A 72,089-nucleotide genomic window follows, 5' to 3' on the forward strand; every position below is an offset into this window, starting at 1 on the left:
TAGGTAAATCTGTTCAAGCTGGAGAACAATCACCCAAGAAATGCTAATAGTTGGGTCTTACCCTAGATCTAACAATGGCTCTTAGCCAGTCTGTGTGGCTCATAGCCTGTATGTCAATCAGTGTTCAATTGACAAACTGATGAAGACTAATTTGGATGGCGTCTTGGCCAATTGTTAGTTGAGAGTTAGAGCAGCTTGGCTCAGGCTGACTCTCAAGCAAAACATGTATCAAAATCTTCTTAGAAAGTTTTTTATTATTCTTCGAGAGAAGTAAGATAGAGAGAAAGAGATCATGCAAGGCTGAGTAACTTTCCTTAAACAACTATGACATGTATATTGATTGCCATGCTTGTGTGCATCTTATGCCTAATGTGTAGCTTATCCTATAAGCATGCAACAGTTGTCTGCTATGACTCTCTCATCGAGAAAGGTAACAGAAAAAACACAAACAAGTCACAAACTGACCCACCTATCGTGTATGTGGTTGTGACAACACCAGTGTGACTTAATGATAGCACTTTGCCTTTGAATAAAGTCCGAGTTTTAGGGTCTTTTTAGTGTTATTGTGTTTGGAGAACAACCCAAAAATCACGTTAAACAACCCATAACTTATCTTGTCCTTGAGAAAGTATCTAGTGTTATAGCGGAAGCCTAAACCAAAAAGTGGTGGAGGTCATTCCACCTAGCTAGCATGCCTTGCATGCAGAGTGGTAAGCCCTTGGCGAGAATAACGGCTTCAAACATGAGAGCCAAAACTAGAAGTGCCTTGCACAGTCTAAACTCGTAGGAATTTTGTGAGGTGATATTCCCTATGTTACTACTTTCTCCAAACTTGTGTGCAAATGCCCCGTGATTCCAAGTCAATGGACAATATATTGGCACAAGTGAGAAGCCTTGCTTCGTATTAAATTGTGAAAGCACTTTGGTTTGCACAAAATAAGAACTTAAAATTGGCTAACTTGGTCGTTGCGGTAATCAGTGGTCCTGAGACGTGGAAGGAAAAAACTCATTCCGAACCAGCTCATAGCCATATCTGCTTTGCGAGAGATTGTTGCAAGAGAGTTATTGTGTATGCACATATACCCTCTTGTATCATATACGTTCGTCTTGTACGTAATGAGACAACTTGCAAGCATATTGCCAAATCCTTTCCAAGTGTCTATGCTCATAGCATATGCCAAAAGTGGCAAAATGTAGAAAGGGAAGCCTTGCTTCACATAAGGACGGATTTGTTAGCCAACAGATGTTGCTGCTGACGTACAGATATCATGGTAAACAAAAATTGACCTTGTCAATGAAAATTGGCTAGTGCTGTGTGGCTAGCATATTTGCCGGCTTCTGGAAGCAGTGACAAGAAGTTGGCCATGCTGAGCCCTATGCACTCTTCATCAAGTCGAGCCACATGGTGTGCTCTTCTTGAGAGTCCATTGGCACAAAATTGAATTGCTGATGATCCGTGCGGCAGATCAGTGCGGCAGGGACTCAAGCCATGGTTGAGTCAATTTTTGAAGTTAAGCATTGAGGCGATGGCAACAATGAATGTCAAGAGCACCATATTAGGCGCATACCTTACTGGGTGTTGAGATACCTCAACTACCATGTCTCACTTGAGGAGTCAAGACAAGCCGTGCTTGTAGAAGACAATCAAGCCATGCTTGTTACATGTAAATGAACCATAATAAAAAATGATTGCATAACTAATTCAAAAAGTAATGCCAAAACGTAGATAGATATACCTTGAATCATGTCAAAAATTTGTGAAGGCAGCACAGTACTGGAAGGCTCTTGCTCTTAGTTGAGCATGCCAAACATCTTGATTGTCTTCATCAATCCTTGTTGGCATTACTTTTGCTCTCGAAAGCTTGTTGCCACGATCATAATCCTTGGTCAAAGTGCAATCGTCAGTGATTTTGGTATAAAAGCACCCTTGGAAATCTCTTTTTGATGAGATGCGGAAGCACTTTGCTTCCTCTCTACTGTAATGGGCATGCCGCAGCCATGGCCCCTTTGCCGAGGCTCAAACATGAGCATGCATGACACGGCAAGCATACTTGGAAAAGCCGCACATGCATCCTGGCCATGGCTTGAAATCCTGAGCATGCTGTAATTGGTTCGAGATTACGTAAATTATGCTACTCGTTGCGTCTCCCAACATGGCGACCTGCCGGGTGCCGAAGTCTGAGGTTGATTGAATGAGGGGGTGGGGGTTGGTCCATGGGCTCCCTCCCTTACCTTTTAAATTTCTTGCCCTAAGGCCCTTGGCCTTGGGCGTTCAAATGGGAAAAGACCAAGGCTATGGTGAGTTGCATCGCGGCTGCCGACTGCGCAGAGAATACAACAAACGACGAGCATGTTTTGGTGCTCCTCAACCGTTGTCAATGAAAAGAAAACTCCTCCCCAACCCTGGGCGAACACACAGAGCCCATTTGCGCTCAATGCGGTGAAGGCGGCCTCCGCAAGCTGCCTCTTACCAAGCCCGTCTGCACACGGTGTTTCGATCTTGTCCTCCTGGCTTATGGAGAAGCCATGCTTCCCACGGTCCCCCTTCTTTGGTACTCGGCATGCAAAAGCATACACGTCCTTCTTCTTCCTGGAAGGCCAAACAAAGAGTAAATGAGAAAGAGAGAGAGAGAGAGAGAGAGAGAGAGAGAGAGAGAGAGAGAGAGAGAGAGAGAGAGAGAGAGAGAGAGAGAGAGAGAGAGAGAGAGAGAGAGAGAGAGAGAGAGAGAGAGAGAGAGAGAGAGAGAGAGAGAGAGAGATCATGCAGCCATGCAAAACCTTTCCCCCTCCTCCATAGCCTCTCCCTTCCCTGAGCTCTGATACCAATGTAAGGCCTAAGAGACTGTGATGCCGAATCCACCGCCCTACCACTCTATGTATAGAGTGGCTCCTAGCCCTAGCCATAATATGGATCCCTAGTCCACACTGGTCCAGTCCGAGCCCCTGGCTCAGGTCCCTAGCCCCCTAGGCTTAGGATCCTTGATCTGACATCCTTGGTGCATAAAGTAATGTTATAAATTCAAAGCGTGTAAAGTTTTCCATTGGAATTGCAAACAAAATTTATGATACTTTTTAATTTTGAAAGTGACAATGCTCAGTCTACCGTCTTAAATGGCAATAAAATAAAAGTTGTGGTATGCCACTTGGTACACGGGCCACAAGCCACAAAAAAAAGGGTTGGCATTACATTCAATTTTTCTGCACCTCAATGAAGTGTTAACCTACAATGTTATCTGTGTTTACATCGTTGCTCCGTAATGCCCTTCATTGCTGAGTGCGAGGTAAATCATCCACCTCAAGGTTCACATTCAATTCAAGTAAAGAACATCCACCAAGCTCACAGAACTCCAGCTCTTCAACTGTCACCTCTTCCCCTTGCTCTTGGTCATCTTCATTCATATTCGCAGTCCACTGTGGTCTATCTTCTTCATACCTTTCAGGTTGAATATTACTAAAGTAGCCTTTGATTGCAATATAGGTAAACCAACTTCTCAGCCGATTATGAATAGTCGAGTGTACATAGCTGTACGTACTCCAGTTTCTCTCGGAACTTGAATTGGCATCACATTGTGCAAGAACCCTAACTACCAATCAATGCAATGTAGGCACCGAAACACCATTTATGAGCCACCATCTCCATGTTGGTTGTTCCGATGCAAGGTTTTGCACAAACTCCAAATTGAAAATGCCATCCTTTACCCTGTACTTTGTCAGGTCCGTAACTACTTGGGCTTGATCATTTGGATTGCTGTAGAAATTACTTACCACATCATAGAAGTCTTCAATCACCTCCTCATCTAAATCATCACAATCCATGTTCGAGTACTCTGGATCAAGCAAAAAAGCAACACTATGTAGTGGGCTATGTGCACTAACCCATCGAGCATGTACATACTTATTTAAGATATCTCTTTTAGCCTTATTAAAAGGTGCTCTCTAGGGCTTGATCAAACAATTTTTTGGCTCTGAAGGAGAGTTCAAGCTCTCCTGAACATTATACCAACCCATGTACACCTTTCCTATATTGGGTAACTTAAGATCAAATTGACGCAAAGATATCATCAAAGGCCTCATCACCAAGTATGTGTCCCCAACATCAAACCAAAAGTGTCTATCATCAATAAGCACTTTCACAAATCGAACCTTTGTTTTTACTCGTACTGGTTGCTCTGCTTCCCACTCTAGAAGCCTGCACAAACAAATGTCTCCAAAACAACATTTTTATTTCGCAAAAGACTCTCCATAATGTAGAAGTTAGTGCAAAATCTGGTTTCACATGGAAGCTTCAATATTGTGGACATACGTTGCCGATACATGTCCAACACACGTTGTCTCCTCAAAATAAACTTCACCACCTTCCTGGCATTATCTATTATGGTTTTGAACCAATCAGTGTCCTATTTCTTATACCAATCTTGCAACACAAGATTCAAGCTATGTGCATTGCAACCAAACATGTACAAGCTAAGAAAGTGCTCCTCCAAGAGACGACCCACTGCTCTACAATTTTTGGCATTGTCCATTATCACCTGTACTACATTTTAGACACCAAATTTATGAATTATTTCTATGACTATATCGACTATATAGCTCCCCGACTTTATCTCATCTGAGTTGTCAACCGATTTAATGAAGCACTCCCCTCGAGGACTGAATATCATAAACATTGATCAGCGGCCTGCGTTGGACATTTGACCATCCATCACTGACTATAGTGCATCCTGTTTGATCAACTGATTTCAAGATCAATCTATCAACTTCTGTTTGGGTGTCACGGAAGCATTTATCCAAGAAGGTTGTCCGCATTCGATGATATGATGGAGAGGAAAAGCGAGCCCCATACTCATCAATTTTCTTTCATGCATGCTTCCATGAATCTCGTGTGACCATCAACATAGAACCGCCTATAAAATAGATAGCTTGTGCAAGAGCAGATTGTGCCTCTTCAAGAGCAATTGATTGAAAGATTTGCTCTAGACTTACTTGCCTCGTTCTATGCATTTCAACCCTAAACTTGGGTGACCCATCTTGAGTGATAGCTCTTTGTGTGTGTGTGTTGGTCGGCATGGAGGGTGCACCACTATTTTGTCCGCCTTGTCTTGAGGCAGCATCCTCTAAAGCATGACGGCTTGGAGTCGGTATTCTAGGTTGCCTTGCATTGGCTACACCTCCTAACAACTCTCTCAAGCGTTTCGTGGCACTCTCATGACCTACACCTTACATCTGCCTCCATTAGACCTTTTAGTTGTTCCATTCCCTGATCCAAGGAAGTGTTCCCTAATACGAGGTGCACCTCCTGATTTTTCTTTGCCACATAATTTGCAATGCCAGTCTATAAATGATCTTACATTGTCGGCAAATTGCCACTCAGGCCCTGCCACCTTACCACCGACGGCCTTGCGTTTCCCTTTATTGGAATCTCCATTGTTTGATATTTCACCACCAGTCAATGGGCGACTAGAAGTAGTTGCATTGATGTTCTGAGAGCAAGCATTGGCATCCATGACAAGTTCACAAGCCACCTATACATCCATACAATCGTAAAAATTATAAGTTTTTGAAAACCAGAATTTAATTGAACAATTGTACAATAAAGTAAAATAATATACATATAAACATAAAGCAAAAAACGAGCCCCAAGCACTTGCAACCACTTATACCCTCCGCAAGGATGCTCCCTACCCAAATCTATTTCTAGGCGGATAGACATCCAAGGGAGGTATACGTAACAAACAATACGTACAGTGATAAGGAGCACTCCATTCCAACCGTAGAAATGAGCCCCAAGCACTTACACCACCTATACCCTCCACAAGGATGCTCCCTACCCAAACCTGTTTCCAGGCGGATAGACACCCAAGGGAGGTAACTATACGTAACAAACAATGCGTAGGTGTAGTAATAAGGAGCACTCCATTCCAACCATAGAAAGGAGCCCCAAGCACTTGCACCACCTATACCCTCCGCAAGGATGCTCCCTACCCAAACCTGTTTCCAGGCGGATAGACACCGAAAGGAGGTAACTATACATAACACACAATACGTAGGTGTAGTGATAAGGAGCGCTCCATTACAACCATAGAAATGAGCCCCAAGCACTTGCACCACCTATACCCTCTACAAGGATGCTCCCTACCCAAACCTGTTTCCAGGCGGATAAACACCCAAGGGAGGTAACCATATGTAACAAACAATACGTAGGTGTAGTGATAAGGAGTGCTCCATTCCACCCATAGATATGAGCCCCAAGCACTTGCACCACCTATACCCTCCGCAAGGATGCTCCCTACCCGAACTTGTTTCCAGGCGGATAGACACCCAAGGGAAAGTCAGTCGTAACAATTCGTGTTGTTAAAAAACATAGGAATCAAAGCTACCTGAATGAAAACCAAGACCTTAAATACGCCAACAATTGTGCCGAAACAAATGGAGGAAAGTATGAGACATTGTTTATATAGCCACCTCTAGAAATGGGGGCCAAGAGGAGGATACAACCGAGCCTGCCTGGTATGACAACTTGCGCACTGGGCCTCACCGGGCTAATAGGAAAGGCCGGTTCCAACAGGTGCTTGTAAATTTGATGTTATTAACACTCTCATGGAGTGTTAATAACATGAGTTATTACCACTTTGCACTTCACGTGAAGACGTGAATGAAATCCCTGGTGAGGTAGTTTACAATGTTATCTGCTTTTGATTTGGTCGATTAGGGTTGGTCTTGCAAAGATGCTTATGGTTTAGAGCTAGCCACAAATGGTTTGGCTGATTAGGGTTTGACCGTGCAAAGACGCTTATGGTTTGGCCATGCAAAGACACTTAGGGCTAGGTAGTCATTTGTTCAAATTTATGTGTTAATTCATGTCATACACTCTAATAACAATCTAGATCTAGACGTGTGCACTCGTTATTACTTGTGAATTTGTTCTGCAATGTTCAGATTAATTACGGACGATAGGATGGCATGCCCTTGTATGTTATGTACGCATCAAATCTTTCAAAAATGAAAGACCTATGATCATCATATATGCAACAACGACCTTTTTCTCATAGAGAAACTACAAGATACGCGTTATCAATCACATGGGCAGGAGAGAATAGGTCAACCCTTAGATACTACTCTAATTTTATCATGAGCTCAGTAGAAGAGGCAAATATTAAACGAGCTGCCACCGGTGGAGTCTACCCCATCAATACTTGACTCCACATTTCAAGAAGTTGACATGGAACATATGTTGGAGGTCTTCTTTGACATGGACCCCATCATTGAAAACCAAGGTGAAGAAAGCACTAGTAGTCAAGGCAACACTACCTCTCAACCTCAATCATCCCATCCACAATGACAATATGAGAATGACAAAGAGGAAGGAAAGATGATGCGAGCGCTTGCCCACATGCTGCTTTACAATGGTGCCAAAATTTATGTTCCTCATATAGCTTTGGCAATGCTTAACCTACAATCTATTTATGGATGGTTGACATGAGTGTTACAGAGATTTTCAGGTAAATATATATTTGTCATACCAATTTATGTATATTTCAACACGAGTGTTACAAATCTTTTCAAGTAAATATATATTTGTCATACTAATTTAGATTTTGACAGATTGCTCAACGAGTAGATTTTTCCAAAAGGCAATCACACGTTTCCTACTTGACCTACCGCCATAAAACTGCTTACGAACTTGGGGATGGATTCTAATAAAATATTCCATGCATGTACTAATGATTGTGTACTCTTTCAAAATGAGTAAGAGTATTTGGAACAATGTCCCAAATGCGGATCAAATAGGTATAGAGACGACACACAAGGGAAATTTGTCCCTATAAAGATTCTACGACACTTTCCAACCATTCCAAGAATAAAGAGCATGATCAGGTGCAAATCTATAACAACTTTGATGACATGGCATCAAAATACCAGATCCATAGATGATGGGATGCGGGTGCCTGTTGATTTGCTTGCATGGAATCACATAGAGGAACGATGGCTTGCATTTACAAAAGAACCTCGATGTGTCTGCTTGGTCTAGCAATGGATGGAGTAAACTCATTTGTAATTTGGAGTTTGTCATGGATCACATGGCCTATTTTCTTAGTGAACTATAATCTTCCACCATGGTTGGCTATCAAGAAGGTCATCTGCTCTTGTCACTGATTGTTCCACGGAAGTACAAGGTAAAGAACATGGATGTTTATCGAGCACCACTTATAGAAGAGCTTTAGATCTTGTGGACAAGGATTGATATGGTTGAGTGGTTGGGAGGAGAAAGATATGCCAGTCCATCCTTTGGCCTTTCATTGGTATCAGAGCCTCTATTTTGGACACAGGGCATGGAGAGTTACCCACTCTTTTGCATGATTGCATGAACTTGGGGAGGAAGTTGAAGGTCGTGTGCAGGGCCGCTAGTGAGGTGGACAAAGTCGGGGTGCACAGAAACAAATGGAGCCAGGCTCATTAGGGTCACAAGGCAGCACACAACGTTTTTTGACACAGGGTCGACGAGCCTTGGTTTGAGTTTGCAGCAGAAGGACCTCTGAGTCCGAGATTTTTCCATGCAGAATTGTTGCCACGTGCCATGGTGTTTTTCTCCTCGCCTTCCACTTGGAGGCCACCCACAGTCAAAGGGTGGCCACTCTTAAAAGGCCTTAAGGGGCATACACACCCCCTTCATGGGATTGGAACACGACAAGAGATAGTCAGCAAGGCTGATACTGTAGCCGCCAAGGGCACCATGAGCTACATAATTTTTCTGAGCTGCAAAATTTTCCTTGCTATCAAGTCTTTTATCGGTTTTCATGCAAGTCAAAGGGAAGAACCTTGAAGGTAATTCTACATTGGCAAATATTGCAAGAGTGCAATAAAAGCGTATGAGATCCAACCTCGACATGAGAATTTGATAAGGTTTGAGGTTTCTCGTTTTTAAAGTTTCCACCGCTTTCTATATAAATTAATATTGCAAGAGCTTTGCATTATGATAATCTTGGCTATGATTCCCTGAGAGAATATGGGTTTGAGTATGACCACGGTCATTCCATTCATGTCCGATAAAAGTTGTGGTTATCACACTTTGGAATAAGGAGCAAGGCTCCATATGGAATTGTTCAAAATCACCGCCATGTGTAGCGGAGCTCTCAAGGAGGGTGATACTTGAAGCAAGCAAATATTTTAATGTAAGGTCGACGAAAAGTACGGGACTTATGGAAAATCCATGCAAAGCACGGTGGTGGAGAAGCAAGGCTTTATCGAACTTGAGGTAAACATGAAAGCTTGTCCCCAGTGGAGCGCGGCTCAAAGGGTGTTTATTGCTTGATTTTCAAATATGACAGATTAAACACACAAGCCAATGCTTGTCGAGGCAATTCAATGCAAGTAATTAAAAAGACGCGTGTGCTGCCATAGCAATTTTTTTTGGTTATTATTTAAACATCAACAAACACCAAATAGCGGTGTGAAGACAACCGTCAAGTAAGGCTTGATTTTGTGAACCAATCTTGATACAAAGTGTGATTTCTACCGAGAAGGAAATGGGCAAGTTAAAATTTTGCTACAAAGGCAAGGCCTTTTGCTAGTTTTGATCATGCATGCCAAGGTATGGCTCCTAGGAGATATGGTTGCATGGCTTGTCTAGACCTCTGGTGTAGATCAAGAGGCTAGAACAAGATTTTTTTTGGAAATTCCTCTTTGAAGGGAAAGAAAATCTTTCAAAAGCATGGCTCCACGCATTGGATACATCATCATTTCTCGTAGCTGCACGATTCAGCAAGGCTGATTCTCTATGAAATTTTGAGAAGGTCAATTCTTTTCTGCTTTGACATATGTATGTCAACACGAACACCTGTTAGCTATGAGCACTCAAGATACATTTTGTCTCATCTTTTTGATGAACTTATGTGAAGCAAGGCTTCTCTCAGGACATCTTGCACAGAAGTTTCCAAAGTTTGGAATATGCTATTAGTAACATGAGGTTTTTATATGCTGTTTGCAGGTTTTTATATCACATGAGGGTGATATGCTGTTTGCAGGTTTTTATATCACATGAGGGTGTATATGATATATACAGTAACTCACTCAAGCAGTACTTATGGCTATGAGTCGGATTCGAGCGAACTACCAAAAACCTGGCCACAAGTGGGCGACAAGGTTATTAAATTTCAAGTTATGCTTGTTTTTCATTTTGGAAAAGATCTCTCTACTATGTAAAGCAAAGTGCTTGGACAGACTCCATAAGAAGCCGTTGTACAAAGAAAAGTGCTTTATCCGACTTCTTGTGAAGCACGGCTTCTCTTATGTACCCCTGTCTTCTTGATTGATTTCAGATCAACGATACTGACACATATCTTTGGCACTACGTGGGCATAACCTCACAATTTACGCAATGCCACACTGTGATGTATCTATGCCAGTGTGATCGTGCAACACATGTATACTAGAAGCTCACATGGTTGAGATTGTTATTGAAGCCAATTTATTCTATTTTTTGTTAAGTATGCATGTCATACTAGTATGATGGACGTACGAGACCCATCATTGCATACGCTTTTGCCATAGCACTTCTACTCTATCAAGGACGAGCTCAGTTATTGATGTTTTAAAACATTTTGTGATGATGGACGTACTAGTATGATGGGTGTATGACACGCATCATTGCATACGCTTTTGCTATAGCACTAGATACTTTGTCAAGGACCAACTCAGTTATTGATGTTTTAAAACATTTTGTGTTTATGTTTATTCACACGCAAAGGGCCATACATATGCACCTTGTTACAATCATGATCACATACAAGGTAAGTGAGTCAAGATGTGACTTATGGTACCTCTCTCTACGAGAGCGTGGTACAAGTACATTGTTGTACACTTATAGGATAAGCTACCACTTAGCCATTGTTTGCACATAGGCATACACAGGGGGCATACAACACATTAGAATAATGGGTTTCCTCATCTCAAAATTCTCTCTTTCTCTCTCTCTTTCCAACTTCTCTGCGGGAAAGGTGAAACTAAGAATGATTTTATTGAAATCTTTCTATGTCAATACGGTAACAGGAAGGGCTAAGATCCAACAAGAAGGGCTAAGAGCCATTTATTGCCACCTATTTGGAATGGATAAGAGCCATTTGTTTGTAATCCATCAGTGTTTGCTTTCAAGATCGAACAATTCTATTCAATTGAGTACCAATCGATTCTAATGGACAAGCAAGAATCTTGCCATTAGCAATTTTTTGGGCATTATTTTAGCACTAAACAATTTAAGTGTGGAGATCAAGTTGAGTTTTTGAACATCTTAAACTCATAAGGGCTTATCTTTACCAAGGTGTATAGATGAAGCCAACATTTCAAACAGTACGGCTGTTCAAAAAAACCTAAGATTATGGATTTTTGGGTCTGGAAAAGATCCAATTGTGAATACGATTCCAACTTTGGTGGATCTCTTATTTTATCTATAGCACTAGAGTGTCTATATGAGTATAGTTTCGGGGTAAGAACCAGATCGTGATTACTAAATCACTTATTAAGTGTTGATGGTCAATTCTTGGAACCTTCACACTTGCGCTTTCAAGGAAAGAAGTCCATAAACTACCAAGGGATACTGGAAAATTTCAACTTCCAAAGTAATAAGGGAAAACCCAAGGGGGGGTCACGAACACAGGCTAAGGGCCGACTACTAGTTGAGCAGTTTTCCTGCAAATTTTAATCAAGGGGTTTTACAAAGCCGATTTTAACCAAGGGGTTTAGATTGCAAAGGCAACACCCAAGGTTACATGTGCAATACTACTTGCATTTCACTAATTTCCAATTAGTATTCCCAGGCCTTTGCAAGCGAGAAATTTGGAAAAGTGCCTCTCACTATAGGTAAGTGAACACTATGTTCAGCCTCCAGGTACACATCTAATTTTTGGTATTGTTTTTTTACTTTTCCACGTATGATCCATAAAATTCTGTGTTTACATCCACTTTTTCTCTTAAGAGAGATGACAAGGTCATGTAAGAGCCAAAAAATTTGGGTTGTAGTCTCCAAAATAAGTTTCTGCATTACGCAGTTATAGAGCCACTTGTAGGGTTTGGTTTGGCACATGTTATCACATGGGATACAACATGGTATAGGAACTCAAGGAGTTCGATTTAGCCAGTGTGGAGTAAGGATAATGAGGGTCCCTCTCACTCATATCGTGGAGTGTTTGTAGCTACCTCCACACACAAGTACATCTCATACTTGAAGGATACATGAGACATATTCCACATGTGGAGAATATGAGTCTCTAGGGGACTGACAGTGGCACTTGTCAAATCAATTATGTGTCGCGATGAAGTCCCTAGGTGCTGTTCAAATCTGTTTTCTTGACCATTTTCAGCATGTTATATCAGGAACAATTTCAATGGCCAAAAATTGCAGATTCTCAAAATGACTTGTTAAGGTACAAGTGTTGTAAACAACATTAATGGATGGTTGTTTATGCATATAACAGGGCTATGAGTTTTTAATGAAAAGGTTTTATTATTTGTACCTAGAAGTGATTAATGTTTCACCTTCTATTATGGTTCCAACGTTTCAGCAAGGCTTGCAAATGATTGCAGTAGAAAGTAACTAGTTTCTTTTTTAAAACTATTTACACTCCTCTTTAATGTGTGCTAGAAGAATCACATTTTCCATAAGTATTGGCAAGTATGATCATGGATATGCATGTTCGGATTTGTTTTTTCTAGATGCATACACACTAGGTGTTATGGGACCTAGTGTTTAGCAAAGGATGATTTGGAGGGGCATGCATATTCATCACATTAGTTGCTTATGAATCATTTTGAACTCTTTGTGCAGTATCTCTATGATATCACTTCTTGATCTACCAATCACCAATAGAGGTCATGGCTCAGTTTGGAAGCTTGTGGATCTTTCAAGTTAACCAAGATGGTTATTCAGGACATTTTGATTCTTCAGCAATGTTGTACGACACTATGGATTCCCGTTTACCAGTCATTTGGGAAGATTGTTTGTAAATCATGAGGAAACACACCTCAGTATTTCCAGTATTTAAGGGGGTAGGCATATTAGGCAGATTACAAAGTGCAATCTTGTGCTAAAGGATATGCAAAGTGCGTAGGTTAGCACCGAGCAATCCAATTAGAAAGAATTTATTGCTCTAGTTTGAGTTTGCTTATCATACGTTTAAGCATGTTTTGTGACTAGGGTTAGTCTCTTCATGTATAAGTCTGGATCGCAACCGTGAGCACTAGTTATTGGGGGGTTGTTTATTACGAGAAGATAAAGATTCAAGGACTTAAGTTTGGATGATGAGTTACGTCAACATGTTACTTTCATGGAAAGTGAAAAGAGGTACTCTTTGGGCTACATTTCAGTTGTGATAGCTCATCTAGCATGCTCATGTGAGTTCTAGATGGACTCTACATGCTATGTTGGATATGAATTGGTTATACATGATGGTTGATAAGGAACAACAATGTACAAAATCAAGCTCTCCTACTGCACTGTACTACGGTCCAACAAACAACTGGATCCTTGAAGGGTGCCACTGCAAAAAACAATAGTGTTCTTAGGAACATCTCACCACTTTTGTTTTTCAGGAAAAAAACACTTCTCCAAGGGGGGAGTAATGTCAGGAAAATGGTAGGACCAAGCATCAGGCCAAAGGCGAGGGACTGAATGGCTTAGTGCGGCTACGAGCCGAGGGCCAGGCATAAGTTAAGGGGTCCTACTTGCAAGGGCCAAGGGCTATAAGTAGGGAAGTTGGGAGGAGAATGATATGCCAGTCCATCCTTTGGCCTTTAAGTTATGTTGGTGGTGCATGTTCAATGCTTGATCCTTTTTTGTTTCTTCTTTCTGGTTTCAAGGTTTGAGCTACTCGAGCAACCATGCATGCCCTCTATGTGGTCCTGGAGACTCTTCCGTCGCTCTGATTGATTTTGGCAAGACAATGTGCGAGGAGCATGGATGATTTTTTCTAGAAGGAATGAGCTATGTGGACCAAACATATGCAAACACGACATGCACCCACTAAAGGTGAGTGATTGGAAGAACATGTGGCAAGAATGAGGAGTTTTTATGCCATCTGGGGTGAAAAGATTCTCTATTTTTCATGACCTTACATATTGGAGTGACTTTCTTATCAATCATTTGCTCGACCCAATGCATATTTTTAAGAATGTGGGGGAGACCCTATGGAAGACATTACTGGAAAAAGGGATAGCAAGGCCCAAAGAGACGACTTGCAAGTTGTAGGATGCATGCCAGAGATGTTGCCTTGACTTAACCCCAAGGAAAATTATGTGTATTCAAAAGCTCCATGTGTTTTGAGACAGGCAGAGGAGCAACAAGTGAAGATGGTCATATCTACATTCAAAACTCCTACTGGGAGCATGTGATGCTTGAAAACAGATTTTACTAGAGATGACAAACTAAGTGGTCTTAAGTCTCATGATTGGCACAACTTTTTACAATTTATCTTACTTATTGCCATCAAAGACTTCTTGAGAAATAACATTAGAAACACAATTAGAGATGACAAACTAAGTGGTCTTAGGTCTCATGATTGGCACAACTTTTTACAATTTATCTTACTTATTGCCATCAAAGACTTCTTGAGAAATAACATTAGAAACACAATTTACAAGATTATGTTGAGATGTCAAGCTCAACATGTACGACTCTTGGATGACTACCACCGACAATCATCATCACGGTGCACCTTGGTGGATACACATATCTTTGCCATCAGTGATACTACAATTGTACTACACAGAGTTGGTCTACCTATTGGAATGATGGCACACTTATCTACTCACCTCACTCACTAGCGGTTCATAGTAGACCGTTATAATCATTCTCCTTTTATGTTGTATTTTTTCCTTATGTTTTGTAGACCTCTTATCTTGAGTTAGTGAAGAAGAAGAAGTACAATATTTGACCTCCATCTTTGTGTGTGTGTGCTTGAAAGATCTCAAGCTCTCTCCTTCTATATCATTTGACATGATATCGGAGCCTAGTTGTGTCTGAGGAGCTTAGAGCAGCAAGCAGGAGAGCAGCCTAGGAATCAACTTCGGTATTCTTGGGAGCCATCGTCAATGATCTCTAATTGAGGTGATTCCTTTTCAAGAGTGTGTGTCTCAAGGTTCTCTGCAGTCCTTTGAACAACAACCGTGTAGCCAAATTTTCATTTCGAGCACATTTCGACCCCTGTTTTGGAGTTAGAGTGCATTTGCATGTAGAAACGATAAGGTTGGAGATTCAGCAGATCTGCATATTGATGGTTCAAAAAGCTTTGATTTGGCTGTAGTGCACACATATACTATTTAGTATAGTGAAATTGTTGGGGTATAAAGCCCAATGTGGTCGCCCAGGTAAGTGGGCGGGCCGCCAGGTATGTACACATATTCTTTTGTAAAAACCTAATAAGAACTCACTATGCTCTACACATTACAGTAGAGCGAGTTCACCATATCATCGTGCTCTTCTTCTCACACTCTCTCTCGCGTCGCACTTCCGCTCGTACTCCTTCAACTCGTATCAGAGCTCAGATTGAGGCTCGAGGCAGCACTGCAGGAGGCTAGAGTCACCAGCTCAGATTGGAGTGAAATTCGACAGGCGAAGACACGGGCCCAAATCTCGTGGGCAAGCCCGAAGGGCTTGGTGTTGTCAGAATTTCATTCTGAGGTCATCTCGGCCACCGTTCGGCTTCGACAAAGTTCTGCGCAGGCCATTTTCGACTACGTGGTCTCGGCGGGTGCAGATCCGACTTTGCAAATTTGGGGTTTTCAGCCTACGACTGCAGGTGCTGAGGATATCGACACTCCCAGAGTGTTGATTTGTGGCTGTCTACACATCGAAGGACGGCTCACAGTTCTTGGAGGCGTGTCACATACGACACGGGCGCATCTACACACAGGCTGTAGGCGACATCCACTAGTTCATCAGGTAGCCTGCGTTTGCTGCTTGATATTCCAGATTTCATCCTGACATTGCAGGTACTTCCACATGGGATTTATTGTCAGAGATGATGTATGTTTGTTGAGGGTTTGCTGGCTGTGAGTCACGCAGCAAACAACCGCCGCAGCGGTTACAACATATAGTGGGAAATTTGTGGATGTATGACTTTGTGGGAAGTCTATGTACTGTCAGATTTACTGCAGCCTTTGTTGAGGGTCGAGTATGGTTTTATTGAGCTGGGGGATTCTCGAATGTTGAGATCCTTTCGGTGATACAGGTCTTGGAGCGATCCCTCGAGCACCCTTAGATAGGCAGCTAGGATGTATTGACTGTGAGTTAGACAGTTGGGATTGCATCTTTGCTTTACTGCCGTTGAGGCATTGTCGCAGTCTATGCTTATAGGACAGTGACAGGACAGTCAGAGACAGTACAGGTGCAGGACAGGTTTACCCACAGCTTACAGTGTTAGAGAGACAGTGGTTTTTTGAGCTGTTTTTGGTCTGTTTTTTAGTGCACCAGAGCCATTTTACAAAGGAGACTCTGCCGAAATTTATGCAGAATCTGAAGCTTTCTTGGTTCATTTGACAGGTTGATATTGGTTCAGAGGTCAGTTTACAGGGGAAACTCTGTCGAATTTTTCCCAGGAAAGTAAACCACTATGAAGCGTAGCTATGGCTGGATCACAGGACACTGCTCTTTACAATATCAAGAAGCTGGATGGAACCAATTTCCCATTGTGGAAGAAGCAGATTTGGCACGTGTTGGTACAAAAGAAGCAGATAAAACCTATAAAGCTCAAGGGGATAAAACCAGAAGATATGGACGAAGATGAATGGAGCGAAATGGATGAATTGGCACTTTCTACCATTATGCTGACTTTGGCAGAAAGTGTTTACTTCAATGTAGCAGACGAGATGTCGGCTTATCAAGCATGGTTAAAGCTGAGTGATCTTTATGAGAAGCAGAGTGCAGCTTCACAGGTATACTGGCTTAAGAAGCTTGTTGACTTGAAGATGAAAGAAGGGACACCTATGTCCAATCATCTGAATGAATTCAACACAATCTATAGTCAGTTGTCAGCTCAAGGTGTCAAGTTTGATGAACCTGTTAGAGCTATGTTCCTGTTGATCACATTGCCGGAAAGTTGGGACACTTTTCGCACAGCTTTGAGTAATTCTGCACCTCCAGATGCTTTGAACATAGCAGGTGTAGAAGGAAGTCTGCTTACTGAAGAAACCAATAGAAAGACAATGGATAAAGGCAAAGGAACAGCCTTAGTTGTCAGGGGAAGGACCAAAGAAAAGTACAAAGGTGGAAAGAGGAATCAGTCTCGTAGCAAGTCCCGCAGTGCTAAAGGCAAGAGTGACATAGAATGCTACCATTGTGGCAAGAAGGGTCACATGAAAAGAGACTGCAGAGAATGGAAAGCAGAAAAAGGCAAAGAGAAAGCTGAAGACCATGGTGAGAAGAACAAGTCCTCAGTGAAGATTCAAGAAATAAATGTGACAAACACTGTTGCAGAGGATGACAGTCTAGTGTCAGGAGACATCTACTTCTTGAAGAATACAATGGACTCAGCTCTTCTTACAGCATCTGATGGAAATGCACTGAGTGACTGGATTATAGACTCAGGGGCATCACTTCATGTGTCTCCAAACAAGGAGTGGTTTACCTCTTATGTGACCACTAAAGATCATGTTCGGCTAGGCAATGGGCAGACATGTGAGATCTTAGGTGTTGGAGATGTTCAATTGAAGTTTCAGAATGGCTCTTCTTTCACGCTGAAGAATGAGAGACATGTTCCTGCAATTACAAAGAGCTTGATCAGCACAGGTTTACTTGATGATGCTGGCTACGTCACCACTTTTGGACAGAACATGTGGAAGATATCCAAGGGTTCTATGACAGTAGCACATGGAGTAAAGTCTGGAGGACTTTACATGATTTATGTATCAAATGTCTCTAAAAATGTAATCAATGTAACCGAGCAGCCGAACGTTTCTTTGTGGCATAGCCGGTTAGGACACATGTCCAAGAAGGGAATGGAAATCTTGTCTCGTTCTGGTTATTTGCCTGGCTTTTCATTTAATGATTTTGAATTCTGTGAACATTGTCTGTATTGTAAGCAAACACAGCAACCACATAAGCATAGAAGTAGTAGAAGAGATACACAGTTGGCACTTGTTCATAGTGATTTGTGTGGACCTATGCCTAACCTATCTCTAGGGGGAGCTTCTTACTTTATGACATTTATAGATGATTACTCGAGGAAAGTATGGGTTTACTTTCTCAAGTACAAGGATGAAGCGTTTAGTGTTTTCAAAACGTTTGTGACACTTGTGGAGAACCAGAGTGGCAAGAAGCTTAAATGCTTACGCACTGACAATGGTGGAGAGTATGTTTCAAAGGCCTTTCAGGACTTTTGTGAGTCAAAAGGTATAAAACGTGAACTTACTGCTCCTTACAATCCTCCTCAAAATGGTGTTGCTGAGAGGATGAATAGGACCATACAAGAGAAGGTCGGAAGTATGTTGTCTAATGCACAACTGCCAAATGGGTTTTGGGCTGAAGCTGTATCAACAGCTGTTCATCTTGTAAATAGATCTCCTAGCAAGGTTTTGCAGAAGGATTCAGTGCCAGAGATGGTATGGTCAGGCAAAATTCCCTCATACAAACATCTCAGAGTCTTTGGCTGTGAGGCATTTACTCACGTTCCAAAGGAATTTAGGAACAAACTTGAGCCAAAGAGTAGAAAGTGCATCTTTCTAGGCTATGGTAATTATGGTGAGATGGGGTACAGACTTTGGGACCCCGAATCCAAAAAGGTTGTCCGCAGCAATGATGTTCACTTTAATGAATCCAAATATCATTCTAAACCAGAGAGGGTTGAGGAGATTAGAAGAGTTGTCTTCCAAGAAGATGGACCTGCACGTGCAAGACAAAATGTCAGGGCTCAAGAGGAGCAAGGAAAGGATAGAGTGGAACCACAGGTTGTGGCTGAGCCTGAGCCACCTATTGTGCGTTGATCTGGACGTATCACGCGACCTCCTGATAGGTTTGTTCCATCTATGAACTATGTCATGTTGACTGATTGCAATGAGCCTTCATGTTACAAGGAAGCAGTGCAAATGAAGGACTCTGGGAATGGGCAATTGGCCATGTAGTCAGAGATGACAGCTCTGCATAAAAACAAGACATGGAAGCTAGTTAAATTACCACAGGGCAAAAAGGCTCTACCTTGTAAATGGGTTTACAGGTATAAGATCACCGCTCATGATAGTCAGCGAAAGTACAAAGCAAGGCTTGTTGCCAAGGGCTTTAAGCAAGAACACGGCATTGACTTTGATGAAGTCTTCTCTCCGGTGGTCAAGATGACTACATTGAGATGCTTTCTTGCATTGGTTGCCATATTAGATTTGGTGTTGCACCAAATGGATGTCAAGACAACGTTCTTGCATGGTGATTTAGATTTGGAAATTTACATGCAGCAGCCAGAAGGGTTTGTTGAGAAAGGCAAGGAAGATTGGGTATGCCAGTTGTTAAAGAGTCTTTATGGCTTAAAACAATCACCGAGGGCATGGTACCATAAATTCCACAAGTTTATGCTTTCTCAAGGCTACAAACGTAGTGAGTTTGATCACTGTCTATATACAAAGAAGGCTAAGGATGGTAGTTGGCTGATCCTTATTTTGTATATGGATGACATGTTGATTGCTGGCAAGCACTTGGAAGAAATTTCAGCTTTGAAGTCAAAGATGGCAAAATCGTTTGACATGAAAGACATGGGTGAGGCAAGTCATATACTTGGTATGCGCATTGAGAGAGACAGATCAAAGAAGTTGATTTGGTTATCTCAAACAGAGTATATTGACAAGGTTTTGCAACGTTTCAATATGGAGAAGGGAAAGGCACTGAGTGTTCCATTGCCACCATATGTGAAACTTAGCAAACAAGATTGTCCTGTGTCTGAGGAAGAACAGGCTGAAATGGATAAGATTCCATTTGCGTCTTCAGTGGGTAGTTTGATGTATGCAATGATTGCTACTCGCCCAGACATTGCATTTGTAGTGGGAGTAGTAAGTCGATAGATGTCAAACCCTGGCAAGAAACATTGGGAGGCAGTGAAAGGAATATTGAGATACCTAAAAGCTACAAAGAGTATGCGTATATGCTATGGGAGTCAGGAGCTAAGTGTAAAGGGTTTTACAGACTCAGATTATGCAGGTGACTTAGACAACCGAAGGTCTACATCAGGGTATGTCGTTACATTGGCTGGTGGAGCAGTATCATGGCGTTCTAGATTACAAGATTGTGTTACTCAGTCTACTACAGAGGCTGAATATGTTGCAGCATCAGAGGCATGCAAAGAATCAATTTGGCTTAATCGACTAGTAACAGATTTGGGAATCAAAGAAGAGATGCCTGTGTTATATTGTGATAGTCAAAGTGCTATACAGTTGGCTCGCAATCCAGTTTATCACTCAAAGACAAAGCATGTGGATGTGAAGTATCATTTCATCAGGGAAATGCTCGAGGATAAGCAACTTCAGCTTGTCAAAGTTCACACCACAGAAAATCCTGCTGATCTACTTACAAAAGGACTTCCCTCAGAGAGCTTTGCGCATTTTCGCAAGGAGTTAGGTGTAGGGTAGTACATCACTTCTCTACATCTCTTGTATATTAGCTTGTATAGTAGCTTCTCTCACACTTAAAGTACCACATTGGACTTTAAGTGGGAGGTTGTTGGGGTATAAAGCCCAATGTGGTCGCCCAGGTAAGTGGGGGGGCCGCCAGGTATGTACACATATTCTTTTGTAAAAACCTAATAAGAACTCACTATGCTCTACACATTACAGTAGAGCGAGTTCACCATATCATCGTGCTCTTCTTCTCGCACTCTCTCTCGCGTCGCACTTTCGCTCGTACTCCTTCAGAAACATGTGTATGTACACAGATTGTGGTTACAGGTGGTAATCAAATTTTTTAAGGAGGTTTCTTAAGGACTCTTTGAAGGGTTGGAAACATGTCGTCCAACAATGATGGACTTAACCAGGTTGTCATTTAAAAGCTGGACAAGAACAACTTCCATGAGTGGAAGTTCAGAATGACCAATTTTCTTATGGGCCAAGGGTATTGGGACTACATTGATGAAGAGCATGATATAGCACTACCATTGCCAGAGGAAGGTGCAAGTGTTCTGCAAATTAAGACATTTAAAGATTGGAACCAAGGAGCTTGGAAGGTCATGTATTGGATTTTTGTCAGTGTACATGACACTATGATTGGGAATATACAGGATTTCCAATCCCCTAAGGAGGCTTGAGACTCTAATCTGTCATTGGATGTGACCAATAAAAAGGCAAGGAAGCGATAATTGAAAATTGAGCTGAATATTGTTCAGAATAAAAACTTGTCTATCAATGACTATTCATTGAAGATAAAGAACATATGTGAGTCACTTGTATCGATTGGTGTTACATGATGATGATAAAGTAGAACCCTAGCTACCGAGGTTTGGGTACAAACAATTTGAAACTGGCATCCATCTTTGAGAGAACATTTCCTCGGTTACAAAATTGTCATCCATTCTGGAATGATGTCGTAGGGTAGAAATGGATCCTTTACACACTAGGAAACCGTGGACTAATGACTAGACTTTACCTTCTCTACCTCATAGTCAAGGACGACTATGATTTCAAGAGAGAGGTAATGTCATAAAATCTAATGTCTACCTATCCCAAATGATTTTTCCATACTAAATTGATCACTTGATATGGGAAGATAAAAGGGAACAAGAGTTAGGATATGGATAAGTGCTGCTAGATCTACTCTCAGCAAGGGACCAAGAGGAGAGATAAGCTTATCTCAGTAAGGGTCCAAATGGAGAGATGTCTACCAAAGAGCAATGTACACTCAATGGATCTTTAAAAGATCTTAGGTTAAGCTTCTTTAAGCCTCCAAAGGTTAGTGTTAAAAGTCCTTAGGACCAGAACAATGGGCTAGTCTATTGCCAATGCTAGGTAATTTTCACCTTTGAATTTGTGGTCTAAGGTTGCCTAGTGGGTGCAAGTGGCCAAGTGGATCTCCCACTTGCAAGGGGCGAGCCCTCCTTGTAGGGGGATGATTTTCAAACTTAAACACACACACACACTCACCAAGAGTCATCTTTTCACATAAGGCTATAGGACACATGCTCCTAGCCATGTTGTCCCCAATGAAGCTTAATTCCTGTTGGGTGGACAATGTGAAGGACCAATGAGAATTAAACTTTATAAAAACAAGCTAAAAGCTTATTGGATGGGACATTAAATGAACCAATAAGAATTAGGACCTCCTTTATTCCTATTGGACAGTGTACCAAGGGGTCCAATGAGAATTGAGCAAACCATGTGCAAGCTTAATTCCTTTTGGCCAGTTAACCATGAGATCCAATAAGACTTTAGCTTCATTTAATTAATGATTAAGCACTCTCTAAGAGGGGGAAATAAGGACACTTATCATCACAATGCTACACCCCTTGCTGAAATGGTATGGGACTCCCATCGGCTAGCCCCAAGCCAATGAGCTTCAAGCTTGTGTATTCAAGTTAGGTCAATCTCTCTCTCTCTCTCTCTCTCTCTCTCTCTCTCTCTCTCTCTCTCTCTCTCTCTCATTTGTAGCTCACACCTAGCTCACAAGCCCACACACACACACACACACACACACACACACACACACACACACACACACACACACACACACACACACACACACACACACACACACACACACACACACACACACACACACACACACACACACACACACACACACTTACTTATTTAGATGAAAAGTCGTTGGCTAACCCTTGGCTGACAGCTTCCCCCTTTGGCGTGCTAACCTAGAGCTGCTACTCTCTAGAAAAGTTTCACCGAGTATCTAGAGAAGACCACATGTAATTGCTCATGGTACCAAATCTCTACCAAATGTATACCACACCCACACACACCCTTGCTTATTAAATATAGATGCTATTCTCTATTTCGGCCCTTCTCCAGTCACGACCTTTGTCTCACTCTACGAGCTGACAATGTCGATTCCTATATCTACGCTATGATGGGATTCTGGAAGTCCTTGTGGGATCCCTTGGCTTGGTGATACAGCTTGGTGTTGCCCGCCCTTCTCAATGGTGTGCAGTACACACACAAAGTTAGTAAATTTCCGAGCACCCACTCACTCGAGGAAAGGTGGCAGCCTTTTAGTTATTTATCTTCTTTATCATAAATTGAGGGTTGTGATCATACTTGGCTGTCTTGAGTAGTTGGTTTCCAACTTAAATATAGCGTAATATGTTTAAGGCTACCCATTTATTCGATATTCATGGTACAGCTGGATGCTTATTATATACCTCACTACATATCAATCAGGGATAGTCGCCCAGATCTGCTCAACCCAGATCACACGTACTTTGACTCGAGCATTTACTGCTACCCACCCATCCAATGTGTTTTGGTGTATGCATTATACACCTTAAAAATAGTACCATTTTCTCGGGTAGTTCTCTTACTGCTTATATCTCGCCAGCACAGCTCTGGGCACTTTACTTGCCTTGCATAGTATAACACACACACACACACACACACACACACACACACACACACACACACACACACACACACACACACACACACACACACACACACACACACACACACACACACACACACACACACACACACACACACACAATCATTCATACATGATGAGCGACTTTATCTCCTTCGCGGAATGAATCTCAGGTCTCCCTCTCTCATCTCGTATACGCTACCCGGACCTGCTTCATTGTCCTCTGCTCCTTCCCTCATAGGTGCGTGGCTATCATAGCGCATGCTACACACACACACACACACACACACACACACACACACACACACACACACACACACACACACACACACACACACACACACACACACACACACACACACACACACACACACACACACACACACACACACTCATACACACAGACATTCACACATAGAGATGGCTGCACCTTTGCTTATGCTAGCGACCCACCATAGGTTCTCTCTCTCTCTCTCTCTCTCTCTCTCTCTCTCTCACACACACACACACACACACACACACACACACACACACACACACACACACACACACACACACACACATCTAATAAAGAGCATATACTTCTTCCTACTCACCATACCCTGGTGCCATGCTTGCAGCATCATGGACAATCCTTGCATGAACACAATTAGCAATGGAAAAAATGTTGGTGTGGACATGCTGGCCTTGCAGCTCTTTGAATAGATTTGATATGGCAGATTTTCCACTTTATCAACCCTTCCAGGTAGGCTATGGCTTTGTTCGCGAACTCGTATTTTTTGATACGCTCTACATTCACTATGCTACAACGGAAATAAAACTGGCTGCAACCAATAGCCACATTTCGACATCGGCATAACAGGTAGGTGCCTATGCACCTACTCAGGATGGATAACATTTTTTGGAAACGGTACAAATATGTAGTGATTGCAGGCACATTAGATGTATAATAGTTGTTTTGATTGATTAGGCATACTCGGTACTTTTAAATTTTTGCAATTACATTTATAGAAGCTGCATACAGTTGTTTTAAAATGGCTTGTATAATACATATAGATATTAAATGTGACTTTGGGTTAGTATAGAATGCATTGAGTCAAAACTGAAATTCCAATGGGTTTCTAGCTGAACATACAAAGTCATGACACATAAATGGCAAGCTTTTCTGACATTAATAAAAACGGTTTATAATACTGAGGTGCTTTTTATCTATGGATGATACTTGGAGGTGGAGTAGCAGCTCTAGGTTGATATAACACATGAACTGCAGGTTTTCCAGAATGGTTTTTTTTGGTAATGTGGATTGAACAAGCGAATTACTACCATATTTGTACAGAATTTTGGGTGGAAATTCATCACTTGTTACTTAAGTTATAAATTTATACAAGCTTGTTGCATATTGCTAGGTTACGGGTTGGATTTTTTTCAAACTCTTATATTTGGATGAATCTTTGAGTTATCATAGATGGCAGCCTATGGTATCTTTTGGTTGTTTGCTGGAATACAAATAAATTGTTGATAAAGTGTTTTTGAACTTTAGAGACATACACAATATGATATGATTGGCATTACTTGGTTTGTCAATACTAGCTTTGGATTGGATACTAGAAGCCTTAAACCTCTCATGAGGGTCTCAAAAGAGATGGCATGGATTGGATATTTGAGAATGTGTCCAGTTTACAAAGGAAATGCAGCCCAAATTCGTACATTTTAGAGAGTGGTAAACTGGAAGATGGAATAACATTTAACATAATTTTTTGAACTTGTTTTTCTTTTCTGACGCCGTTAACCTCCTGTTAGGGTCTCAACAGAGATGGCTTTGACTGGACATTTGAAATTTGATCTGCTGTGAGGTTCGGCTTGATGACTTCAAGCTGACTAAGAAGCTGACCTACATCATATAGTTACTTTTGTATACATGGATCGAGACCCTGAACCTTAAAGAAAACTTTGAATTTCTATTTACTGAATGAGGTTTAAAAGTATGGCGTGAACTCATACCGTTTGTGGTTGACAGTACCTTGTCGATAGAATGCTGGATTTTTTTATGACTCTTAACTGCATCTCCATGGGAAAGACACCATTGGTGGTGGTAAAAGAAACATAAAATACTTTTTGTTGAATAAAAGCTTAAATTTTTAAATTAATGTTAGTAATGTACTTTGAAAACAACTTAATGGTCTAAAAAAAAGGGCCTTAATCCTCACGTGAGGGTCTCGGATGAGATGGCATGTAACTGGACTTTTGAAAATCGATTCAAATTACAAAAGAGATGCTGTCCGATTTTTTCTGGAAAGAAAACATTATTGTAAAGAAATTGCTCATTCTTTAAACTTCATATTTGATCTAGGTTATGTTGTTACTTTTGTTATAATTTTTGTCACCAATAACAAGGGGAGGGAGTCATTGACGCCTGTCTTCCAGAGTAATTCCAGTTCTGACAGGCTTGTGTTTCTTGGATGGTGACAGATAAGAGATTCTTTCCTTGGGATTACAATGAAAACTGCAGCAGTAATGGAAGACCGTCCAATGTACCAGCTAATGTACCAATAGTTGGCTCCTTCTACATGTAGATGTAGTGGAAGCTCATCCCAAAGGATGGGCACATAAGATACAACACTAAGATATTATATTTTAGTGATCAAAGATCAAATTTTTGATCTAATTGATTGTATTATCCATTAGATACAAAATGTTGTATTGGTGTATATGAAATGATAATTGAGGTTTATGACATCTTGTTTTAAAATATTGCTATTTAATATATTATTTAATACAATTGTCTAAGTATGATTCAATTATGAGGAGATTTTTCATACTTAAACACACACACACACACACACACACACACACACACACACACACACACACACACACACACACACACACACACACACACACACACACACACACACTCATTATGTGTTAAGAAAAAATTCATCTCCTTCTCCAAGCTTGAGAAGTAGAGAGCCTACATCAACATCTCTTGGCTATGAAATGCAAATCCAAGCAAGAGTCAAGCTTCAAAGCATGCTCATCATCTCCTCAATCTCCATTACTATGCTAATCTATGCTCTAAGAGTGATAATATGTGAGGAGAATACTTCTTTCTCGTATACTACATCTTCTTCCTCTTCACTTCCTTCACTCCTTGCCAACTCTCTTCACCTTTGAAGGTATTTGAGGTCTTGAAATTGAGGCTGAGGACAAGTTCTTGTCTATTGCAACAAGTAAGTTCAATTGTTGTTTTGGGCATAATATTGGTGCATGAGCATTCCATCTTCATGGCATCAACAAGGTTGCAAGGAACACAAATAATGTATTGTACCGAGTCTCTCTTTATGAGAGAGCATATAGTACAAAAGCCTTTTGGAAGGGGGACCGAAACCGGGGCAACTGTTGTCAATTTCTCTATTTCTCTTTCTTTTACAAGTATTGTTCATGATGCCAAGCTAACTAGGTGTAATGTTTATATTTCTATCTTCAATCAAGCACTTCCTCTATATCTTCATTAGGAATTCTCTTAATGAAATTCTCACTACTGTCATTTTAATTCCACTTCCTAATTCTGTTACATACTCTTATGTAGCAAAATGGTGTTGCTGAGCGAAAGAACAAGCACATTATAGAAGTGGCTACCCGAGGAGTCCACTATGTAAAAATTGCATATAGCACGTGTGAACAAGAGGTATTTAAATAATCCCTTACCTGTATATTTTCCCTTATGTATGCATTTTTGTAAAAAAAACTAGCCTTTATGTATGAAAATTTTCAGTTTCTCAATTAATAAACCCTTTATGTAAGTACATTTGTCTGTAAATGTACCTAATTGTAAATCCCTTATTTTGTTTTCACGTGCTATCTTATATATTTCTAGTGGACGCCCCGGGAGTGGCTAGAGCATTGATGGATGAGAATAACATGCCTCATTGTTATTGGATTGAGGCTATTGCTATAGGTGTCAACATTATGAACAGGAACCCTACTCCTGTAGTATATCATATGACACCTAAAGAGAAATTCAATGGAGAAAAACTAAATGTATCATATTTTAAAGTGTTTAGATGTATTGCTTATGTGCATGTGCCAAACGAGCTAAGAAGTAAGCTTGATGAAAAAGCAAAAAAATACATGTTCATTGGCTATTCCTTTGAGCAGAAAGGGTACAAGTGTTATAATCCTATCAGTAAAAGATGATTCGGGGATTGATATAAGAGAGAATTGGGCTACAGGAAATACAAGTACGTAGTCACAAGTTTTGAGTTGGCCAAAGGGGTCCTCTAGTGTAAGTCATGGTGAGAATCCATGGAATGGCAGGTTACGTGAAAAAGTGCGTCCTTATTCTTCAAATGTATGAAGGAAAGGAAAGGAAAAAGTTGGTGATGCCCCTAGGTTGCCAAATTTGAGTGCTGGTTATGATGATGGTGATAGCAGTGGTTATGAGCAAAGTTTGGATGAGGAGTTTGGCATACCCTCTGTGAAGACTCCGGGTGCAAGAAGGATGCAAGCAAGGAACAAGGAACTTGGAAGTACCATGGATCATGTAAGTCAGAAAGAGAAAGAAATCACGTGCAAAGATTGACTTATGACTGCTACGTGGCTCGTAATTGTGCATTTTTTGGCGAAGATTACAAAGGAAGTAGAACCCACATGTTTTGTGGATAAAGGATGAAAAATGGCGGTAAGTTATGGATGAAGAGATGTCTACACTTGATACAAATGGAACATGGGAATTGGGCCATTACTAAAAGGTAAAAAGGTGATTGGATGCAAGTGGGTTTACAAAATAAAGCATTATGCTGATGATGGTAATGTGAGAGGGTAGAAGGCTAGGCTTGTGGCCAAAGGTTATGTATAGACTTATGGGATTGATTATGAGGAGACGCTGTGAAGGATTTGGGGGTGGCCTCTATAACACCTCCATTTTCACAAGATATATGAGGAAAAGTAAAGTAGCTCTCACAACAGTATGGGATCTGATCTCCACTCACAAACTCACTCACCCTTGCACACGCAAAACCTTGCTTACACTCGATTAGGTTCCCTCTACACTGCCATAGCCCTAGCTATGATCAATTGCACTCAAGGAAGAAAAAAAACCACTGAATTTGGGTAAAACAAACAAATATAAAACAAGAAAAAACTCTTCACTTTTGCTCATAAACACCATATCCTCACACCATGTCAGTAGCCCTTGCATATACGAGATGGGGCTCCATAGTCGCTCGCAACCATGCACACAAACCAATAAAAAACCATGCCAATCATGAGTTATACAAAAACTCATGATGTTCAACCAAAAAAATAAAAAAAAAATCATGGAAAACATAGGGAAACACCCTCCCATTCACAACAATAACAAGGGGCTTTCACTTCCAAATCTGAGTAGCAGGCACACACGTACAAGAGAGCTCTGCTTCACGCAACTTCCATCACCAAAAAGAGAGAAGAGGGGTGAAAGTGCACAGGTCACCATCCATGTTCATGTCCTTACTTATGAGAGACACCCTCTCCAATCAAGGCTCCATGCCTCACACACACACGTGGACACCTCGGCTACACACCCCCCATGCACCACCGCAGGTTGCAGCAATAGAGGCTTTCTTCTTCACAACTGAAATCTCCCACTCACGCACGACCCCAAGTTGATAAAATTTCAATTTTTGTTCATATTTTTAAAGCACTCACTCACTCTTTGAAGTCTTGACATTTCTATGTACAAAACAACAAAACTATGTACCCTGCACAACTAGTCTGCATGTGTAGAGACAGCTGGCACACACCGCCTTTGTACACTTCATACAATCATTCTTTATTTACATCCAAAGGGTCCAAAATCATAAAAAAAACATTCCTCAAAGATTTTGGGTTGGTTTGCATCATTCGTCAAAAACACATCACAACGTTTAGCCACGTAGCCAAGATGGCTACCATTTGTGTGTTTATTACAATGGTTGAGGCGTTAAAATGGGTGTTGAAACAAATGGATGTAAAGAATAATTTTTTGAATGGAGACTTGGCGGAAATGGTGTATATGGAGCAGCCACAAGGTTATGCCGCATTACAATGCTATGTGACCTTGTGTGGAGGTTAAAGAAAGCATTGTAAGGGTTGAAGCAAGTACCAAGCACCTAGAGCTTGGTATGAGACGATTGTGGCATTCCTCATCTCATTGGCCTTTGAGATGTCTAATATAGACCTTTCATTGTATGTGCAAAAGAATGAGGTAGGAATTGTGGTAATATGCATCTATTTGGATGATTTGATTGTTGGAGGTGATAATGTGGTTGAAGTAGAGGGAGTGCAGACTCTACTTATGCAAGAGCTTGACATGAAAGAATTGGGAGACTTGCGGTATTCTTGGACATTGAACTTATTTGCACAAAAGAAGGTGTATGAATGTCACAAAGGCAATATGCTTTGGATATGTTGAAAAAGTATGGTATGGCTGATTGAAAGCCAATTTCAATACCCTTAGATCATAATTTGAATTTGGGGAATGATGTAGGTTAAGTGCTTGAGAATGCTACCATGTATAGGAAGATTGTAGGTAGCTTGATCTACTTGACTATCTCATGTTGACGCATTGTATTTTGTTTAGCCAAGAACACGCGGGGTGCCTGATTGTGAGAGCGTGTCTGGCAGAGATGGCATAATTGAAGAAGCGAGTAGCAAAGAGATAGTTATCGCGCCTAAAGAGGAGAGAGACGAGAGAGAGAGAGAGAGAGAGAGAGAGAGAGAGAGTGTAATTACTATGGCTTAGTTGAGAGATAATTGCACTATATATGATGAGCTTGAATCTTAATAAAAGATTTTACAAGTGATGGCGTCGCTCTCGGCACTACTACCCATGTTCATCTCAATCCACTTTTACAACCCATATGGCCTTCGCTATCGATGGGTTGCGCCCAAGCATTTCCTTTCACGTAGCCCTGATTTGTAGCTCCATCCCTTCTTAGCCTTGGCCCAATTCCCTGTTATGTTGGTGGCCTCCTTAACTCCCTTCTCATGCCATGTTGTGCTCCTCAAGCCCTTGCGGTCATCCCAATTTGCTGCATCTACGAGATTCGGCAAGCATCGCCTTTACACAATAATTCTCTGAACTTGCTTACGGATCCATAAAGCTTCCCATGCTTTAGTAGCACAAGCTTCATATAGATTTTCTCCTACCTTTTGACCTACTTGCAGCTACAATCAAAGGTCGCCACCCTTAATTTGCAACCGGCTCACGACCCTCGTCAACTCTCTCACGCAAGCTGCCTTCCCATGCAGCACTTCAGTAGAGCTTGTTTTGGCTTGGACACAAGCCCTCGGCTTTGACTGCCGGTCTCGCCCAATCCACCCCTTTCATGCACTGCCTTCAACCCTCGTCAACTCTCTCATGCAAGCTGCCTTCCCATGCAGCGCTTCAATAGCAACCTTTCTCTCTCTTGGTGGCTTCTTGCTACTCTTGCTGCGCCCTAGCATGCAGCCTTTGAACCCTTCCCTTCTGTAGTCCCCCCCTGTCCAGGCAGCGGCCTCAAGTCGACCATCTCCTCCACTTCATGCATTGGCGGCCCCCTTGTTCATGCCAACGCCGCCCAGATGGTGCCCCTTTCTCCCCATGCAACTGCGGTTCTCCCCCCCATGCAACCGGAGCCCTCCCTCCTCCAACTTGCCGCCTTCCCCTCACGCAGTCCAAAGTCCCCGCTCCTTGATCCTGCTTCCACTTTTTTTAATATATTAGCTTTATGCTAATTCTGGCTTCTCCTAAAAAACGCCAACTTGGCCTGATTTCCCACGCTCAACTCCCTAGTGGACACCTCGCTTCCACGTCTTAAAAAAGAAACACCATATAAGTTCCACTTCACCCCTCCTATCAAATTGAACAAGCGGCCTCCAAAGGACACAACATAAACATAGTAGGCCGTTCGCATCTAACTTCCAAAAATGCTTTTCTCATGCCGATGATCATACGGCTACAATTGACCTCAATCATCGTTGCAAAATGGGCCCTGCCGCTATGAACCTTGAGCCATAGCTAGCTATAATAGCTCGTTGACCGCTCGGGGTCAATGAGCTGCAATATTCTTCACTTCAAGCATTAAAAACATGAGCTTGCCAGAGACTCCAATCAACTTCTGCATACATATCATGATGTCATCGGGTGCAAGGATATCCAACCACCCAACTTTAGCACTTCTTAGAGATCCGATCAACTGAGCTTGAAAATCCCCTCTGGTTTGATAAAAGCAACCGTCTAGCATACACATCATGATCGAACCTGCCGAACACTACATCAAGAATAGATTCTTTCCCAGCCTTTGTTGATGCTGCCCTTTAATGAGCGGCCATACATTGCCCTTCTATCTCAACATGCTTTTCGATGCACTATAATTAGCATATCCTTCTTCAAATTCACTCCAAAAGACACATACCAAAAAGCTCCTCAAGCATTTTTTACGTCTCGATGACCTGCTAAGCATATCCTGCAAATAAGCATGATCTGTATCCTTTGGTCCTATTTCCCACTGTGGAAGCAGAGCGACACGACAACGTCCAGACTTGAGCTACATAGTTAGATTGGTGAGTCAATTTATGCAGTCTCCTAGGAAACCACACTTGGATACAGTGAGGTGCGCTTTGTGCTATATGTGTGCTACTTGGATTATGCACTCTTTTATAGGGCTGATGTGGAGTTGCAACTCTATGGATACACAGATGCGGATTGAGATGGTAGTACATACGATTGTAAGTCTACCAACGGATTCACGTTCTCCCTTGGCAGTGTTTCTATCACATGGAGTAGCAAGAACCAACCTACGGTTTCTCTTTCATGGGTGATGTAGTGACGGCATGTGAGGTAACATGGCTCGGATTGCAACTTCACGAATTTGGAGTACATGTACAGAGACTGGTTGTCATCTATTGTGACAACCTCAATAGAATGGCACAAAACCCAGTGTTTCATGCCAGGACAAAGCACATTGAGGTGCACTACCACTTCATTAGAGAGAGCGTCTTAGCAAGCGACATCGACCTTGAATACGTGGCGATAGATGAGCAGGTTGCAAATATCTTCACGCAGTCCCTTAGAGCAGCAAAGCTACGATGATTTCAAGAAAATCTTGCATACAAGAGCTTGAGGGGGAGTGTTGATATGTCAAGTTCAACATGTACGACTCTTGGATGACTACCACCAACAATCATCATCACTGGTGTACCTTGATGGATACACATATCTTTGTTAGTGATACTACAATTGTAATACACTGAGTTGGTCTACCTACTAGAGTGATGACACACTTATCTACTCACCTCACTCACTAGGGGTTCATACTAGACCGTTGTCCTAGTTCTCCTTTTATGTTGCATTTTTTCCTTATGTTTTATAGACCTCTTATCTTGAGTTAGTGAAAAAGAAGAAGAAGTATAGTCTTTTTCCTCCATCTTTGTGTATGTGTGTGCTTGCAAGAGCTCAAGCTCTCTCCTTCTATATCTCTTGACAGATTAGTGAGTTAGTGTGTTGGATCTCATCAAAAGAGATCGTGAGAGATAGCATAGATGCAACTTGCTTAAATGCTATAGAGACAGTGTGTATGATGGAGAAGTATCTTCCAATAAAAATTCTTACTATCCAAATGCATTTACTTGTGCATGTTGTTGATGAAGTTACAATAGCTGGAACAGTGCATTACAAGTGGATGTTCTTCTTGGAGAGATTCATGAAGACTTTAAAAGGGTTTGTTTGTCAGAGGGCTCACCCAGAGGGTAGCATACCCGAGGGATGGCTTGTGTAGGAGTCTCTTGTTTTTATCACTGAGTCCTTTGCTACAATTGACCCAGGGATGCCCCAATCGCAGACTTCTGAAACAAGTGCCAAGGTAACTAGGGAGGAGCCACAGGGAAAGGGCATCATGAGGAAGATGGATACCAAAATGCACAAAAAGGTTATGTGCGCATCTGTCGCACGTGTCAAAGCAAGGGACTTGCCATACACTGCATGGTAGCCACAAATGGCTGTAAGCACACAACCAGATTAATCTAGCAAGTCCAAGAGAGCAAGGGTGTGTCACTCATTGCCCTATGCTAACATTCGTGGAGGATTCCTTGCCTCAAAGAAGAGGGAGCTACCGTCGTTCCACGCTCAACCGCCTTACCGTCGCCGTGCCGTCGCAATGCTCGATCACTCTCTCTCTCTCTCTCTCTCTCTCTCTCTCTCTCTCTCTCTCTCTCTCTCTCACGCTTACACACATAGAGAAGGAGATGAAGAATAAGATGGAAATGGAGCAAGAGCACTCTTCAATTGCACAAATGAGAGAATCTGTGATTTTTAGGTTTAGGTGACTTTTATATGAGCTCACCCATTCACACTTGGGAGCCCATGCTTAGCCAACAACCCTTGAATATTCGAGTTGGAGTGCGCTTCTCATTGGCGATCACTCTTACCATTTTCCTATTGGACCGACAAGCCCAACCCAAGACTACTAGAAGTGGACGCCGGTGGTTAACATGCCCCCCTTCCTAATGTAGATTCTACCCTCGGAATATAATAGTGCAGCAGAAGAAAAACAACATTGTGAAATCTCAATGGTAGCATGTGCAGACGTGCAATAAGTGAGATGTATACATGATATTCTAGGAAATGCAAAAAAAAATCATGAATTGTAACATTGCCAACTAGAACAAGCGTAGTACCTGAATGAAATGCAATTGAGTTAAGGTCTATTAGGTTGATTCTAAGAGAAGTACACAAGATCTAGGGCTAAAGTAAGTACTAGATTGACCAATGTTAATTAAAAAATATCGACTAAAGAGTAGTTAACCCTAGGAATGCTCGTCGGGGTCTAAAGACTAGTGATCTTGTCACTTATACCACTTAAGTGCGAGCAACATAAAATACAAGGAAGTTTGTGCTATTTGCTTTCTCTTTTCTCTTTTTTTTTTTCTTTTTTGTTGTTGTCATAGTTGCTATAAGTAGCTGGGGGACTCAAGGTCTCAAATACCAATAGCTGGGAGACTCGAGGTCTCAAATACCAGCTTAACACATGGACTTCCATAACACGAGTCATACTTAGGTGGAATAAGCTAGAGAGAACTATATCCTCATAGCCTAAAACATTACTAAAGTTACTACAATTAATAGACTATTTAGGAATTGAAGTCAGCAATTAAGTGGCTTAGTTTAGCCTAAGGTCCTGATACCTACTTAAAGCCAACTAATAGACCAAACTCAAAGAGAAGAACAAGGTACTAGAAGTTTGAAAAAAATATAGCATCTAAATTGGTAATGTGACAACTTCATAAATTTAATGCATTGTTAGAAACTCAAATGACAAGATGCAAACATGTAACTGTGGAAAGCATAGATAAAAGGAAGTAGTACATCTGATATAATGGAAAACATCCGTTGTAACATGTAAACATCCATTGTTGTTGTCCTTTGAAGGCATCCTTATGTAGTCACAAACTGCACAACAGTCACCACAAAACATCCACCTTCCAGAGGCACTTAGTGGGAAAAAAGAACTTTGCTAATCACTAAACTCTAAAACAGAAACACTCCTACTCTCCATCAGTCGAGTGATGAGGATCAAAGCAAGTGGAGGTTGGAGAGCTCGGTCAGTAGCTCTAAGGCTAAACCGCCATCCTCATCATCAAGGTAGGTGTAATCCTCTTCGATAAGCCTGTATGTCTCGTCTGTCCAATGACCATTATTATCCTCGTCCTCTTCCCTGCAGAATAGTATTAGAAATGTCACGAGCCGTGCATACTCAACTTGGGCAAAAGGGTAAACTTGGACATTTGGGTGATTTCCTGGATAGAATAGGGATCTGTCGTAGTAAAGAGGCGGACCAACCGCTCTAACTCAATATTTCTCACAAGCGAGTATTTCAACCAAATCCCATTCAGAGGAAATATGAGGATAACATGAATGCATTACTTGGGACATGTAAAAAGAATATTCATAAGAATCAACCATATCTGTGAACACAAATAGAGGATGGTTAGGTGTTTGATGACATAGGTTTCTGTTTCAGTGTACCTAATGTGACATGTGTAGGTCTGGGTCAATGATTTTGACTAGTATTTTGCATACTCGTTTGCTAATTTCTCTTGCTCTTTACAAATTTATTTTATTTTTTGTTTTGTTTTAAACTAAAGTGGTTAGTTACTATATATCTATATATATACAATCCCTAAAATTGCAAATCTCAAGGGCCAAGGAAAGAAGGGTAAGAGGGAAATAATTCAATAGACCGACGTGAATGAAGACTCCCCCCTTCCTTGGGTAGATCATACTTTAAAAGGATGTCATCACCTTTTGAAACCAGTTATTCCAATTGGTAATAGGTGAGGATTTTAGCCAATAGTTCTCTATTACCTTGGGTGCCTCATCGAGTTGCAAGGGTGGTAAGGTACTCTTCCCATGAATGAACTTGAAGTAGTGCATCAGGTAATAATTGAACAATGGGAGGTGTCGAATCTTTTGTAGCTTCATGGAGGCTGCCTATGGTAGGTGGAGGTTGTGTAGAAGCTTTTACCTCTATGGATTCATTACGTAGGAGCTAGAAGCTTCATGGAACTCCCCCTTTCCTGAGCTAAGCCGAATAGATTGGTTTTGCCTTGGAACCCAAACTAGCTCTGGAATAGGTGTGTAGCATTCTATGATCTTTCCCTTTCCACAGTCTTTCATCGGCTTTGGAATCACAAGGTTTGACTCAAATGGTTTCATAGTGGATAGGGAAGGACACGATTTATGTTTAGGTACCCAAATTCGAATCATTTCCATCATAGTAGCCTTAAGATTCTAATAGTTGTTTGGGAATCCAACATGATTTTGTTTTCACCTTCTTAACCTGAGTGGACGCCTTCCTTTGAGGTTTCCTTTGTGAATTAACTTGAAACATAGAGGGGGGTCCAATAACAATACCTTGGGGACCCATTGATATGTACCCTTGGTCAGATAACGTGGAGCCTTTGATGTAGCACTGTCTGTCATAGCCATGGAAGTTGAAGCTCTAGAGAGTTGTGCTACTGGCAAGGATGTTGTGACTTTTTGGATTGCCAATATTTTGTTGTTTTTTGTGTTATGAAGAGGTGAGATTTCAGGTGTTATTCCTTGAGCCGTAGGGCCATGAGTTGGTTTCTACATCGTGATACTCACGGTCTTCCAATCGATATTACATTTGACTGTAGACATCCATTTGCACCTCAGGTTTATATTACCCTCCATAGTACCAACATGCATGACCAAAAAGCTTTAAACCACGGTTCCATTGTCATAAATAACAGGAGTGTGTAGGATTCCAAAAATAGTGGTCTTCTTCTTATTGACACCCTTGACTTGGATGGTGCTTGTGGATAGGGGTGGTTTTCCTAGCTGACACCGAACTCCATAGGATAAAAAATTATGCTGAGCTCCTGTATCTAATAATGTGTTATATAGTACTCTCCCATAGAGGCTATTTAGTTCAATTGGATACTGTAGAGGTGGCTCAGATTCCAATGAATCATCATCAACGTCTTCAAAAAACGCTTTCGTGACTCCCATATTAGCCTCTCGTTGGTGTCTAAGACGTTGTTGTCTTTCTCGAGCCTCAAATCTCGCTTGGATCTTTTTAAGCTCTGCCTATTCTTTGGCTGCTTTCTTTTCATTTATTCTAGCACGTACATTTACTCAATATTGTCACCTTTATATCTCTTACTCTTCTTGTCTAATTTTTGATTACGACCAATCTCTAGTGAAGAGTCACTAGATGAGTCGCTACTTGTGTCTTCTGCTCCCTTGGATAGATTGTCATCTAGGGTACCACTGGTTCCTGAATGGTTTGTCCCCACATTTGCACTAAGATTTAACTCAGATTCTTCGTCCTCAGAGTTAATTTCAATTGATGATTTTGAACCCAAATCGTGTGGGCTATAGTCTTGTGAGATGCTATTGGTTCCAAAGTCGGTCAAACCTTCATCTTGTAGGTCATCATAAGCTATATGCATTACTTCTAACATATTTAAGGGTACGAGTGGTGGCATTTCATCCCCCTCAGGTGTTACCCAGGTCGTCCCCCTGTTTCCTCAAAGAACAGGGCGCGGACGAGACAGGGCGCGAGAGGGAGTGAGAGTGGGGAGATGGTGAGGGGGGGGGGATGAGGATAGAGTTGGGGTGTTGCAGAACCGTGCGCAGTAGGAGGGGAGGAGCGCAAGGCCTGGGGGGCGGGGTAGTGGACAGCGGGTGCAACAAGGAGGGAAGAGGGGGGGGGGGGGGTGGTTTAGTCAACGAGAGGAGGAGAGAGAGAGTAGATAGGGGGGGGAGGGGTTGGTTCCCACCAAGGGAGGGAAGGGAGAGAGAGTGAGGGGGTTGGGAGGAGATAGGGTAGAGAGAGAGGATATGATGGGGGTTAGAGGGGAGGCTAGGTGTAGATAAGGGGGGGAGGGGGGGGCGGGGGGGGGGGGGGGTTGTTTTAGGCTAATGGTCTGCCAAAAGGAGGGGGTGGGGGGAAGAAAACAGGGGGGGGGGGTGTGTGAGGACGAGTGGAGGAGGGGGTACGGCCTGCCGTGGTTGGAGGGTGGACACACACACACAGAGAGAGAGAGAGAGAGAGAGAGAGAGAGAGAGAGAGAGAGAGAGAGAGAGAGAGAGAGAGAGAGAGAGAGAGAGAGAGAGAGAGAGAGAGAGAGAGAGAGAGAGAGAGAGAGAGAGAGAGAGAGAGAGTATTTGGGAGAGAGAGGGAGGATACTATCATTGGCGGCCCACCGGACTGAAGTGTGGCAGAGATACCAATGGTGCCTACCGGTCGGATGATGCAGCACGTGTGTAGGAGAGAGGGAATATAGGCGGGGTCGGGTAGTGAGAGAGAGAGATCGTCTTCTGGTGATATTGGAGGGGTGTGGCCAACCTGGCGGCGCCCCACCGGTAGTTAACTTTGGGAAAGGGGTATGGTAAGTGGCAAGGGCCTTTTCTTTGTTTTTTTTTTTCTCGGTAACAAAACCCCTCCCTTCCTTAGGGTGTGGTTCTCACGATGAGTGAGAATTCCCGCTAAACTAGCCCTGGTGGAGTTTTCTACTTGCATGGTGTAGTCAAACTCTTGTAATCTGATCGACCACTTTGAGATCCTAGATGAGACATCCATGTGTCGCATTACATATGGGAAAACCTCTTCCATTGTCAGGATTACAAATAGGAGCGGAACTTAGTGGTAGCAAACATTAGTGCCAGAACCATGTGTTCTACTTCGGTAAATCCCTTTTCTGACGAGGTCATGATACAACTAGAGAAGTAAATAGGACGCATGAAAGAAGTTTTGGGGTCCTTTTGCATTAGCACGACTCCGAGTGTATCGCTTCCCACACTAGGGTTCACATAAAATGGCTCGCCCACTTAGGAGGTGAAATAGTGGGAAGCTTAGCTAGGATTTGCTTTACCCTAGTAAACTGCTGCTCATTCTCTTCACTCCATGAGAAGACATCCCTCCGGGTGAGTTTTTGTAGAGAAAGGACCACTTGAGATAGCAAGTGAATGAACCTGCTTAAGTATCTTACCTTTTGAAGGAAAGAAACCAGCTGCTTAGCGGTGGTGGGTGACGACAAAGATACCAGGGCTTGAATTTTGATGGGTTGGCCTCGATCCCTTTTGCTGAAATTGCATGACCAAGGAGAGTGACTTTGCTTTCACCAATGTGACACTTATCCACGTTGAGCTGGCCACCCAAGGTTTGCAACCTGGTTAAGCCATCATAGACTTTGCTTAAATGAAGGGCTTGTGAACTGTAGATGCAAAAATCATCTACGAAAACCCGTATTGATGTTCCAAAGTAGGGTTAGAAAACAAAAGTCACATAGCGCTAAAATGTGGCCGGGGCATTAGTGAGGCCAAACGTCATCACTCTGTAGGCAAAACATCCCCAAGGTGTGATGAAAGTTGTCTTCTTCTGATCTTCCTCCGCAATGCTAATCTGGAAGTATCCTGAGTAGCCATCGCATACTGTGTATCGCTCGTGACTTGCCACTTCATTGAGTATTTCATCGTGGAATGGGAGGGGAAAGTGATCCCTCTTTGTGGCTGCATTGAGAGGTTTATAGTCCACACAGACTCTCCACTTACCATTTTTTTTTGGTGTGACTACTACTGGGAGACCCATTCTCAGTCTTCGACGGGGTAGATGAAACCTGCTTGTAGCAAACTTCTCACTTATTTAAGCAGTGCCTCTTGTTGGATTACTCCAAGTCTTTTGAGCTTTTGTACTACGAGTTTACTGCCTTCCTTGAGTTTTATGTGGTGTTGCACAATTCCTGTGATCTTATCATAGCCATCAATGAACAAAGTAGTGAAGTTACCTAGCATGGAGACATACTCCCTCCTTTCTTCATTGGTTAAATCATTTGAGAGCATTTTTTGTAACTTACCTGCATCCTCCGAGGACTGCATACGTGATGATCCCTCAAGGTTTTTTCAGAGTGTGTAAATCTGTTTGGGTCTTTAAGAATGACCCCCATCACTTAGATACTACTGTCACTTCCGTTGGTGGTGGTTGTCTCTTCTCCTGAGGTAGACGAGTAGTCACTGGTGGAATCATCTTCTGAAGCCTCCAAGATCATGTTGTGCTGCTTTCCAGTCCTCATGTCGTAGAATATGGACTTCCCTTTAGCGTCCTTCATCTGAATCATCCTGATGCTCCAGTCTTGTTTAGCTTCCATAGCCATAAGCCAGGTCCTCCCAAGAATGATGGGGTAGCCCTCCCCTTCGTGTGGCATGATGAAGATGTCTACCTCCACTTCTGTATTGAATGCTTTTACTTTGACCACATTTACAATGCCCACGCATTTCACTCTTACATTGTTTGCCATCTTGGCTCGACAGGGTGCCGGCCTACTTACCTCTAGACCTAGATGGTGCATCATTGTTTCACTCATGACGCATATTTGCACGCCACCATCTATGTAGAAGTTTGAGATTCGTTGCCCCTTGATGTGAGCGTCCATGGTTGGTAGGATGTTGTTGAGATCTCTCCCAGAGATAGCTGGGGCTATCCTGGGCCTTGATTTCTTGGTACTTACCATTTTTGTCCATTGCCTCCTCATTCTGGGTGCTACGTGGAGTAATTGGGGCCAAGTTATCTTCGGGCCCTGCATTAACACATCCTGAACTAAGTCATAGGGTTTTTCATACTCACCTAGTGAGAAGTCCACGATGTCTATCTTTCGCCGTGGTTTAGCTGCTTGCTTGCTAGACTCGGCCTTCCCTTTTATCTTCGTGCCTGGCGCGCTTCACTCCCATAGCATCCACTTCTTCTACCTTCGCTTTCCCTTTGTGCTTCTCTCGAACTGATTCTTCTACCTTCGCCTTCCCTTTAGCCTCCAAGCTAATAACACTCACCGCTTGGTTCACAGCAGGTGGTGGGGGTAGTGGCGGAATCAGAGGTTGGGGTGGTGGTTGTTGTTGTACAGGTGGTCAAAGGATTGGGACCGGTGGGATCCGTACTGGTTGCCTAGGTGGTGGTGGTCTTGGTCTTCGCGGAGAGATCTGATTCTGTCTCTCCCCTCTATTGAAATTCTGCCTCCTCGGGTGTGGGCAGTAGTACATTCCATGGACATCTTCCTCGCAGCTATAACAGTGGTACTCTTGGTTCTGCCTTCGTTGTCCTCTTCCTTGTTTTGGATTCCTGCCAGGTGCATGCCCTTGCTGCACTAGATGCACATATAAACTCTCTAGTTGGGTGGTGATGCGACTCAGTAGGTCTTGCTGCTCTTCTGATGCCTCCTGTGGTTGGACTCTATGATTGGTTGTTGCAGTCACTGGGGTTGGTCGGGCCGAGCTTGTTTCCTTTGACTCGTTTACTCTTGCTTGCATGCGGAGCTTCTTGTCTTTAAGGCGGGCTACTTCGACTGCCAACTCATATGTTGCAGGAAACCTTCCCTTCACCTTCTCTCTAAGCGGCGACCATAGACCAGCAATGAAACGGTTCTTCTTTAGGAAATTAGGTGCTCCTTCGTCTTCCTCCAATGAGGCAACCCATCTCTCCCATAAGTCCACAAATTTGGACTCGTAGGTGGCATACTCCAGCAGACCTCCCTGCTTTAATTCTGTCAGTAGCTGCCATAGCTTCTCCGAGGTTGTGCCTCCACCAAACCTCTTTACAAATGCAGCCCTTAACACATCCCATGCAGTCTTGGTAGCTTGGGTCAATGCATTATACCAGGACTTGGCCTCTACTTTCATTAGTAGAGGAAAAATTCTAAGTCGTGAAATGTCATCATCTTTGTTGGAGACGACACAAGCAATGTCGAAATCATCCAAAAAGTCGGTGGTGAGATCCTCTCCTTTCTTTCCACTAAACGTGGGGAAAGAAACACTTGCCATGGTGGTGACTCAAGAAATTACAAACCTTTTTTTTTAAATACATTAACAATAGTGGCGGCTCATAGCGGCTTTTTACAGGGGTGGGTGGATAGGTTAAAACAAGATAAAGATAGAAACATTAAAGGAATGATGGTAATCCAATATGGGGAGAATGATAGGGTTCAGGGAATTGAGGATTTCTCCTAGTACTGCCGCACCGAATAGGTATACGATCTTCTGTTGGTAGAAGACTTTCCTATCTACATAGATATTCACATGCATATGCTGCAGGAATCTGAACGGGAATGCCGTTGGCCCATTTTCTATCATGCACAGAGGATGGAATACTTACTTATACTCTTACCATGCCAGTGTTGATGAGTCGGCACATCCACAAGAGGTCGTCGCCTTTCATGGGCTCTACCTTTCCTTTGTTGCTCAACACGTACGGGGTGATGGCGACGCGTCTGACCACTCCCAGCCTCTTGGCTAATAGCAATTGCAGGTAATTTCCGTAGTTGGCGTGTTGCATGAATTCTACTCCATTCAGTTGCAACTCGTCCCCAGCCCACTGGGTTTCACCCGTGGTAGAAAGCTTCTTCAGAATAAGTTGTACAGGGAGAGGAGGAAGATCCTCCACTTGCTTTCCAAAACAGCGAGAGCAGTAACCGAACCACTCTTCTCTAGGACATGGGAATCTTCTTACCACTTCTTCTTCCGGATTGTCGAAGTGGATTGGTAGCACTCGCATGCGTCGTGCAAATCGGTAGGCGACCTTCCGCCGCTTAGCTTCGGATGATTTCCTCTTTGGCAAGCTGGGTACAACTCGGCTTTCTGAGCTTGAAGCACTTGCTTGGCCAGATGCTTCTCCCTTTGGGGTCATCTGTTTCCAGACTGGCTTATCTTCTCCTTACCTTTGGCTCGAGCAGCCCCTTTAGGCCATTTTGGAGTTATAACTTTGACTGTAGTTTCTTTAGGGAAAAGAGGCCTCACCGTTTTCTTCCCTTCTTTGATGTGAATGACTTCTTCGCGATGAATGTCGATGTAGACGATTTCAGCCCTTTCGCTGCCTTTGTTGCTAGCACTCTTGAATGCTGATGATACTGTAGCCTGGTAGGAGCACTTCAATGAAGGCGGCTAGTGCCTCCTTCGTCTCTTCTTCTTCCGTCCTCCAATTAGAAAATTCCTTCAGCCATTTGTCCATGGCCCCAACGTGGGCGTCACTTTCAACATTGTAAACTGAAGGGTCTTAGAAAGTCCTCCTCCGTGGGGGCACCAAATGACGGGAGCAAAGCGAACCCCGAACCCTGACGGCCTCTAAAACACCGGGGACCGAATGGTGTGCCTCGAGCCTGCCACCACGGTAAAGCGAACAGGGGGCACCACCTAGCTTTGAGCGGCTAGGACGCAAACCATGATGATATGAACACCGCAATCTTACACACACACACACACACACACACACACACACACACACAGATTTGCAAATGATGAAAACCCTCGAGGGTGTGAGAGAGAATTATTTCTGCAGTATTTACAAATAGCACGCCATGGTGATAGAGAGGTAGGGAGAGGAGGTGGTGCAAACTACTTGGTGCGTTCTCTAAGACGACTCAATGATTGTGAAGCTTGCTACCAAGATCATGTATACGTGTGTGCATCGACCATTGGAGTCGAGAGATGGATGTGGTTCCCTTTGCATGGTGCAATTCCCAAGGCAAACCCAACACACAAGCCCCCTCCCCGTGATAGTGATAGTGTCAATTCTTCCACCTACACTCTACCAAATGCTGACTCCTCATGGACTACCCCCCCCCTGATAGTGACCTCTCAGTGCCAATTTATAGGTGTTGACTGCTTGGATTATGGTAATCCCAGTGTGATTAGGGTAAGCTTAATCGGGGAGACAAAGCAAGTGGTGGGCCCGTTGTGGTTGACCCTTGCTTTGTTTTGGGAGGTTATTAAAAGATGAGAATCTCTAGGTGGGCCTTTGTGACCATCACCTAGAGAGAGGATATTTACAAAGAAATGGGAATTTTACAATGGCTCGGGTGAAAATTGAAGAAATTATGAAAATGACCTATAATTACTGGAATGGCGTCGTGGTTGCGTGTTGCCGACAAATGGTGGTTTCCAGTGCGTCGGTGTAGAGCGTACTTCATTTCGGGGTCGGCCGGGGCACGCCTTCGGCGCATTTTCCTTTTTTTTGTTGGTGGCAGGTGATTTGGGTTCCTTCCTTCTTTTGTCGATGACGTAGTCGTAAACCTTTGTTTTTTTTGTGTATTTGTGATGCGGTGCGTATATGCGTGTGTGTGTACGTATTGGTGCATGAGGGCGGATGTGTGTGTGTGTATGTGCGAGTGCGCAAGCGTGGGTGTATGCATGTGTATTTGTATGCGTGAGTGCGCAAGCGTGGGTGTATGCATGTGTATTTGTATATGTATGTGCGTATTGGCGTGCAGTGGGAATGGCTTGTATGCAATATATATATATATATATATATATATATATATATATATATTTCTATATATTTTTTTGATTTCGGGCAAGGCAGACGATGCAGAAAATGGGGGGGGGGGGTGAGGATGGTGAAAAAAAAGGTGTGTGTGTGTGTGGGTGCGTGAGCATGTGTGTGTGTGTGTATGTGTAGGTGCGTGCGGTTGCGGCAGTGGCGCAACCGCACGCACCTACACACGGATAGGGCGCGGATGAGACATGGCGCGAGAGGGAGTGAGAGTGGGGGAGAGGGTGGAGATGGTGAGGGGGGGGGGATGAGGATAGGGTTGGGGTGTTGCAGAACTGTGCGCAGCAGGAGGGGAGGAGCGCAAGGCCCCGGGGGGAGGGGGGGGGTAGTGGACAGCGGGCGCGACAACGAGGGAAGGAGGGGGGGGGGTGGTTTAGTCAACGAGAGGAGGAGAGAGAGAGTAGATAGGGGGGGTGGTTCCCACCAAGGGAGGGAAGGTAGAGAGAGTGAGGGGGTTGGGAGGAGATAGGGTAGAGAGAGAGGATATGATGGGGGTTAGAGGGGAGGCTAGGTGTAGATAGGGGGGGGGGGGTGTTTTAGGATAATGGTCCGCCAAAAGGAGCGGGGGGGGGGGGGGGGGGGTGTGAGGATGAGTGGAGGTGGGGGTACGGCCCGCCGTGGTTGGAGGGTGGAGAGAGAGAGAGAGAGAGAGAGAGAGAGAGAGAGAGAGAGAGAGAGAGAGAGAGAGAGAGAGAGAGAGAGAGAGAGAGAGAGAGAGAGAGAGAGAGAGAGAATATTTGGGAGAGAGAGGGAGGATACTATCATTGGCGGCCCGTCGGACTGAAGTGTGGCAGAGATACCAATGGTCCCTACCGGCCGGATGATGCAACACGTGTGTAGGAGAGAGGGAATATAGGCGGGGCTGGGCAGTGAGAGAGAGAGATCGTCTTGTGGTGATATTGGAGGGGTGTGGCCAACTTGGCGGCGCCCCACTGGTAGTTAACTTTGGGAAAGGGGTATGGTAAGTGGCAAGGGCCTTTTCGTTGTTTTTTTTTAATCTCGGTAACAAAACCCCTCCCTTCCTTAGGGTGTGGTTCTCACGGGCATGGTTCCGAAAGCCGGCCATTAGTACCACATGTGTACTTTGTGATGGCTCCTCCGTAACCTCAATCAAGTTCAATGGCATGATCTTTGGCGCATTTGGATTATTTGGAAATTGGGAAATCAAATGATCTATGCCACATTGATTACACATGAGTATCAGCATTGTAGACGTGCTCGCTTGATTGGTTTGCATTAGTGTGGCATTCTTTTGTAGCCTAATAGGACACTCGGCCACACGATGTGGACCTCCACACTCATAGCATTGAAGAGCTGGTCTCTTGGCAGTGTAATTTATACTTTGGCCTCTTGCAGCAAGAGCAGCTACTTGATAGACAGGTTTGACTTGTCCCCAATAGTCCTCCATGTAGTATCGTGAAATTTCTTCAAGCGCATCAATCCCATAGGCCAATATTAGGGTCTATATCTTCCTCACAGCCTTCCAAACAAGCAATAGATGACTCACAACCCACTTGATTCACATAAGTGATTCTCGGATGTGGTGGTTGTGATCCTCGCATTGGAGGTGGTAAGGGTGTTGTTTGAACAACATTTTGGGCCCTAGGGACCATGTGTTGTGATGTTTGTTCAAGAGGTGGGGCCGGCATCAATGCATGCACTCGAGGTGTGTCTGTCCATGCTAAGGTTAGTTTATTGGCCATCGCGCACTTAAATACTATGCAATCCTTAGCTTGATGACCATACCTCCTACATGCATTGCAATTCCCATTGAATTTTACTCTAAAAGTAGGGCATTCTCACTGGTACTATGCGGACCATAGCATATTGAGCACCATTGTTGCTCCCTTCTTGGATACATATGATTGTTTTGTGGAGCACGATTGTCTCTAAGACTCTCTTGAATAGCCTTGGTGAAGTCTGCTAAAGTCATCTCAGATATCTTTGGCTCCTTAGCAATAGACTTTAGGGTCATTGGCTGATGCCCCGATGTTTGCGAGCTAGTAGATTTAGGCTCAACAGACACTCTTTCTCCTTGAATCATTAAATTATCCACCAATTGGATCGCATTGGTGGTGACTGCTTCCCAAGTGGTGATACCTCTAATGACTTCCATTGTAGATATCCTCATGTCGTAATCCCCTAATAAATCTATCAAGCAATTGATTATTATTGAAGCGCTCATTTCGATTACAATGAGAATACAAATGCTTCAAGTGATGAATAAAATCTCTCACCGACTCTCCTTCCTCTCGTGGGGCTTTCTGGAGCTAAGATGCTATACCCCAAAGCACTCCCTCTCGTACGTATTCTTTCAAGAATAATCTCCTAAGAGTAGGGTAAATCGTTTTTTCTTCCACCCTTAGGGTTCTATACCAATCCCTAAGCTTCCCACTTAAGGTTAGGCTTAAAGCATTACTCTTATGCAAGTCATTATGTTCTCCTAGAGAATCACATATTTGTTCAAACACTTAGATATTCTTTCTCACATTCCTGTCTCCACTAAATTTTTGTGTGAGCTTGGCTATTTGTACTCCCTTACTTCAAGGCTCTCTATCAGGCATGTTATGCATATTCTTAGCAATAGATCGACCGATGGTTTGAGTAAATGCTTCCAAATCTCCTAAATAAGGAGGTATCGTGGCTGCAGGTGCAGGTGCTCCTGGAACTACATGTGGGATGGAAGTTGGTCTTGGCCTTGGCATACGCGCAGCCCTTGGGTCCTATAGCTCGTATGGTGGTGTACCACGTGGTGGTGAAAGTTCATAAGTGTGGCCCTAGGCATAGCCGGTGCCGGATACGACATGTTATTGCGAAATGGTATGGACCCACTTGAATAAGAGCTCGGATAATGCCATTGTGGAGTGTGAGCCCTTGGCATAATAGGGGGTGTGGGAGCTACGTGGACATGAGGTGCGATAGGTACATAGGCTTGATGCACACCTGTAGGTATTGTTGGGGGAACTGTGCTACTAGGTAGCGGTGTAGTGCTAACAAATGAGGTCCAAGGTGTACTTTTTGTACTCATCACCGGAGTAGGTATCGTAGTCGTAGTGTCTCCGAGAGATAGATGAGCTAGATTTGGAAAAGTAAAACTACTACTTGTGGGTTCAAACTGTTCAAAACTCCAGGCGACACAATATATGAAGGGTCCATTGGATTCATTGAAGGAGTTTCCATCTTTGATAGTGTCAGTTATCTGGTCTTGCCCGTTGTCGTGTTGTGACACGTACATAGTGGAAACGAATGCTACAAGATCTGTCTTGTGACTTTTTAGATACATAAGTATATTTACTATAATCTACATATGCATATCTAAGTATAATAATAAGCTTTCTCTATGATCCTATTATTTATCTTAGGGGTAACATATTCTTACTTTATCATCAAAAAGTACTATGGGAAAAGCGTCAATAGTTTCGCCTCTTTAACTAGGGGAAAAAACATTGGTTCTTTCTTTCTACTATCTCATTATTATCTCTCACCCTAGCTAGATCTTATGTATAGGGTAACTTTCGATATAAATATATATTCTATGTATTTTTCATATTTTTTTTAATAGCTACTAGGAAGGAATCAAATCCTAGTGGGACACTAGCTTGCATGATTCTCAAAGATACACCTATTTTAATGCATTATTGCAAGCATGCTTACAGAACATTGTCAAGGAGCAATGTCATGCTTTCATATTGCATGAGGTTTCCATTGGAATCAAATGAAAGTTTAGGCTAAGGGGACCACAAGAAGAAGACTTTTGCTACCAAAACTGTACCCTATTTTGATGATTTTTTTAACACAAGGTTCCAATCCGAAGTGGAAAAAGTATGTAAAATGGAAGTCGTAGCTTATGAGCTGAATTTTTTGTCCCTACTTTTACTTTTTTATTTGGAGCCATGGTTGAGGAGATATGATCAAAATACTGAACCCCAGTTTGCCCACATTATGCAAGGACAACCCATTTCAAACTTTTCAGTTTCTGTTCACACTGGCTCTTCTCTTCTTGCGTAAACCTTTGGGGGTTTCCTTCATCTATCAAAGGGGACCTCTTCTTCCTTGAAATCCATTCAAGCCATTCATGAGATGAATTTATGAGGGAGTGAGAGTATTAATGCCTAATTGTACTTAGCCATAAATATCATCCTAAGCCTACACTTACTCCTTGAGGAAGACTAGCCAATCTTGTAAGCTATCCTTGGAATATAATCTCTACTCAAAGAAGGACTTCAACTTGGTGCATCAATCAAGGCTTGAAGTCTTCCCTCTTCTTCTCTTTCTATGAAAAATGATGAATAACTCTCGAAGGGTTTGTCAAGTAAGATGTGTTCTACTTTGATATTTTTGTTGATTTTTTATTGTTTTCTTTTTCATCTCTAATCCAACATATATCTCTAATTTCATCTCCCTCTCTAACCAAACCTATCTCTCTCACTCTAGAAATTCATTCTCTCTACAAAGTTTAGGTTCTCCTTGCTACAGGTACATCTCTCCCCGCAGTATCCTCATTGCCTACGAGCAAAAATAGGGCTTGGGAGGGAAACTTCTCATCTCTTCACGTCTCTCATATCTACATTTCTCACATACTATCCTAGATGAATTATCCAAATGATGTGAATTTCTATCTCTTCCACTCTGTGTGATCTATTAGAATTAACGTATGGATTAGCCATAAAATACACATTCAACAACGTATAGTGTTTCTCTTTGGCCCAGAAAGGTTCAATGAAATACTTCTTTTACTAGTTCCTATCATACTACCCCTTATAGACTATAAATTTTCTTTTGACGTAAGTGTAGTTATCTTTCTATGAACCAAGAGGATTTGTACACACAATTAATCCCAATCACTGGATACAACATATATATTATGGTAAGCACAAAACTACAATGTCAAAGAACAATTCGTAGCCTGTTTGCTCGACAAAGATTGAATGCCATTAATTCATCTATTAACCCTTTCATATTACCCATGATACGATATGACCATAGCCTTGATGTTTTCATCTTTGTGTTGTTTTGATATTCTCTTTTGTGTTCTTTTTTTGTGTGTGGGAGTGTAAGAGAGAAAGAATGGGGCTTCTTTGATTGTACTTTCTTCCAAACCGTAGACTTCATGGCATCTATGGTTTAACTCCATATAGTTTTTGGAGTTCTCTCACAAACTCTCACAGCCAATAGCCCGGTGCTTTCTTGGCAAGACCGCAAATTTCTCGACACCGTATCCAAGAATCTCATAAGGCCCGTTGAAGGAATGTTAATCCCTTTGTTTTGCCTCTCCGATTGGATGATGCTATGGATGACATTGCAGACCATCTATTGCTGCTCCTCTAGACTTGTGGCGCTAGAAGTAGATTGTACAACTTCTAACCAACCTATATGTATGTGTAACCCATGTACATGTTAGTCAAGGTTTTAGTTTGTAGGTCATATTCCGAATTTTTGTTGAGAAATATCCCTTCTAGGCCCGACGTACTAGAGGTTTCCCTTGAGGTGGAAGCATTGTTGCTCTCAACAATTTGACCCACATTGCCTACTAACTCAGGAGCACTCGATTGCTCGATTGCTATGCCTGTTGTCCCATGGGTCTTTCCCTTCATGGCTCGGCGTTGTTCTAGGAAACTCTCCATTTCCCTCTCCCTAGCCGCTTGCATATAGCACTCAACTTCTTGCACCTTCGCAAGACTCCTACCATCGGATAGTAGAACTTCAGGGGGTGATTGGTTTGCAGGGTCTTGCATGAAAGCAGGGAGCAGGATATCGACGTGGGCACTCTTGGGGAGTATAGGCTCCCCTTGAGATACCAAAGGCGAATCTACCTCTCCCTCACCTTCATTAACTTCATTAGCCACAGGTTCAGAGCGAGTAGCTCTACTAAAGGTTTCTATAAAGGGACTAAACACACTAGATCCAAGCTGTGGGGCCCAAACAGGTACATTTTTGTTTACTTGCTCGGGGTTTGGTGTAAGATGCCCTTTCTGTCAGGACAAGGATCCTAAGCCTAGGGGGTCAAGGACTTGAGCCAGGGGCTTGGACTGGACCTGTGGACTCGGGATCCATATTATGGCTAGGGCTAGGAGCCGGTCTATATATAGGGTGGTAGGGTGGTGGATCCGGTATCAGAGTCACCTAGGCCTTTCACTGGTACCGGAAATCAGCATTGTCAAACCCCTTGGTTAAACGTTCCACGAAAACTGCTCAACTAGTAGTCGATAGTATGTTAAGTCAACTGTGGAAGCTAAAATTATCCATGGCCCTTGGTAGCGGATGGATTTCTATCCTTGGAAGTACAAGTGTAAAGATTTCAATAACTGACCATCACACCTAAAAAGTGATTTAATGTGAGATCCGCAACGTCCCGCTAATACCAAGATCGCGATGGGATCCTTGACAGGTCTCTAGGTCTGGTAAAAGTAAGAGTCTCTAAACAAGAAAAATCCAAGGAATATACCTTTACCATTAACAATGGCTAGGGTCTATAGCCTTAGAAGAAGACCTAGTCCTGTCTCGCAGCGAAAACGGGACAACGTATTAAAAGTCCAAAAATACTATTTCGGCCCTATAACTTCCACAAATTTGGCTAAGGTATCCTCAACCAACGCTTTTTTCCCCCTAACATATGTGAGGGCACAACCGTTGGTGGACTCCTCTTCCAAGTGAAGAAGTTTTCCAAACATTTTTAGTGCGCGGGGATGGATAGTTACCTCACTAATTAGGTCCACCCGCCCATGATTGACAACCTTAGTCAATCCCCACTTACCATCCCGCACTCAAACATGATTATTTTGTTATTTAATTACTACCAAGTTCTCATCACAATTAAAATAATGATTCCTTTTATCCTTCATAGCAGGATTTTATTAAAATAGCATTTGAAAACAGTATTGAAAACATTCTTCTAGCAAACAAACATCTTTAAACTTAAAAGAGGGTACTGTCAATCAAAACATTGTCCATAATAACCATGACAAGTACTCTTCTTGTCTCAAGATCACCTAAGGGTGAAAAAACGGCACCCATTCCTTATTCACAATCCGGAGTGAATAAACCCCCACCCAAGGTTCCGGGTGCCCATACACCAAACCAGTTGCCCATACAACCGGGCGGCTCCCTAAGATAAAAAAAGTATCCTAACCTATGTAGAAACATCAAGACATGCCATGGAGTAGAAAGTCATCGTTCATGGGGATAACCGACTTATCTGTGGCTGGAAATCCATCATTATTCATCAAAATATACCAAGGAGTCGGAGGTGTCTTGAGACAAGCTGTCTTAAGGATGATCAATCATATCTTTCTTAATTCAATCAGTTTTAACCCAAACAATCCTTTCCTACATTATAACAAATGTAGGCTGGAAGTTACCTTCCATTTTTGGTCAATTATTCCTTTCCTGATTCTCCATACGTATGCAATGCTAACTTATAAAAGAAGTTAAACTATTTGAAGACTTAATTGAATAATGGGAAACCCACCTGGGATTGATTGGCCATCTGCTGCTGCGTTGGCGCCTGAAGACTGTCCTCCGTAGGCCTACTTACTAGGCCCGTCTTCATCGTCGTGCAACGCTCTAGTTCGTATTGGAGCTACGTCCTCATCATCAGATGTAGGATTTTCTCGGTTCCTTTTAGGTACCATAACTTCTTATCCTTATAAAAAGGACGCCTAATTATTAGGTAAATTAGCCGGAAGCTAGACTTAACCTTTGTATCCAATTTTACCCAAATCTAGGTTAAATTTATAGTCTTAATTGGTAAATTCTTGACCTAGTAATTTCTTATTTTCCTATGTAGGCATGATAACTTTTTCCACAGCTTCCCTAAGGTTTTCTAAGCTATGCTAATTTTCTTATAATTTTGTATATCTTTTTCTTAAATTATCCATCGAATTTTAAGCTTGGAATCTGTTTATTTTGAACATAATATTTATTATATTTATTTTCTCTCAAAGACTTCATTTTTCCCAATTTATATCATAGGTTTACACTTACTATTATTTTTCTAAAAACTTTTGATCGTAGAGTTTATTTATTTTAATTAATCTTTTGGTCAATTATAATTTTTTAAACTCACTAATTAACTATGGTATAATTATCACAAGGAGATAAGGATATTTGTGACCTTTGGTAATTATCTTTTAATTTTTCAACGCAACTATTTAATTTTCATCTTTAATTTTTAGCTAAGATTAGTATAATTTGACTTAGATAAATATCTATACTAATTTTCTAACCTCAAATAATTATCACGGTCTCTTTATCATGTAATCTAACTCTCATAAATAGCATGTAATCATATAACATGATGTATTAATTTCCCCCTTTAGTTTCTAGCTAGAATTAGTATAATTTGACTAAACTAAATATCTATACTAAGTTTCTATCCTTGACATAATTATCACGGTCTTTCATCATGTAATCTAGCTCTAATAAATAGCATGTACTCATATAGAGTGATTTACTAATTTTCGTCTTTAGTTTTCAGCTAGAATTAGTATAATTTGACTTAGATAAATATCTATAATAAGTTTCTAACCTTGAAATACTTATCAAGGCCTTTTTATCATGTAGTCTAACACTGATAAATAGTATGTAATCATATCACATGATTTACTAATTTCCCTTTACTTTATCCTAAAAAATAGTATTTTTCTACTAAGATAATTAGCTAAACTAGTTATCTGTGGTTAAGATCATTATCATGGGTTTGCTAAGATGTGATTTACCTCTAATAATTATCTCAAAAGTTTTGAGTTTTATTTATTATTTTCCCCTATTAATGTTTCCCTAAAAACAGTGTTTTCCTACTCAGATAATTAGTTAAACTAATTATCTGAGATTAAGATAGTTATCAAGGGTTTTCTAAGATGTTTGTTTTCTCTGATAATTATCTCAAAGCATTTTGGATTAGTTTGCTATTTTCTCCTATTTATTTTTCCCTAAAAACAGTGTAATTATGCTAAGATAATTAGTTAAACTAACTATTTGAACTTAAGATAATTTTCACGGGTTTTATAGGATGTATTTTTCCTTTAATAATTATCTCAAATCATTTTAGATAATTTGCTGCTTTCCCTCTTTTAATTTCCCCTAAAAACAGTGTAATTATGTTGAGATAATTAGTTAAACTAATTATCTGAGGTTAAGATAATTATCACAAGTTTTATAAGATGTGATTTACCTCTGATAATTATCTCAAAGCATTTTGAATCAATTTGCTATTTTTCCCCTTTTAATCTCCCATAAAAACAATGTAATTATGTTGAGATAATTAGTTAAACTAATTATTTGAGAATAAGATAATTATCATGGGTTCCATAAAATGTGTGTTACCTCTAATAATTATCACAAAGAATTTTGGATCAATTTGCTATTTTTCCCCTTTTAAGTTTTCCTTAAAACAGTGTAATTCTGCTAAGATAATTAAATAAAATAATTATCTAAGGTTAAGATAATTATTTCGGGTTCTTTAAGATGTTTTACCTCTGATAAATATCTCAAAGCATTTTGGATTAGTTTGATCTTTTCCTCCTTACTTTTCTCTCAAAAATAGTGTAATTCTGCTTAATTAATTATGAAAATTACTATGATAATTTTCCTAGCATAATGACAGTCTAACACAGCTCCGATAATTATCTCATCTTAATCTAAACTTAATTAGTATAATTATCATTAATTTATGGTTAAAATGAGTAAATTCAGCCCTAATGTGATATAATAATTAATTAGCTTAGTATCCCTAAGCTTAATCACAATAATCAGCAGAGAATTTTGAATTAAGAGAGGATTTTGAGTATACATCGGTTTAATCTTCAATTAATTAAGAAATTTGTAGATAGGTTAACCTACCTTTGCTAATTAAGAAAGGTGAGTGCTAATTACCATTGATTAACCAACTAGACCTTTGCTCTCTAGTGATTTCTGCGTAGAGGTCTCTCTAGATGAGAAAGAATGTACCAAGGCTCCGAGTCTATCTGAAATTGTGAAGCAAGGAGTCCTATTTATAGATTTTTGGCACTCACAAGCTCTCATAGGCTGAAAAAAGCAGTTGCTTGCAGCTCAAGCAGCCCCCATGCTCAAGATGGCGTCCCATGCTGCTAAAATTGGCTTGGGCAGGTTCATTACTGCTCCACATAGTCCCCCCCAGCTTCCAGAATCAATTTCTGCTATTTTCCCTAACTTTTAATGATTAAACTTGGAAATATTTGCAATTTCTAGAACCTTAGGATAAAAAGTCTTTAGCAGTAATAATTACCGAAACCATTCAATTTTACTTAACTAATTAAATTCATCGTGTAACCTTTCAGAGCCCATAACTTTTCCAAATTTTATCGGAATTCGGTTTTGAAAAATTGTAACCCTAGTTAGGCTCTGGTTACGGTTCCAAAAATACCAATATTTGCCATAATTGGATCATTCTACAGTGTTTTCTCAACAACCAAGTTAATTTGATCGGCTTTGTACGATTTCTAAGGTTTCAGAAACTGGAAACCTTACAATCACCCCAACTTAAGAAATTGAGATGTCCTCATCTCAACCGAAATTGGGAAAGCCTTTGAGAAGAGAAATTCATCCTACCAAGTGGCATCTTTGGTGGGATAATCTTTCCACTTTACCAAATGTTCTCTGATTACTCTGTTTTGCAGACTTCTTTTCCTAGTTAGAGTTACTTGCTAGTCAACTTTTCCCCAAGAAACTCTCAGTGTTGAGCTCATCTTAAAACCTTTACAAACCATTTGTATCATCTCAAAAACCAAGTTAAATTAATTCCATAAAAGATCCATATATCCACCTTGTCAACATGAACGCGCTCGGTCTAACTGACCATTTAGAGCAATCAACGTTCGACAAGTATCATGTATTCTAGCTATGCCAATCTGAACGCGCTCGGTGTATTCTTGCCATTCTGAGCAATCTGCATTCGGCACAAGCTTCCACCATTGCACCAGAGGTACCCTCTCTGTGCTCTAATGTGGTTGACCAACACTATGTAAAGGGTTTTAAGAAGTATCATACCAAGAGTTTTTTTAGGCTTCCTTTTAGTCTCGTACATTAATACTTTCATATCTAGGTCATTTTTCAAGGAAGGCTATCGTGTGCATAAAGAATGTGAGTTGGTTTCTTAATAACTATTTCAATTTCAAGATTCAAGTGCTTTTCATACTATCGAGAACCTCTGTCTTATTTGCTAGATCAATCCTTAATTTCTTGACTAAATGCTAATTATTTAACTTTAGAATCCTTAAGTAATTTGGGAAAGAAAATAATGTATACCATTATATAAGTAACTCAAAGTTTTACATTATTGACTTATAGTGGTTTACAAAACTCTAGGATGGCTAACTGTGGCCAAGTGAGTGGCTCTTTTATCTTCCTCATTCATAAGGTTGGTTCTCCCATGATTGCCTAAGATCTGGCTCCTCTTGCTCTTCCTCTACCTCGTCCTCCATTTCTACCTCCTCTTAGATTATCTCCTTGATTTTGAGGAATGGCTCTAGCAGTAGTTCAAGAGTTTTGCTCTTCAGGACAGTTATTTCTATAGTGCCCCATTTGATTGCATCCATAGCACCTAACGTTTGGGAAGGTCTGCTCTAAGTTCACTACTGCAGCTAGTCCACGTTGTTGGTATCCTTGGTTGAAAGTTCCCCTGGCTCTTCCCCTAAACTTATTAAATCCATTATTGTTCCTTGTAGAGTTGGTTCCTTCAGCTGCAAGAGGCTTAGCCCTGAGAAGGGCATCTTGGATTGATATAGGCCTCATGGCTTCGAGACGTGTACTCAGGGGTTTGTTGAGGCCTTGACAGAAACGAGCAATTTGTTGCTCCATGGTCATCTGGGGAGCATAGCATCGTAAAGACACAAACTTGGTGTAGTACTCCTCTAATGAAAGTCCTAGCTGGCGTAGACCAAAGAACTTGTTCATCTTGATAGCCTAATGTGCAAGAGGGAGATAACATTCTTTGATTGCTTGCTTCATTTTCTCCCAAGATGGACTACTCGTGGGATTATCTCTGCAGTGTTGCTTCCACCAAAGTTTGGCATCTCCACTGAGACGGAACATACCCAACATTGTTTGGTTTTTCGGAGAAGTTCCTGCAATTTTAAAATAGTCGTCCATAGCATCTAACCATGCTTTAGCATCTCGCTCTAAATTGGGTCCCCCTCCCTTCAAAGTAGGGAGTTGAACTTGCTTTAGTAGTAATTTGTTCTCTTGAGAAATAGTGTAAAGGCTATTTACACGAGTATTTCCTTGAGATTAAATTGATGGAATTTATTACCAGATGAAATCTCTCTTACTTATGCTTTTAACTTATTTGCACACAAGATGAAGACAATTGTCAAGCCATAAACAAAACTGCTTATAGCATACCCATGAGAACCATAGTATGTACAAGAGTTAATACAATCCATAAAGGTCCTACTATGTACAAGGGTGATGACAATCCTATACTAGAATCTTGTGGACTTTGGGTGGATTAGATATAGGATCAAAATATATAACATCTTTTGGTCCATTAAAACTAGGGCCTACACCTATGGGCCTAATTCTACCTGGGTAGAGTACTTTAGACACCTGATCAAACACCCACTGATTCTGTAATACTTGAACATCACCTATAACAAGGGTTTCCTCTGGATTCTCCGTTCCAATGAAAAAGTATACTTCAATCACTTGAAGATCTTCGGCCCATTTGAGTCTCTTCATATTTAGTTCTAAACCTTCTAACTCTCCCGCATCAATGAAGAAAATTCCACCAGATCCTGACCAGTTGATCCTCCAAGTGGAAGGAGAAAATCTCTTATCTAGCCATTTCATCATGCTTTTTCGCATTGAATAGTGTCGGGATAGACAAGTCCTCATAAACCTAATGTTGAAATCCATGGATTTGTAGTAGACCTGATGAAAATCTTCCTACAAATATGGGGATAATTCTCTCTCTTTCTTTCTCTCCCTCTTTTTAATCAAATAACCCTTTAATGGAATTCATCAAGATCACTTATTTCACCTTAACACCTTAACTTTTCCCTAGGTCCAAGACCTTACTTAACACACGCTCTGATACCACTTGTGAGATCCCCAACCCGCCAATACCAAGATCGGGATGGAATCCTTGACAGATCTCTAGGTCTGATAAAAATAAAAGTCTCTAAACAAGAAAAATCCAAGGAATATACCTTTACCATTAACAATGGCTGGGGTCTATAGCCTTAAAAGAAGACCTAGTCCTGTCTCGCAGCGGAAATCGGAGAACGTATTAAAAGTCCAATAAAACTATTTCGGCCCTATAAATTCCACAAATTTGGCTAAGGTATCCTCAACCAACGGTTTTTTCCCCCTAACATATGTGAGGACACAACCGTTAGTGGACTCCTCTTTCAAGTGAATAAGTTTTCCAAACGTTTTTAGTGTGCGGGGATGGATAGTTACCTGACTAATCAGGTCCACCCGTCCATGATTGACAACCTTAGTCAATCCCCACTTACCACCCCGCACTCAAACACGATTCTTTTGTTATTTAATTACTACCACGTTCTTATCACAATTAAAATAATGATTCCTTTTATCCTTCATAACAGGATTTTATTGAAATAGCCTTTGAAAACAATATTGAAAACATTCTTTTAGCAAACAGACATCTTTAAACTAAAGACAGGGTACTGTCAATCAAAACATTGTCCATAATAACCATGACCAGTACTCTTCTTGTCTCAAGATCACCTAAGGGTGAAAAAACGGCACCCATTCATTATTCACAATCCGGAGTGAATAAACCCCTACCCAAGTTTCCGGGTGCCCATACACCAAACCAGTTGCCCATACAACCGGGTTGCTTTCCTAGGATAAAAATGGTATCCCAACTTATGTAGAAACATCAAGACATGACACGGAGTAGAAACTCATCGTTCATGGGGGTAACCGACTTATGGCTGAAAATCCATCATTATTCATCAAAATATACCAAGGAGTCGGCGGTGTCTTGAGACAAGCTGTCTTAAGGATGATCAATCATATCTTTCCTAATTCAACCAGTTTTAATGCAAACAATTGTTTCCTACATTCAAATGTACGTTGGAAGTTACCTTCCATTTTTGGTCAATTATTCCTTTCCTGATTCTTACTCGCTTCATACGTATGCAATGCTAACTTATAAAATAAGTTAAACTATTTGAAGACTTAATTGAATAATGGGAAACCCACCTGGGATTGATTGGCCATCTGCTGCTGCGTTGGCGCCTGAAGACTGTCCTCCGTAGGCCTACTTACTAGGCCCGTCTTCATCGTCGTGCGACGCTCTAGTTCGTATTGGAGCTACGTCCTCATCATCAGATGTAGGATTTGCTCGGGTCCTTTTAGGTACCATAACTTCTTATCCTTATAAAAAGGACGCCTAATTATTAGGTAAATTAGCCGGAAGCTAAACTTAACCTTTGTATCCAATTTTACCCAAATCTAGGTTAAATTTTAGTTTTAATTGGTAAATTCTTGACCTAGTAATTTCTTATTTTCCTATGTAGGCATGATAACTTTGTCCACAACTTCCCTAAGGTTTTCTAAGCTATGCTAATTTTCTTATAATTTTGTATATCTTTTTCTTAATTTTTTCATCGAATTTTAAGCTTGGAATCTGTTTATTTTGAACATAATATTTATTCTATTTATTTTCTCTCAAAGAGTTTATTTTTTCCACTTTATATCATAGGTTTACACTTACAATAATTTTTATAAAATCTTTTTGATCGCAAAGTCTGTTTATTTTAATTAATCTTTTGCTAAAAATAGGTCTTTTGGTCAATTATAATTTTCTAAACTCACTAATAAGGACGTTTGTGACATCTGGATAAGGACGTTTGTGACATCTGGTGATTATCTTTTAATTTTCCAACTAAATTATCTAATTTTTATCTTTAATTTTCAGCTAAAATTAGTATAATTTGACTTAGATAAATATCTATACTCCTTTTCTAACCTCGACATAGTTATCACAGCCTCTTTATCATGTAATCTAACTCCCATAATAGCATGTGATCATATAACATGATTTACTAATTTCTCCCTTTATTTTCTAGCTAGAATTAGTATAATTTGACTAAACTAAATATCTATACTAACTTTTACCCTTGAAATAATTATCACGGCGTTTTCATCATGTAATCTAGCTCTGATAAATAGCATGTACTCATATAGAATGATTTATTAATTTTCCTCTTTAATTTTAAGCTAGAATTAGTATAATTTGACTTAGATAAATATCTATACTAAGTTTCTAACCTTGACATAATTATCAAGGCCTTTTTATCATGTAGTCAAACTCTGATAAATAGTATGTAATCATATCACATGATTTACTAATTTCCGCGTTTACTTTACGCTCAAAAATAGTGTTTTTCTACTAAGATAATTAGCTAGACTAATTATCCATGGTTAAGATAATTATCATGGGTTTGTTAAGATGTGATTTATCTCTGATAATTATGTCAAAGGTTTTGAGTTTTATTTACTATTTTTCTCTATTAAGTTTTTTGTTAAAAAAATGATTTTCTAATGAGATAATTAGTTAAACTAACTATTTGAGATTAAGATAATTAAAAAGGGTTTCCTAAGATGTGTGTTTTTTTTGATAATTATCTCAAAGCATTTTGGATCAGTTTGCTATTTTCTCCTATTTATTTTACCCTAAAAACAGTGTAATTTTGTTGAGATAATTAGTTAAAATAACTATTTGAGATTGAGATAATTATCATGGGTTTCATAGGATGTGTTTTTCCATTGATAATTATCTCAAATCATTTTAGATCAATTTGCTGCTTTCCCCCTTTTTATTTCTCTTAAAAATAGTGTAATTATACTGAGATAATTAGTTAAACTAATTATCTGAGGATAAAATAATTATCATGAGTTTCATAAGATGTGATTTACCTCTGATAATTATTTCAAATTATTTTGAATCAATTTGTTATTTGTTTGCCTTTTAATTTCTCCTAAAAATAGTGTAATTTTGCTGAGATAATTAGTTAACTAACTATTTGAGAATAAGATAATTATCATGGGTTCCATAATATGTGTGTTACCTCTAATAATTTTCACAAAGCATTTTGGATCAATTTGCTATTTTCTCCCTTTTACTTTTTCCTAAAAACAGTGTAATTCTGCTAAGATAATTAAATAAACTAATTATCTAAGGTTAAGATAATTATCATAGGTTTTGTAAGATGTGATTTACCTCTGATAAATATCTCAAATAATTTTGGATTAATTTGATCTTTTTCCAATTTATGTTTCTCTTAAAAACAGTGTAATTCAGATTAATTAATTATGAAAATTACTATAAAAATTACAAGATGATTTTCCTAGAATAATGATAGTCTAACACAGCTCTGATAATTATCTCATCTTAATCTAAACTTAATTAGTACAATTTCATTGATTTATGGTTAAAATGAGTAATTTCAGTCCTAATGTGATATAGTAATTAATTAGCGTAGTATCCCTAAGCTTAATCACAATAATCAGCAGAGAATTTTGGAATTAAGAGAGGAATTTGAGTATACATAGGTTTAATCTTCAATTAATTAAGAAATTTGTAAATAGGTTAACCTAGCTTTGCTAATTAAGAAAAGTTAGTGCTAATTACCGTTGATTAACCAACAAGAGTTTTGCTCTCTAGTGATTTCTGCGTAGAGGTCTCTCTAGATGAGAGAGAATGTACCAAGGCTCCGAGTCTATGTGAAATTGTGAAGCAAGGGGTCCTATTTATAGGTTTCTGGCACTCACAAGCTCTCATAGGCTGAAAAAAGCAGTTGCTTGCAGCTCAAGCAGCCCCCAGGCTCAAGATGGCGTCCCATGCTGCTAAAATTGGCTTGGGCAGGTTCATTATTGCCCCACACAGCCCCCCAGCTTCCAGAATCAATTTCTGCTATTTTTCCTAACTTTTAATGATTAAACTTGGAAATATTTGCAATTTCTAGAACCTTAGGATAAAAAGTCTTTAGCAGTAATAATTACTGAAACCATTCAATTTTACGTAGCTAATTAAATTCATAGTGTAACCTTTCAGAGCCCGTAACTTTTCCAGATTTTATCGGAATTCGGTTCTGAAAAATTCTAACCCTAGTAAAGCTCTGGTTACGGTTTCAAAATTACCAATATTTGCCATAATTGGATCATTCTATAGTGTTTTCTCAACATCCAAGTTAATTTGATCGTCTTTGTACGATTTCTAAGGTTTCATAAACTGGAAACCTTACATTTAATAATCACGAGTTGGGTCCTACCCCAAAATTGTGCTTCCATAAAAACTCGTAGTTCTATAGAGAGAGCAGAAGATCCATGTAGAGCGGAACTCCTAAATCTGATGGACAGCCATGCTGTTTGAAATTTTTGCTGCATCTATACTCCATGGTATAGATCAGCTCATGGGATTTTAAGAGGATCAGACACTCAACTCAAGCATCACACCCCAAACAGTATTAAGGGCAAGACTTTAGCTTGTCCATTATCATCGATGGGTAGTATTAATGGCAAGACTCTAGCTTGTCCATTATCGTCGATGGGTAGTATTATCGTGACTACACTTAGGATCCTCCACCCAACCTCCCAATATAAAGATAGGATCCTAGCCTCTTGCCGTAGACGGATCCCCTTGTCCACACTGCCTAGCCTGGCCCCTTGCCCTTGTCCTGAGATATGGCTCTTAGCCAGCGTGTGTGGCTCATAGCCCTCATGGCAATTAGTGTTCAATCGTGAAACCAATGAAGACTAATTTGGATGGGATCTTGCCCAATTTCTGGCTGAGAGTTAGAGCACCTTGGCTTAGGCTGACTCACCAGCGAAACATGTATCAAAAGCTTCTTAGAAAGTTTTCATTATTCTTAGAGAGAAAAAAGAAAGAGAGAGAAGAAGAGCATGCTGGGTTGAGGAGCTTTCCTTAAATTTCTAAGTGTGTGCCCAGAATGTGTGCTCTTAGGCATCTTATACCTGACTTGCAGCTTATCCTATAAGCATACCACAGTTTTCTGGGATGACGCTCTCATTGAGAGAGGTAACAGAAAAACACAAAATATAGCCTGACCCACCTACCCTGCAGGGGTCATGATTGTATGATGATGACTTAGCAGTGGCCCTTTGCTTGTGAAGCAAGTCTGATTTTTTAGGTTCTTCGTAGTGTTGTTGTGCGTTGACATCAACCAAAAGTATGTGAAACAATCTAAAACTTATCTTATCCTTGACAAAGTGTCTAGTGTTACACCGGAAGCGTAATCCATGATGTGGTGGAGTTTAGTCCACCTGGCTAGCATGCCTTGCAGGCAAGGTTGTAAGCCTTGGCTACTGTGACGGTCTCAAGTGCAAAAGCCAAAACCATAAGTGCCTTGCACTGTCTGCATTAGTAGTGATACATCATAACGGGATGTCACTACACCTAAAATGGGAGAAAATTTTTGATCGTACTAGTTCCCCAAACTGGCGTGCCAATGCCCTTGATGCCAAGTCAATGGGCAGTATCTTAGCACGATCTAGAAGCCGTGCCTCATGTGAAACTGGCAAAGCACATTGCTTTGCATAACAAACAATGTAAATATGTAATCATGAAAAAACAAAGAAAACATAAAGTTGGCTAACCTGGTTGTCTTGCTGTAACCAGTTGTCTTGAGATGTCAAGGAAAAACTCGCTCAAATGCAGATCATAGCCCTATCCATTACGCGAGAGAGACTTATTGTGTGTATCATATACACCCTCGTATATCATATACGCCTGTATGGTATGTAATAAAATAACCTGCAATCATATTGCCAATTCCCCCGCCAAGTTTGTATGCGCATAGCATAGTCCAATTGCAGGAATCTTCAATGCAAGATGCCCAAATTGTGTCAACAGATGCTGGTACCGAAGTACAAAGATCATGGAAAATGAGAATTGACCTTGTCAAGCAATTTCAATTGAAATTGGCTAGTGCCGTGTGGCAAGCATCTTTGCCGATTTCTGGAAGCAGTGACAAGAAGTCGGCCATGCTAATCTTTGTGCACCCTTCATGAAGTCGAGCCACAAGGTGTGCCGATCTCCTTGAGATTCCATGGGTATCAAAATTGAACTGCTATTGATCGGGTCGCAGATACTCAAGCGATGCTTGAGTCATGTTGGTAGGTTAAGCCTTGGTTCAATGCCAACAAAATTGTAATGCTTAAAACAACTGTCACAAGACGTGGTTGTGCTTGGAGTGCGTAAAGTGCACTCCCCTCAATTGCATGCAAGCCTTGCTAGAAGGCAATGCAAGCCTTGCTTGCCCGAAATGTTATGTAAATTTCAAAGTAACAATGCAGCATGCACCTTACAGGCATAATTCAAATTCTTGTGCAAGTGATGATCATTCATGCTAGAAAAACCATGAAAATGAATGGAGATTGAGAACTTGTACAACAACCTTGCCGGAACAAGAATCACTCATCATGTTTGAACAAATTTGCCCATGGTCCCATGGTGGCTAATTTATTAATGTTCCAAGGGTGCATACCCACCCCAGGCACACACCTCGCAGCTACAGCGTTTGCATCGCCTGGCATGTGCACAACTACAATAGAGAAGGGCTACAAGGTGCAAGTTTTTGCAAGATGCAGTATGCACAATGTTAATAACAAAGATCGAGTCTGCCGAGGATAAACCGATTCACAATTCATGGAGGCTCGGTTCACGATTCATGGAGGCTCGAACATACAAATCATCAAGGCAAAACTTTCAGATGCCACAGCCGTACCCGGCTTAGTCACATACATGGCATGGCACCACAAAGTGTTCAATAATTTCCAAGGGAAAATCAACCACTGCCTTGTTACCGGGATGCTCTACGGGAGCAAGGTTTTAAGAAGAGAACCATAATTGAGGCTGAGTAATAGTACAGGTTTGAGATGTGTTTCATGTTTTTTTTTTTTGGTTTTCTAGCTTTATGATAGTTTTACATTGCAGGAATTCTTTACGAGCTTTGCACAACTTACTCCTTGTGCAAGGTCGCGGTGGCAATGAATGTCGATACATCACAGAGTTCCAAAAGGAGCAAGGCTCCATACACTTACTTACTTACTTGGTCATCAATTTTGATTAACAAGTATCTATTTGTTTTATCCGCTTCCCACTATCAAGCATAGGGGGGAAGCAGGCTTTGAGTTGCTAGAGCATGACTCCAAAGCATGTTGTCTATCATTAATGCAATTAGACAACGACATGATCCACCCATTGTCGGCAATCGTGATCCGACAATTTCTAAGACATCACGAGAGCAAGGCCCTGTTTACAAATCTTCAAGCCAAGTAGGTATGAGGTATATCTCTTGCAAGTATTTTCTTTTTTTCAATACAGTATACAATTTGACAGGGTCAATTATCTCAAGTGTTTGACACGGTAGACTTTATTTTGCTACAACTTTTGTATATCAGCACGAGCATCTCTTAGCTATGAGCACTCAGGTTGCATTCTTGTCTCATCTTTTTGATGAGCTTATGTAACAAAATTTTTCTATTTTTGTATCTTGTATTGAGACTCCCCACATTCGGCATATGCTATGAGCATACAAATGTGGGAAGGATTTGGCAATATGTTTGCAGATTGTTCCATTGTGTGCCAGACGGGCGTATATGATACACGGGACCAATATGTACATCTGCGATAGCTAACACTCGTGCAGTAGATATGGCTATGGGCCATCTTTGAGCGGTTTTCTTCCACAGAATTTTGGGAGAACTAGTTACAACAACGACCAGGTTAGCCAATAATTTTAAGTTCTTCTTATTTTTCCATGTTTACACCTTTGCTTGGAAACTACTATTTTTGTGCAAAGTAAAGGACTTTGACAATTTTTTTCATGAAGCAAGGCTTCTCCCTTCTACCAAGGTACTACCCATTGACTTCAAATCAAGGGTATTGGGGAATTGGTAAAATATGGATATCTGCTCCAATTTTATGTGTGGCACCATCAAGTTAGGATGTCTCCCTAACACAAGAAACTGTGCAAGGAACTTTTGGTTTTGGCTCTCATGTTTGAGGCCATCACTCTCGGCAAGGGCTTATAATTCTGCATGCAAGGCATGCTCGCGAGGTGGATTCAATTCTATCGCTTCATGAATTACGCTCTCGCTATCACACTAGTAACTCTGTCACGAACAAGATAAGTGATGGATTGTTTAACATGCTTTTTGGTTGCTGTCAACACACAACAACATTAAAAGGAACCTAAACTTATGACTTAATTTATCGGCAAAGTGCCATATTTAAGTCATTTTCTTACAATTACGACCCCTACAAGGTAGGTGGGTCAGGATGTGGAATTCTTATAGGATAGGTTGCAAGTCAGGCATAAGATGCATAAGAGCACACAGAGTGGGTACATACTCTAGAAGATTAAGGAAAGTTCCTCAGCCCTGCATGCTCTCTCTCTCTCTCTCTCTCTCTTATTTCTCTTGCAAAATACTAAAAACGTTTTAAGAATCTTTTGATACATGTTTTGCTCGTGAGTCAGCCAGAGCCAAGATGCTCTAACTCTCAACTAGAAAGTGGCAAGATGCCATCCAAATTAGTTTTCATCGGTTCGTCAATTGACCACTAATTGCCATAAGGGCTATGAGCCACACACACTGGCTAAGAGTCATTTCAGATTTCGGGTAAGACCCAATTGTTGGCATTCCTTGGGTGATTGTTCTCTAACTTGAATAGATCTACCTAGTGGACTCATCATCGATGTTAATGGTCAAGCAAAAGTCTTGCCATTACATATGGGTATTTTGCCCGGGGATTCACCATGGAAAACTCATCGCACCACGTAAGTGCAGGGGAGGGGGGTTTATCTACAAGTTGCATAAGCGTATAAGTTAGGGACAGGCCCCCAATAATTATCTCCCAAGCTTAAAAAATAGGGAGGGGGTATCATATTTATGGGGGGGGCGGGGGGGGGACGTGACTCTAGTTGATTACTTGTAACGATTGGTCATCGGTGTAAAATAGAACTTGAAGGAATTTTGGAAAAGTGTTTTTATCAGGACACACATCAAATTTTGCACCAATCCGGTCATAGATACGGGCTGATTTGGAGCAGTTCAAGCGTTGATTTACACTAGCTTTGCATGAGTCAGAATTGGACGAGTAGCCAAAGTGCAGACTGATTGCACATGGTTTGAAATTCAAACTAAAACACATTGAACGTACATCTAGTTATAAATAGAAGTGGTTCCTTAGTACGTTTCCAGTTACTATGCTACACACTCTTTGACTAGTTTTACTCAGTTAGATAATGTGAGACCAAAATTTTATATGTAAGATATGGGTATGATAGTTTTCTTCATTGATTGTCATATAAGCGTAGAAAGGGGGGTCATATTCCCTAAGACGATTCGTATATAGTGGTTTTATCAAATTTGTCCGCTCGCAGGTGGCGTCCCGTTTTGTATATAGAGTGAGTCCCCCGGGGTATTTTGTAAGCACTACATGTTTTAGTGTGACGATTGAGCTGAGTTTTTGATAAACTTACACTCGCATAGGCTGATTTATAGCACGCCGTATAGATGCAGCAAGCATTTCAAACAGCATGGATGTTCCTAAGAGCTAGAGGTTTCGCCCTGTGTGGATGTCCCGTTCTCTCTATAGCACTAGGCGTGCATATAGGAGCACAGTTTTGTGGTATGGCCACATATGTGATTACTAAATCACACAATACGTGTTGATGGTGATTTTTGGACACCTTCATACTTTGTTTTTTAAGAAAAGCTATCTGCCAAGGGATAGTTAAAAGGTTCTTTCCAACCTTTCACCAAGGGGGTTGGTTTGGCAAGATATACCCAGGGGTTTGGATTGCCAAGGCAACACCCTAGGTCACAAGTTCACTTTCTTTCCCTTCAATAATCTCTAATGTTAGTGATTAGCAGGTCAAAGAAATTTTGGTATGGTACGCTTACAGGTTGTGGGTTGTACTTGACTTCTACGTAAGTATTAGGTATTTTCCACCTGCTCGTAAGTACATGTTTTTTGGATTTATTTTACTTTTCCAATTAAGCTTGTTTGTGTTATGTAACTGGAATGTTTGCACTAGAAGGCTTTCATCTAGCTTGCTCTTTAGCCAAGTGACAAGGTCATGGACGAGCATAGCATTTTGAGATAATATTGTTATTTTTTCCCTTCCCTGTTCATCAAGATACCGTCATTGGTTTGAATCTTGTTGTAACAATTACAAACCTACATGCTACGGTTCTATTTGGCACATGTTGTCACATGGGACATAACATGGTCTACGAACTCAAGGAGTTTGCTTTAGCCACTATGGAGTAATGATAATGAGGGTCCCTCTCACTCGCGTTGCGGAGTGTTCATAGTTCCCTACACACACAAGTACAATTTGTGCTTGATGGATGTCCTTTCTTTGCCATCCTTATTTGAGACATATTCCACATGTAGTGAATATGAGTCTCTGTGACTGACAATGGCGCCTAATTCCTAATGATGTGTCACGAGACAAAGTCCCTACGTTCTGGTTGCATCCGTTTATTTGACCATTTGGAGCACACCGTATCAGGAACAATTTCAATGGCCAGAAATTGTCGGGTACTAAGTACAAACTTGTTCCAATTACAATTGCTGTGAAGCCACCTTAACAAAGGGTCATTTAGCCAGGTATGCTACGTTCATGTGAATGTCTCATGGTTGGTACCTAAGTGTGACTTTTTGGGGACGGTTGATCAAGGTAATCGCTGTTGAGAATGTTGGATTTTTAAAATTGAGCAAGTTTTTGGATTGCTTGCATGAAGAAGTAAGAGACAAGGTGGAGATTGATGGACCGGTGTCATACAAAGAGGCTGTGGATCTGGCAAAAGGGCAGACCAATAAGATATTGAAGAAACGCGAAGCTAGACGGAGTCTTCCAAGCGTTGTGATGCCAAATCAGGTTGATGCGGTGGTAGTCAAGCCAATATTGGTGCAAAGGGAAGTGCATGTGCCAAAAGAACCAAGGGTTCTTTGGCTACAGAGAGGCAGAGTGGTTCCTATGCTGAAGATGCCGACTAGAGAGGCTCCAGTTGTGGAGGATGTACATGTGATTCCAAATCAGGCAAAGGATGTGCTGCCAAGATCAAGTGTGACTATAGAAGCTCCATTGGAGGGTGGTAAAGGTCAAAGAATATGGTTACAAATGAGGTCAAAGTAGTAAAGCTAGAGGAGCTTCCCAAGATTGAGACAGAGAAAGAGATTGAGCCAAGTGACAATAGCTCTATGGATGCTGACACGAGTTGGGAGACCGAGTCCTCTCAATCAAGGTATGATGAGTTTGATCTCTTGCAAGTGAGTGGAGATGTGGTGAATGCATGTGAAGAGCAAGGATTAGTGCGAACCGTTATGTTCAATAGAGACCAGATGGAGGAGCCCGAGCCTACAGGTGATGATATGAAGGTGAAGGTGATGTGCGGTGCCATGTTAATGGCCATGCTAATGAAAGTGGTAGTGGAGTATGCCATGGTAGTGCAATATGTGCAGAGTTTTGCCAAGAGGGATGGAGAAACATTGCTTATGGGAGAAGAGGAAGATAATGCGATAGAGAATGAGTTTCTCTCTTCCTTGATGGAGCATGATGCAGTAGTAGAGGAGATGCTTGAAGGGCAGATAATTGAAGCCGACAGGCAAGTGGTGTTAGTAGACCTTGAAGGGTCGATTGATGAGGGAGATCTTGATGATGTTGAAATTGGGTGCTTTGCAGGTGAGAAGGCAAGCATGGAGCCAAAGATAGAAGTGTTTCCAATGTTGCAAGTGAGATCTGTGCAAGAGGGTGCGAATTCCCAGATTATTTCAAAGCTTTCTAAGGAGGCCTATGAGTGGTGGTTGAAGGGAATGCTAATAAAGACAGCTGTGTGGTGTGCTGTTGAGTAGGTGCAAGATCTGCTAGATGAAGATCTAGCTTTACATGGTTGGGAGGGTGGGTTAAGTATGTCAGGAATGTTAGATCTATTTGGTGCGAGCGATGATGCAAGTATGTTTTTGGATGGTGAGCACACTGGTGCTCTATTTGGTGTTCTTGAAGGAGCTTTGTTGCGAGTGTGCAATTTTCTAATGAGTGCTTGGAGTGGTAGAAGTATGCTGATGTTGGTTTGGATATGCAGTTGGTTATGTGCCTTGGTGTGGCACTATGCAAGGGTGTTGCAGGTGGATGGAAGAGACCAATGCAAGGTGTTTGACCCAAGAGGTTGGTGACAGATAAAGCAGGGGGTTGGGCAACCTGCATGAGCAAAGGTGGCGGGTAGCAGATGCTAGTTCTATATATATGCTAAGGGTTTTGTGGTGTATAGAAAGTTTGCTTTGGGTGTGCAGATTTTCTAGTGCAGCAAGCCTACGCGTGGTTGAACATAAGTGTTCAACGAGGGGGTGGGCAATGATGGTGCAGACAAAGTTTCTCCGAGCTGGAAAATGTACTATGGAGTGCAAAGGGTGCTAGCAGGCACATAACAAAGGGCTAAAGCAGGTATGAAGGCCCTAGGCAAGATAGCGGCAACGGAAATGTATGCTTAAGAAGGGTTTTAGGCAAGGGGGGGCCTCCGAAGTGGGATGATTGAAACGGCAGGTCAAAGTGTTTGAGATGCAAGGAATGTGCCCCAAAATGTGGTATTCAAGATTCTCTAGGAGCCCATCTAGACAGCTTGTCAAACGGGGCCACGATGTGAAAGATATGCTAGTCCAATTAGAAGGTTTTGCAGATCATCCCGAAGGACAGGGCAGGTACAGACATGTGGCCATAACTAAGATCAGTGGATGTACGTGAAGTGTTTGAGCTGTGGAGCATGCTGATCTTTTCAAATTTCCATTGGGGTCTCAGACGCGTAAGTTAGGGCCTGTGGAATATTTACCAGGGTTCGGATATATGCTCACCGAGCCACGTTGGTAGGTGCACCAACAGGAGTTTTTTTGAGCTTGCTCGGGTTATGGAAAATTTCATGCAATGTGGCAAGTCAGGCAAAACTTGTAGATGGCTGATGAGAGTCGTGGGCATCGTGATATGCACATCAAGTTGGCAGACAATCATGGTAAAAAGGGATCGGAATTTTCTTTCCATTTTTGAACGTGTCGTCAGGGGCTAGAATGACATCGAGTGGTGGATGAGGGCTGGAATTTGGAATCAATAAGATGAAATTCTCATGGGATGTGATCGGGAAAAACTCATTTGGCGAACCAAGTGCACGGAAACAAGCGCTAAAAGCCTCGTAGATCATAAAAGGGAAAGGAATGGTGGTTGGATTTGGAAAAAATAAAGGGAGCTCCAAGAGCTAAGGAAATGAAAAGGTTAAAAGTGTGAGGGTTGAAGAGCAATAGCGCCTGTCGCTATTGCTAACTGGCCTTTTTTTGGAAAGTTGGAGAAAAAGGAAAAAAGGAAGGGTCACCGTTTTTGAGAAGACGGGCTTTTCTTTTGGGAAGAAAAAAGGAAGAGAAAGGGAGGAGTTTCGAGCGCTCAAGGAGTCAAAGCCACACAAGACTTGGATTTCCGTGAAGCGGCTCGAAAGGGTAGGTGCTTTGCAGGAGAAGAAGCTAGTGAGGGCTACCAAGGCGCAAAGCTGCGGTCGAAGTCAAGCCAGAGGTGAATTTTCCTATCGAGACGTGTGCCAACGGATTCGGTTTGTCGAGGGAGGTGTGTTCCCCTTTGTATGAAGCGGTGATGGCCATGGTGTAGCCTTGAGCACGGTTCATGGAGTTTGTACATGGTTTCTGGTTTGAAGGAGAAGCCGTCATTGTCGATTTTGGTGTCTTCTTTCCCCCCTTCCCCCCTTTCATGCTTGTCTCCAAGGTGTGTGGTGCCCATGTGTGTGAGCGTGTGCGTCCCCAAGGCCCCCTGTGTGTGAGAAAGAGAAAGAGAGAGAGGTGTTCAGCTGTGAGCTGGAAGCGAGCAATATCGGTGTGATCACTGTTGGAGGATTATGCAGAGCGCTGGTGCGCTGGGCGAGGCCTTGTTGATGTGAAGTTGTGTTTTGAAGGTGTTTTTCGAGAGGACAGGGGTGCTGTGGATACCCTGAGCTATAGAGAGGCCCTTGTGTTTGTGCCGGGTGTGTTACCCCATTTCCCCTGTCCAACGTGTATTACCATGTGTATTAACAGGCACATGATTATTATGTGATTTCTTTTCATCTAGATCATCATGAATGTGTGTCATCCTCAAGTGTTTCAGGGTCCTGAGTGTTGACTAGATACTCAAAGGTTGAGTCATAGTTTATCGTCAGTCGTGGAATACTGTCTGTAAGTGGTTGGGGGAAAGCACCTCACTCTTAGTGCTGCTATTCATCCCGTGTTGGATGTGCAGCTTACAAGTATTTTTTGCTAAAGGATATGCTAAGAGCATACGTTAGCACAATGCATTTTGAATGGGCAATTCTCTCCCTATTCTAGAATTTGCTTAAGTAAGGTTTTCAACTTTGAACACCTGTTGTGTGGGGGTTGGCAGGTAACCTTCATTAGGGGTGAACATGTAGTTCTGTGTGTCCCAAAACATTCAGAAGTCTAACATGAGGACACTCCCTATTGTGTCCCTCAGTAGCTATGAGCTTTTCTAGATACTCATGCGAGTTGGAAATCTGGCTCACAACTTCATGAAAAGTTGCACCAAGGTTTTCTTGTATTTTTCCAGTATCTTCAAAAAGTATGAAAACTAGTTATGACTTTAGACGCCTCTAAGTTGTAGTTACTCCTTTAAAAGTACTCAAGTGAGTTATAA

Source organism: Adiantum capillus-veneris, chromosome 22 (assembly GCF_014529385.1).
Source record: "Adiantum capillus-veneris isolate H3 chromosome 22, ASM1452938v2, whole genome shotgun sequence".
Lineage (NCBI taxonomy): Eukaryota > Viridiplantae > Streptophyta > Polypodiopsida > Polypodiales > Pteridaceae > Adiantum > Adiantum capillus-veneris.